The 68,339-nt window shown below is 39.1% G+C and overlaps 8 protein-coding genes across 11 annotated transcripts; 2 read left to right on the forward strand and 6 right to left on the reverse strand.

The window, feature by feature from the left end:
- Window positions 1–1,060: 1,060 nt before the first annotated feature.
- LOC104427777 lies at window positions 1,061–3,189 on the reverse strand. Its single transcript, XM_039305278.1, has 3 exons — window positions 3,117–3,189; window positions 1,511–1,923; window positions 1,061–1,413 (listed from the first exon to the last, which is right to left on the reverse strand). The coding sequence occupies exons 1-3, from the start codon at window positions 3,187–3,189 to the stop codon at window positions 1,321–1,323; spliced, it is 579 nt and encodes a 192-aa protein (XP_039161212.1). The 3' UTR covers window positions 1,061–1,320.
- LOC104426105 lies at window positions 2,562–4,092 on the forward strand. The gene is made up of 2 exons (XM_010039051.3): window positions 2,562–2,755; window positions 2,933–4,092. Exon 2 carries the CDS (start codon window positions 3,328–3,330, stop codon window positions 3,916–3,918), a length of 591 nt encoding a protein of 196 aa, XP_010037353.1. The 5' UTR covers window positions 2,562–2,755; window positions 2,933–3,327; the 3' UTR covers window positions 3,919–4,092.
- Window positions 4,093–4,319: 227 nt separating this feature from the next.
- LOC104426106 (lipase member M) lies at window positions 4,320–9,009 on the reverse strand. Of its 2 annotated transcripts, none has more exons than XM_010039052.3 (9): window positions 8,755–9,009; window positions 7,701–7,874; window positions 6,952–7,354; window positions 6,578–6,846; window positions 6,407–6,475; window positions 6,272–6,328; window positions 5,849–5,901; window positions 5,669–5,744; window positions 4,320–5,559 (listed from the first exon to the last, which is right to left on the reverse strand). In XM_010039052.3, the coding sequence occupies exons 1-9, from the start codon at window positions 8,991–8,993 to the stop codon at window positions 4,623–4,625; spliced, it is 2,277 nt and encodes a 758-aa protein (XP_010037354.3). In that variant the 5' UTR covers window positions 8,994–9,009; the 3' UTR covers window positions 4,320–4,622. The 2 variants fall into 2 exon arrangements, with proteins under 2 accessions (XP_010037354.3, XP_039160722.1); XM_039304788.1 differs by having other exon boundaries at window positions 7,701–7,879; window positions 8,755–8,893.
- Window positions 9,010–10,224: 1,215 nt separating this feature from the next.
- LOC104426107 (carbon catabolite repressor protein 4 homolog 3) lies at window positions 10,225–16,089 on the reverse strand. 2 transcript variants are annotated; one of them, XM_010039053.3, is made up of 13 exons: window positions 15,656–16,089; window positions 14,945–15,108; window positions 14,784–14,849; window positions 14,650–14,702; window positions 14,480–14,561; window positions 14,180–14,266; window positions 13,327–13,419; window positions 13,211–13,243; window positions 13,005–13,117; window positions 12,681–12,792; window positions 12,483–12,568; window positions 11,440–11,524; window positions 10,225–10,755 (listed from the first exon to the last, which is right to left on the reverse strand). In XM_010039053.3, the coding sequence occupies exons 1-13, from the start codon at window positions 15,960–15,962 to the stop codon at window positions 10,654–10,656; spliced, it is 1,383 nt and encodes a 460-aa protein (XP_010037355.2). In that variant the 5' UTR covers window positions 15,963–16,089; the 3' UTR covers window positions 10,225–10,653. The 2 variants fall into 2 exon arrangements, with proteins under 2 accessions (XP_010037355.2, XP_010037356.2); XM_010039054.3 differs by lacking the exon at window positions 13,211–13,243.
- Window positions 16,090–18,010: 1,921 nt separating this feature from the next.
- Window positions 18,011–20,606, forward strand: LOC104426108 (ATP-dependent Clp protease adapter protein CLPS1, chloroplastic). The gene is made up of 3 exons (XM_010039056.3): window positions 18,011–18,227; window positions 19,386–19,530; window positions 20,174–20,606. Exons 1-3 carry the CDS (start codon window positions 18,167–18,169, stop codon window positions 20,433–20,435), a joined length of 468 nt encoding a protein of 155 aa, XP_010037358.1. The 5' UTR covers window positions 18,011–18,166; the 3' UTR covers window positions 20,436–20,606.
- A 2,460-nt stretch (window positions 20,607–23,066) lies between these two features.
- On the reverse strand, window positions 23,067–27,777 carry LOC104426109 (probable serine/threonine-protein kinase At1g54610). Of its 2 annotated transcripts, none has more exons than XM_039305575.1 (7): window positions 27,278–27,777; window positions 26,909–27,193; window positions 25,338–25,634; window positions 24,822–25,049; window positions 24,266–24,366; window positions 24,061–24,178; window positions 23,067–23,585 (listed from the first exon to the last, which is right to left on the reverse strand). In XM_039305575.1, exons 1-7 carry the CDS (start codon window positions 27,575–27,577, stop codon window positions 23,268–23,270), a joined length of 1,647 nt encoding a protein of 548 aa, XP_039161509.1. In that variant the 5' UTR covers window positions 27,578–27,777; the 3' UTR covers window positions 23,067–23,267. The 2 variants fall into 2 exon arrangements, with proteins under 2 accessions (XP_039161509.1, XP_010037359.2); XM_010039057.3 differs by having other exon boundaries at window positions 25,338–25,655; window positions 27,278–27,776.
- A 4,472-nt stretch (window positions 27,778–32,249) lies between these two features.
- LOC120290045 (ubiquitin-conjugating enzyme E2 27) lies at window positions 32,250–34,880 on the reverse strand. The gene is made up of 5 exons (XM_039305758.1): window positions 34,527–34,880; window positions 33,829–33,877; window positions 33,055–33,214; window positions 32,870–32,959; window positions 32,250–32,566 (listed from the first exon to the last, which is right to left on the reverse strand). Exons 1-5 carry the CDS (start codon window positions 34,702–34,704, stop codon window positions 32,459–32,461), a joined length of 585 nt encoding a protein of 194 aa, XP_039161692.1. The 5' UTR covers window positions 34,705–34,880; the 3' UTR covers window positions 32,250–32,458.
- Window positions 34,881–35,371: 491 nt separating this feature from the next.
- On the reverse strand, window positions 35,372–39,866 carry LOC104426111 (probable protein S-acyltransferase 7). Its single transcript, XM_010039059.3, has 5 exons — window positions 39,436–39,866; window positions 38,294–38,476; window positions 37,796–38,059; window positions 36,741–36,974; window positions 35,372–36,373 (listed from the first exon to the last, which is right to left on the reverse strand). The coding sequence occupies exons 1-5, from the start codon at window positions 39,538–39,540 to the stop codon at window positions 35,852–35,854; spliced, it is 1,308 nt and encodes a 435-aa protein (XP_010037361.1). The 5' UTR covers window positions 39,541–39,866; the 3' UTR covers window positions 35,372–35,851.
- Window positions 39,867–68,339: the final 28,473 nt, after the last annotated feature.

A 68,339-nucleotide genomic window follows, 5' to 3' on the forward strand; every position in this document is an offset into this window, starting at 1 on the left:
TAAGATTGTGCAGCTTTCTGAACCACACGCTTGTATTGTTCAGTTCATGTCGAGCACACCGGAAGATGTAACCGCATAATTTCGTCCCTCAAAGTCCCCCTTGATCAGGATAGAGCAGCAATCATTTCTGCTTCACCCTCAACTGATTGTGAGGTTGACACCAAAGATCACCATGCATATTAGTGTTGACAAACTAAGAATGAATCAAGTAGATTGGTCCATTCATCAACAGTGGCATTTCTCTTTAACAAGAAGAAATTCCAGGACAGGAGGTAAACTCACTCACTACTTGCTCTTGGAGAAAAAAAGGGGCAAGGATCAGGCAGGGAGGCTATCATAGATGAGTAAAGGGCTCTCAGAGAGCGAACCCCAAGATTCACAAAATTTCGCCATACACTGAACTAAGTACAAGCACAGAGCCTATTCAACTTTACACTTTACAGTGCATCAGGCACACAACTTAACCCTACAAACACGAGGAGCTAACTCTACTGGTGAGTACAAAAGAGAAAACATGTAAGATGATTTCCTAAGGAACAAAAGAAAGGGAACAGCAAGCATACTTCCTAGTAACAAAGCCTTGAATTTCAGTGAGGATAACAGAACCTCCGATGCAACAGAGTAATTGAACAGATGCCCTCTTAGACAAAGTGCTGAGTCTGCTTACATTCGCAGTATCCGCAAGGTGTGGATTTATGTATTCAACAAGGAAAATAGCCGAGCAATGGAGGAAATAGGCACGTATAACTAGGGCTAGACAAATCGATCTTGATGAATAATACTAGGGAACAGACATGGGTTTCAGTGAATACAAAAACAACAATATGGTAGATGACACTATCGGGCAAAGGTCAGTGCATCAAGCACTTCACAAGAATGATCAGCAAAAGCCACTACTTCATTCACGCACACATTCTCCACTGCTTGATTCTCGACATCCTCGCGATCAAGATAAAAGCCACAGGCACAGAAATAAAGAACCATAAACTGAGCGCCTCTTTCATGTAGCTATGGAACACCAAAGCCCAAAAAACCAATCCAGTGAAGAACATAATCAATATTTAAGAGGCGAAACCAGATGATTAAACATGGGAAATAAGCACATTCAGTCCAAATCAAAATTCACTTCATGAAATGACAATTCCTCTTAGCCTGCGTGATTCCCAGAAACAAAAAAACGAAAAGAAGCGAAAGAAAGATCGAAGACCCGAAACTGAGCTTCACATTTGGTTACGATACAAAAGACTGTCCTCAATTAATTCATTCAGTCAAAAAAGAGCTAAAAGGATATTAAAAAAAAAGGAAAGAACGAGGATCGAACTAAGCAGAATCTTCAAGTTCATTCATCTTCTGCTGCTGCTGCTTCCTCTCCATTTCTATCTCGTACTGCCGCAATCTCTCCTTCATCTTCTCCTGCCACATGCCAAAAATCGCGAGTTCCAACACCCTCAAACATAAACCCAGAATCCCCCAGAAGCAATTAAAAACGAAGGAAAGATCAAAATCAGACCTTGTAGCTGATCTCGACGCGGTGCATGACGTAGAAACCCAGGACGCCGCCGAGGATGGTCCCGGCAATGATCCGAACGTAACCCCACTTCTGCGAATACGGAGGCCCCACCATCAGCAAACCGCTCCGTTCCTCCGCCGCCTCCGCCGCCGCTTCCTTCACTCCCCAGTCCCGGTCGCCGCAGCAGTGACGGCGAGCCGCCGGAACGCCCCCGCTACTCGAGACGTCGGTCGTAGCTGATCGGATTGCGCCACCGAACGGCGCCGAGCGCGAGCCCTTTTGACGGCGGCTCGCTCGGTGCGCCCCCGCGACGGTCGAGAATTTCGGATGCGCGCAATGCGGCGAGTTCGAAACGGTGCACTGCTCGTTCCAGACCGCCCCGGTCAAACTCGGTGATGCGTCTTGCGCTTCGGCTCGGTTTCAGAGGGACCGTAGATAACGAGGGGCGAGCAGAAAAGCCCGTAAAGCCCACACACCAGGACCGGCCTGATTTTTTTGGGCTCTGACAGGCCAGGGATGGCCCACCGGGCTTAAAATGTTTAGTTTTTTTTTTTTTTTTCAAGAATAATGGCATAAATGATATTGAATTTTGGTGTGATCTTAAACTTTTAAAAATATTCATTGTGATATTTGAATTTTAGAAGCAACTTAATATAATTCTTAAACTTTTAATCTATGTTCTATTTAGTTCCCGGATTATCTGAAAATATTCGATTTTGTCATTTCATTAATTTAAGTTTAAATATAACATTAAACATTTTCATATAATTCTATGACTTAATTTAATATATACCAAAATTTTATAGATCACATCAAATAAATTGAAGTTTTAGGATCATATTATATATTGAACTGATTTAAAAAATCATATTAAATAAATTAAAATTTCACAGATCACATTATACTTTTAATCTAAGTTAAGAGATGATTTATATCAATTTTTTTCCTTTTTGTAGTGTGGGATGACCCGGACGGGCCTGACTTAATTTAATGAAATGAAAATATATATAATCATAATAAATATTAGGGAAAAAAAGCGCAGAAACCGGAAAATTTGAAGTCACCGTTTCACCAAGCCAAGAGCAGCTTCAAAAGAAGCAACTGGAGAGAGCGAGATCTGCAGATCCCAAGTTGAATCACAGAGAGAGAGAGAGAGAGAGAGAGAGCGTCGCGAGAACGTCAAAGCCAAAACCCAGAATGCGATTTCATCATTAGTGATGCCGTGCAGGTCGATTCTTGGTGGAGGTACCGTCTCCACGTTTGTTGTCTACTGCCCATTTGGTTTCGTTCCGTGATTCGATTCGACGATACAGATCTTTCGTGTTTAGCGATTGTTCAGATCGAACAATCTGTAGGCGTCTGGAATAACTTCCATGATCTATCGTCACCTTCCGTTGATCCGTGTCTCGGTTTTACTTGCAGGAAGCAAATATTGATGTGCGCGCTGCGGTTGGCGAGCTGGTGGGCTGATATGTTCTGCAAAGGAATGATTGATCTTTCTGAACTCTAGTTGGTAATGCGTATGCTTGTTAACGAGTTGGGGTTGCTTTGGAGTGGAAAAAGTTTTCATTTTGTGCAAAGGGTCTTTGTCAATTCAGAGACAAACCGACAGCTTCAGGCTGTTTAAGAATTTGAAGGGTTGGTTCTCTGATAGAGCGTATACCGCAGAGCGGAATCATCACTTTCTGCATTCAATTGTACCTTGGTTGATGTTTTCTTTCTACTGCGTCCTATGCATTTTGGGGGATTCTGAAATGTCCAGTTAAGGGCGTGACTAGGAGGAAAATGGCTGATCGGGACATAGAGATGCTCCGAAGATGAGAAGAGGGCGCTTCGCGAAGAATTCGATTGCCTTCGTGTGCACGGTTGTTTCGCTGTGTTGCTTTCTCGTACTGATTCTCTCGACACTCAGGCTTCCGGAGGTGTCATCCGGTAACGATGCCGTGGGATCTCACCGGACTACAAAAGCCGGGAAATTCTCCGAGAATCGGCGTTTAGGGACGTTCGGGGAGATGATGGTGGAAATGCTGCCACAAGACCTTGCCTTCACTGTTTTCGTCCCTTCGGAGAAAGCATTCGGGCGTGATCTGCAGCTGAACGCGACTGAAAGTTTTGCTGCGGAGAACATTAACAACACCTACGCGGTTGTTTCGCGTGTCCTCGGTTTCTCTGCCGTCCCGCGAGTTCTTACTTCGGAGACAGTGCCCGTGGGCAAGGAGATCTCTTATGATTCGTTGTCTGGGTATGCTCTGTATATATCAAAGGCTGTCAATGGAAGGATAATAGTCAATGGAGTCGAATCGGAAAGTTTGGATACAAGGAAGGGCGAGATTGTTGTGCATATTATGGATGGAGTCATCATGGATGCTGATTTTAAACAATCGGTTCAGCCAGATTATGAAGGCTGATGACCGCAAGCCAGGGGAAGCATTGAACTGGATGATTTTCTTTCCAGCTAATTACAAGTAGTCAACTACCAACTGAACAGAATTGACCATTGCACAGGAGCAAAATATTGTGTACTTGTGTAGTGTATACAACAATCTCTCAAATTTGGAAAGTAGAAGTGATTAACACCCCTCTCTCTCTCTCTCTCTCTCAACAGCACTAGCATCTCCATTTAGCAAAAGGGGCTCCAAAACCACCTTAAAGAACAAAACATGCTAGTTGCCTCTGTAACTACTAAATAACGAAGTGTAAACAAGTAGTACTTTCGTATAATAATCAAAGTTGAAAGCAAAAGAACCAATTCGACTAATCGACGCAAGGAGCTCCTCGATCACACGATGCAGATGATGAGAAGAAAATCTTTTCTGAAAATTGATCCTGCATCAAGGCTTCTTAACATACAACAAAATCTTAAGATGGAAACGATGGTACGGCACAAATGGCATTGGTTTATACAGAGTATAAAGTGTGTTACAGATCTTCACTAGGCATTCCATCCCAAGCGGCTAAAATCCCGCAGACAGACAAGATGGAAGCTCACCGTGATGTGTAGCTTCTACTGTATGCAACTATTCACACTGATATAACACTACAGATTACAAGTGCCTAATAATACAACAAACATGTGACCGGGAATCCTAAAACCAAAATTTCCGACTCGGAACTAGCTACTAGACTGCCCTTTCCTCTTTAACTTCATGCCTTTTTCACTTAATTGCCGCTTTGGAGCTGGATCCACCAGCAGCACTCGCGACATAACAAAAGCCAAGAGTTCTTCATGATGAGAGAATGTAAAATCCAAATGGGCATACTCAAACTCATTATATATAACATTCACGCCAGATTTCTTCATCAGTCTGTAATGCTTTCTAACCATTGATGGCTTAATTACGGTGTCGTGCCTTCCAGCAACTAAATCAACTGGTATATCGATGAACCCGTAGTACTCGCCTATATCTAATGGCTCTGGAGATCCATAAACCTCTAAGTTGGTAGATGCACTCCCATAATCATACATTCTGAATTTCCCAGAACGCTTCATTTGTGCTAGGTGAAGGACCGCATTGAAGGAGACACCTGGCATGTCATTCATGTTGTAGTGAGGCAAGCCTAACACGCCAACCCAATTTGAGCTGTCTCCACCAACAACGCAACTCATTAGGGTTTGAACCACTCCTCCAACTGCAGGGTAGTTATGAAAGTCCCGAGCCAATTTGTTCAACAGCATCCGGAAAAACCTCGTGGGAATGTAGAAGGCAGGTATAAGAGGAGCCATTATAGGAGCCAATGTAAGGAAGATATACTCCACTAAGGTGAAAACTAAATTGGAGTCATGATGAAATCCAGCAGGTGATAGCAGAATCAATCTTGAGAGCCTATGGGGCTTCTCCTCAATCTGTCGTGTGACGACATACATTAGCATAGCAGCCCCACCCAAGCTATGGCAAATAGCGCAAAGTTGGAAGCGCTGATTGTTGTCTGTCTCTTCCACAATCTCCGGCTGGCTAAGTTTCAGTTCAGATGTTTTAACCTGGTGAATCTTCTCTATCATAGCTGGAATGTCCTCGGTTCCATGCTCGTTGATGGAATATCGCCAATATCTGCATTAATTGCTATTTGCTAATTTCAAACTCATCGATAGGACTACAAACTTTGCACAATAAATGCAAAATGGAGTTTTGACAATGTATCAAGAAATAGTGCACTTACTGTTGTGAGGAAATATTCTTATCATTGTGCTCACGGGAAACCAAACCACGGAAATTTCCCAGAAAAACGTCATATCCTGCAGTATATTGAGATAAGTCAGAAGATCATGTCTAATGGTTGCCCATGGCCAAAAATTGAGGTGATCTAAATATTGCAAGTCCTTGAAGAAAATTTTTGTACCTTGATCAAAGGCTGCAAAAGCTGGAGAACCAACGACCCCATTGGACACCCAACTGGCCAAGAAAATCCGCTAGTGAAAAGCAGGAAAAAGGACTATAATACATCTAATCATCAAACAAGGAATACCCATCTAACATGGTATTGAGCACATGGTAAAAATTAAAATATTTTGGAAAGAAAAATAGAAGATGAGTCAGAAAATACACTCGGGCAAGATGTAATTCCATGACTTGAAAGGACAGCAACAAGAAGATCAATCCAAGCCATAAATGATTCATAAACTGCTAGAAACATGAACTTTCGATCTGTGAATAAAGCACTCCAGACCACCCGGCACAGGAAAATACAGACTATACAAAAATAGAACCATTACAAGCAAAGAAGGAAAACAACCACCATTAATAATGACTGCCCAGTGCTTACCCCATCGATGAATCCAATATGCCATGCTGTAAATAAACTGCCTTCCGGGAATCACGTCTGTGGCAAAAGTTGACCCATAAAAACCCAGAGTTGCAACAAGATCACAAACTGAAATAGAAAATAAGTAAAATATACCTAGGGATTCTTTCCAAAAGAAGCACATAGCCATCAGAAGTGATGACATGAATTGCCTCATATGGGTACCTGAACAGGTGGCATGGTGAGAGGGTGCCCAAAAAAAAAAAAAAAAAAAAACCGCCAAGAAGAGAAAAGAAAGAAAAAGCCAGCAGCCTTTTTAACTATTACCCGAGCTCAGTTATGACATCTTGACATGTCCGAGCATCTGTATTTAGAGAATGATTAAAAGAAGTTCCATTTTGAGTTTCAGCTGGCTGAGTCTCAGGAGCAGAGGCATCCAACCTGCTGCCATCAATATCATCACTGCCAATGCTACAAGGAAAAAACCATCTCCACAATATTGCGATTACTTCTACCGGTGAGAGAAGGCAGGATGCTGCCTTATGAACAATATCAAACAGAGCCTCTATAAAGATTTCGATGGCTAGATGAAGATCCTGAATCAGTGTAAATAAATTAAACTGATGAGCACGAGGGAAGCATCTCTAATTGAAACAGCAGACCATCTCATAAGGAATCAACCATGGTGCCCTTCACCATACCTCAATTACTCCACGTCGTCTGTCAGTGGTGCGGTGTATGATGTGATCTTTGAGAGTGTGCAACTTTTTTACAGAGCTTACATGCGAAGGCTTCTCACTTTCCGTTAACAAAGCATTCCCATCACTACTAGAGTAGGAAGGATAGAAAACATGAGATACCATGGACAACAGAATCTTTGCTGGTAGCAAAATCCATGAAAGTATGAGCCTTATCCAACCCATTCTTCTCCCATCATATCTGCTGAAAGAACTAGCTCTTGAAACACGTGAGCTTTGGGACAATGGAGAAGGAGGACATATGTTGCCATCACTAAATTCTTCCTCCGATGAGTAATCAATGCTTGAAGATTCATCAGAATCCACAGAGAGTTCATGGATGAATTGATTGAAGGAAGATACACCACTGGATCAATTACAAAACCAATCACAGAGAAAGTTCATCAGCATCAGCAAACTGCAGTGTGAAGATGAAAATAATATTCACAGTTAAAAATATCCAACTGGAAAACTAGATTAAAACCCTACATCAGTTATTTTTCCTACAAACAAAAAAGCCTGCAATGCCTGATAAAAATAAGAGGGGCATGATAAAACCCTGGCACATACTAGCACATAATAAGTGCCTTCTTTTTCTTTTTCTTTTTTTCTTTTTATTAATTTATTTAATTTCCCAACTATTTCATTGACTCATCATGCAGGCCGATGAATCAACCAAAGCATAAGTAAAAACCAAGATAAACTAAACTCACGTTTCCATCCATCGAGGAAAGCGAGGTCCACGAAAAGTTGGCCTGAGCTCCCATCCATGAGCACCTTCTAGAATATTAGCCTTCCCAGGCAAGATGGTCAGCAGAAGTGCCGAAACCCCATTAATGAGCCTCACTATATTAATCAAAGATTCATATGTAACTGTTTTAACTGACCTGCACTAAAGAGGAACAGAAAAGGAATTGCTCATTGTTTTATCACAAAAGAGGTGCTTCACAGCTTAGCCAACATTATATACAATAATACACAATGAAAATTCACCAATGACCAGAAACTGACAATGCTTAAAAAGTCATCAGCCAACAAAGACGAGAAATAAGTGACTGATGCAAAGAACGGGAATTGCAAAACTAAAGAGCGATAAGTTATATCCTCAAAATCATATGCTGCTCCGCTCAAAACCTTACAACACCGATCCCGTTGACCAAGATCAGTCCGCCCACGATCAGTCCACGCCTCCAACTGCAAATGTTCGCAATTCACAACAAATTCACGCAGAACCCGGTCACCCATATGAGAATTTGTCAGACGACACTCGAGTAAAGATTCTTTGTCTGAGTCCAAAGACAAGACGGACGAACATTGCTGCGCCAGGACCAGAATCACTGGAGAATATCATCTAATGGCCACGACCATTCATCACAACATCTTCCCTTAGTGGCGCGAATCAATTTTCATTCAAATATCTATCTATCTTTCTACGAATCTAAGATAACCCGAGAAGAGGGAATGGGCTCTTCATAGTGGAAAGAAACTCCAGCACGGAAGAACCCCGTAATCTCATATCAGTTCAATCTTTCTTCCTCTCCAATAAACAACCCAAACCCATGATTTTGATGATCGCAGATCGATCACAACTGGTGGAAAAACAGTTGCTTGACATAAGATCACAGAGTGCGCAGCAAATTTCCCTCTGGGTCCCGATTGCTTTCGGGTCAAACCTCGAAAAACCCACAGCTACGGGAAGAAGGGGAAAGACAAGAACCGCCAATCTGAGAGAGAGAGAGAGAGAAAAAATGGCGAAGAACGACTCACTCTTTAGTGATTGCGAGCACGTTGTCGACCAGCCGCTGCATGTTCCGAAGCCCGCGCCAACTTCGCGATCCTGGTCTCGTGAAGAATTTACGAGCGAGCGAAGGGAAGGAGAGGTGGGATTGCGACTGCGACTTCTTCTTCAACCGCCACGAGAATGGCATATATAAATATGTGCGTACACACCAGAGGCAGAGATTCTTGAAACGAGAGTGCAATGGATCAATGATGGCAATATCCATTTATTAGTTTAGTTTTAACTTCCAAGACAGGGATTTCAGGCAGGAGAGAGAAGGTGGGGCCGGGGGAAGCTGGCGATTGGCGGAAGAGGGAGGCGCGTGGGATCGCAGCGGCGATGCTTGCCGTACGTCGCAAGTCGGCTGCTTACTTCTCGTTTAAGGGAGGGGACATGCAGGGACGCGGCGCGGGGGGTTCTGATTGGGCGGGGGGATAAGCGTCGTTTTCCGGGGTTCTTTCCAGCTCCAGCGTGTCGGCTGACGAGTGGCTCGGGACTGGTCGCGGAGATTGCCGCCCGTGCGCTGGCGTGGCGATGCGACCCTCGAGGGCAGATGGACGGTTGAGATGGGGAGGGAGAGTGGATACGTGGAGACGGCTTCCGAAGGAGGCATTTCTCTGATCTGCCGGCCGAAAGAAGCGATGCCAAAACCGAAAGGGGATGCCATCCACATTTTCTTCTTCCACAATAAACAATTTAGGAACGCGGGAAAAGCAAGTAAAAGATACGTCAAAATTGAGGTGCCCGGTTTATTGGGAAAGTAGGGAAATTTGGGAACATAATCATCCCGACACGCAAGACAATCCAAGATAAGTGGACAACCAACGCTCGCGTCATCTCTTCAAGGAATACAAATTGATAAGATTGGAAAATACCGGATTCAATAGTCAAAATACCCATTTCCAATTCTAGGTTTCCGCTTCACGTTAACTTGCCATTGTAGTGAAAGCAAGAAATATGATTCTTTGAAGTTAATCTTCTCCCACCGGGTTGAACTTACTCTTCTCCCAATCAATTCGACCAAACACGCATTTAGAGTAAGTCAATGATCAAACTGTGAAAGTCGAGTTCACAAAAGGAGAGAGAGAGAGAATCCAAGTGACGCTGCGCTACTCGTTGATATTTAAATGCCATCGGCGGTGGTTGCAGAAGTTAAAGAGGCATCCATAAGAAAAATTGGCCAAAATTTTCCTCTTCACAGTCAAGGTAAAATGTTCATCGAGTTCCCTGATATTCGCCATGCTTGCTTAAAACAAACGTTTCAATTCTTATGGAAACCCAAATGGAAGCCCGTCATCGTCCCCTAATGTTAAAGAGTAGTAGTGACAAAAACTCATAGATCCAAATCAAGTTTTCATATTGAATTATATTGCGATCCATTGGAAAACCTCAGTAGGTTTCTTTAAATGCGTAAGTAGCTTGGCTTCTCATTTTATCCATCCATGCAAGTTATCAGATTCACTCACGATACATGGCTTACTAAAAGTTTGCAATGTACCCTGGCCAAAGATTAAGCATCTAAATTCATGGGTGCAGGTGCATGTTGGACAATGAGCAGCAAAAGAAGCTCACATGTTCAGGACATGGTTAACGATAGAGAAAACATGTAGAACTTTGGAAGATGCAGATATAACTACAGCAATTTTATGTTCGGCTTCAGGATGAATCGTAGTCTATAAGACTGTCAGGTGTGACGATTGATAGCTAAAAATCAATCTCAACCAGAATCAACTCCAGGGAAACACTTAACTGAGCGCAGATATTCATGAACCGACTTTCTCGCATGATCCAGCAAGTGGCTCACATCAAGGTATCAAGACCTCTGGTTACGCGAGAAAAGAATCCAAAGGTGCACTTCATAATGCTTTACCTCCAGGGTGCAATTGCTACATATTGGATGTTGCCACAAGTGTGTCCTCTTCATCCACATCGCTGTCTTGAGTAAAGGCAAATTCTGATACCAGGGCCAGATGATCGCTCCCCACTTTCTGCAAGATCACGATTAATTCATATTCCGTTGCACAAAAAGAAAACGGTTGGCCCATATAATGAAAGGTAATTTGTCTCAGCATAAATTAACTCAGGAATTAAGGGGGTGACTAATCGAGAATGAACTTCAATTTGATAGGAAAATGCACACAGATGCGTGCAACTACTACCTATGAACTAGGTGAACAAATTCCTTGATAATTTACTGATCTTATATGTGGCCTACTAGCAAACTGTTACTTGAATTCTATAATTCAAGATTAAGAGAAATGGAGTAGAAGGCAGACCAACCGGTCAAGACTACTTGTGCGGATGCGGTATTCTTCAGGGTTTGAAATTTGTCCAGATGAACAGTACTGAGTAGCCAACCATCACCAGGGCATCATCCAAATTGAATCCTTAAAACTATAGCTCTTCAATAAGTTTTAAATAGTTTTTTTTCATCTGTCTTTAGATTTTTTACTTAAGACTGTGTTGTTAGCTTTCCTGTTGATCCAAAATGTTCAAGTTCTGTTGCTTGTCTATGGATCTAAATAGTCTGGTTTTCTTTCACTATGGAAACTTTGCATGTTTTTATCTTACTAAGGAAGATCATCTGCCAATAGTTACAGAAAGGATGAGACTGCAAACAATGTTCCTTGAACAACCCCTATGAATATCACAATCTTAAATAAAGTCCTTACTTTGCATGGCAGACCACCTGTTCTCCGAAGAACACCAACTGAGGGAGTGTCCAGAACTCTTGTTGGTACAACACCCTTTGAGTACCTGTACCGAGCAGTAAGCACCAACAGAAACGGTTAATTGATAGTCTCTCGCCTGCTGCCCACTCTCTACAAATACTTAGCATCAAACTGTTTTAGTGTGTGTGCGGGTGTGTGTGTGTGTGTCGGGGGGGATTCATCATGTAGTCCATTGTCCTATACAAGTTTTAGCTTGGAAATAACGAACCTTGTCACCTTTAGCTGAGCATTGTTTGGGTCAATGAGAATAAATGAACTGAAAGTAAAGGAAGAAATCTCTTCTAAAAATGTCTATAATTTCAATGTCCAACCACGACTTTACCAAATGGATCTGTTTGAGACAAGGGAATGAACAAGACAAATTTCATATAACCAATAGTGCCACAGCCATTATGGAATAGGCCTCCTCTGCAGCTGAGACCTTAGAAATTTAAGGTCTGGCGGCTTCATAAAGATGAACCTCCAATAGAGGTGATGACTAGTCCAAGTGCTTAAGAATTGCATCAGTCAATGCAATGCTATTACTGTGACATATAATCAGCTCTCAGACTCTTGACTATTTTTTATTCACCATTTTATTTCCATTTCCTAGCCTAATCAATGGATTCTCTAGGGAGAATCAAAGGCCAAAAATTCACATTTCAAGAGATAAGGTATTTACTTAATAAAGATGGTTTTCTTACCCAAGGTAGACCAGACTATACCATTATATACTAGTACTACTATTTATACAAACTGATATTTGTAACTGTAGTTCGTCATACATATAATTGCTTGATGCCATATCCTCTTTCCATCCAATTTGTAATAATACTATACATACATCGTTTGTAGCTTTTACTAAGTTATATGTCTAAACATTAATAAGGAGAAAAGAGATTGAGGTACTTATACAGTCAAACTTATGATTTTCTTCAACTCTCTTTCTTTTTCATCTTCACTTTGCTTATGGTTAATCTTTTAGTTAAACCTATATCACATACCATATATAGTCAACTGTCCCAAAAAATTTTGAGTGGTATGAAGTTGCAAGCGGTTCACCGTTTGAGCCCCTTGTTCTCGCCGATCCCTGAGAATATTCAAATTTGAAAAACCCCTCATAATCAGTTATCATCATTCTGGAGAGTAGATGAAAACCATAAATTGCCCTTTGCAGCAAAATTAAGAGATAAGGAACATACCCTCGTTGTGGCATAGGAGCTCTTAATATTCAATGGATGGGCAACAACCTCACCTTTAGCATTACCACCAGCAGTTTTGATTTCTTCGTCAGTCCAGCCACATGTCAAAAATCTATGATAAACAGCATTTCAGTATAGAAAATCTAACAAACATGAAATAATATTTCTAGCCATATATAGCGTAGGAAGAGAAATCAAGCTACTTTCTTTTAGATTGATATGTAGTGTAGAACTCCTAGACAAGCAAAATGGAGCTTTTCACACATTCAATGTAAGCTGAAGCTTGACCAGAAGCAGCAAAAGAGCAAATCCAAATTGATATACCTGTCTATCAGAAACAAAGAGTTACTTAAGTCCTGCTTTTCACCAAAAACTTGAGCAGGATGACAACTTCTTTGGCCAGATAATTCCCTTCGGTCATATGACATGATATCCAGCTGCAATGAATTTCAAATTCATTTCAAAAGGTAGCAAGACTTAGAATATGACATCATTAGCTCAAAGATCAGAATAAATGAGGAGAAGCTCACCTTCGACATTGACAAGAACTTGTATATAGCACTCTGGCATTAGCAAATAAAATATCACAACCGAAGGAATTCCAATTGACTGAGGGACCAATAAAATTACTGTGTATGATTTCTACCTGTGGAGTGGTGTTGAAATCGCCAGCAAGCAGAACAGGAATACTACCCCATTTTTCTGACAGAATATGTGCCCTTGAGGAGAGGTGACGAATCTGAAATGTAATATACCTCACATTTGAATTAGCAAAAGCAATTGTAAATTGATTAGGATAGCCATCTAATTAACCAAATGTATTGTGGGACACTTCCCCCACCTCATTTTCAAATGACATAAAAGATTCACATATTGCATTTGTGAATTTTGAGATACAAACTCCCGTTAGAAAATGCTAAGATAAGTACCATTAGATATTTAGAACTTCATTTATCATGTATTCTAGCAAACGAAATATTAATTTGTTTAAGTTCTAAAGGCATGCACAGGCAAATCACCACTTTTCAGCTTTTTGCACCACATTTAAGAATTCAACCAAAAAACAAAATTACCAAGACTGGAAAGGCCTTTTATGGTAAAGACATTCTTTGTACGTGTTCATCCTCCATCTTATCCAAAAAATTTTGTTTCCTCAGTCTTCCATCTATTTTATATAGACAAGCTGTAACTCATCTGTTACACACCACAAACTTCAAACTCCCCCCAAGACATGAAGCCACAATCGCACTCTTAGGATCATATGAATTCTTTCCAGTTTATAAGGTCATTGCAGCTACAATAATTAACAAACTAGTAGCAACGTAGATATCCTAGCTAAATACTCCCAGGATCTTTGGTTCCTCTTCTAAGCATAACAACAGAGGTCAATCATCAACATGCACATCTTTAATATTTTAGCCATCTAGTAAGATACAAGAGAAAACAAGGTCACAACACTTCACTGCTCACAGAGGAGGTCTGCAGTAGAGAGAACTTACTTGTCCTAGCTTTACATCTCCTCTACTCGGGTTATAGAGAACATGGATATTGCCAACAAGCAGTTTCTTTGACTCCGCTTTGCACGCCTTCCTGCAGGAAAAGAAGTGAGATGCGAAGAGAAAGCAGTTTTTTATCCAAATGAGTATGAACTGAAAAGGGGAAAAAACAATAGATAAATCATCAGAATCAGAATAGGTGTACTGAATAAATAGAAGAGCCATAATTAATCTTGTAGACAAAGTTAAATGTAGGTCAGTTTCAGTAAACTCTTGTTCAAGCTTCGCCATCTAGATGCCTACCTGAAAGACAGAAAGCTGTGCTACATTATCTCGAAGACCAAGTTCTTTAAACTTGATGCTCTCTTCTTCTAATAGCGAAAACCTAATTAGAAAATTTCAGACAATTGCAGTTAGTCAATACAGCTTTGTAGGGAGGTTGGTAACTCATGCCTCGCCGGTGTTCAACTCACTCGTTTGCTTTCCAAAATATAGCACAACCATCAACAGCATCTCCAGTGCGTCTCTGCCATTTCTTAATAGGTAAGCTCTGGATGCCTTTAGCCAATTATATAGTTAGGCAATTAAATCTTGGGAAAACAACGACCTTATAAGAACCAATATATCCTGCTTTCTCTAGAATTTTCGAGAGCTCGAAATACTTGTCCACCTCCTACAATCAAGCAAGCACCGATCAGTCTCCTTCTGTTCTAAATGTTATGCCACCAGAGTTAGCACTAATACCTGAGGAAAGATCAGAAAATATACCTGCAAGCAGATAATGTCTGGATTCCATCCAATCAGCTCTTCGCATATAACACGTTTACGCCGTTCCCATTTCATGTATAGAGGAGGAATATTTGTATATAGATCTCTGTGCTTTGAAGCATTTTTATCTCCCAGAATGTTGTAAGAAACCATGGTAAATTTCGCTGAAACAAACACACGGAACACCAATGGCAATCAACCTCTTATATACGTAACGAACCATAAAATCACACGAAGATATAAATTAAACCAAAATTGACGGCACCGCGGAATAATCTCATCTATATAACCTGCCTATAAACCATTCCAGGACACTAGATTGGGGATTGAGTGAGTTATACTCAGTATATACCGCAATCTGAGGAACTAGCAAATCATTTGGAACTCCACATTCAACAACACTTGCTTAAAATAGCACTCGCTTACGTATGGCCAATTATCACAAACAACGGGAGGTGAGACGTGACCTAATCTTTCCACGTTAAGACTGCGATTGTCCGACTTGGGATATCGCTCTCATCCGCATCAAAGAAGAGACGCACTAAACAAATCATTCCGCCATTTACATCCTCGTTCAGCAGTTAAACAATCGCGAACATCTGCTAAGTCAACAACCGAGCCTTTCGACCAAAAAAAAAAAAAAAAAACCGAGCCGACGAACCTCTCCGAACAAAAAAGAAGCCGGCCGAGAATCTCGGCAAAACGACACACCTTGAGAAGCGAGCGGCCGATCGGCCTCGATCCAGCTGCGGACGATCTCCGGCGACGGCCGGTCCTCCGGCGCGAGGGGATTGTACCATCGGCGGCCGTAGGAGCGAGCGGGCGGCGGGGGCGGCGAGGACGAGGGCTCCGTGGAGTGGCCGGAGCAGCGGAGCGCGGCGGATTTGCGCGAGAACGGGGAGGACGCCGGCGTCGCGGAGAGATGACTCGGGGAGAGTCCGGCGGACAGAGGCGGGCGCGCGCAGAGCCACGAAGAAGAAGCAGAACGAGGAGGGCGAGAAGGAGCTGCGAAGCCCATCGCGATCTCCGAAGCGAGGAAGGAGGAGGAGGAGGAGGAGGGGGTGGACTACTGTGCACTGTGCAGTGACCGGTGCACCGCCTTGGATGAAACGGATTAAGAATTGGCGGTTGGAAACTGCCAGGTAAAGAGCTTTGCTTTTATGGCGGATTCTCGAAATTTCCTTTAAATAGCGGTTGGAGTCGTTACATGAATCATTGATCGTATTTTCAAAAGTTTGAAGTATTTCGCGTAAAATAAAAATTAGAATTGCGAGATACGCACTATGTCTAAAAATGTAATATAAATTTTAAAACTACACGGTATTTTTTTTCTTTTTTTCACTTGATGAGAAACTTCATATTTAATTATCATGTAACATAAATTGCATCGCGCATATGAAGCGATGGTGTACTCCCATGAAGCACCAATAATCTCCGAGACCTTTATATCGTGTTGAATACTCCGACACGTTTTTGACACTTTTCAATATTACGTCAACACATATTGAAAAAACCGGTACTTAGTCAATTTTCCTAACAATCTACGATACTAGAGTTTGGAACTCTTATATATGAGTTCGGAATTCCGACATACATAGGGTTAATTAAAAAAAAAAAAAAATTAATATGTAAATATGTAAAAAATAAAAATAATAAAAGGGAAATAAGAAAAATATAGTATTCTTTTCTCTTTTGTTTTCATTTCTTGAGATGTACAATTTATCATTAAGTTTGATTTTTTCTCTTCTCTTCCGATGTGCTTTGACATGCGAATCTAGAATGTGGATTATTTATTTTTTTCTCTAAGTTTTATGGATTATTGGAATGGAATTGAATTTATCAAATTAAAAAAATGAATGATATTAACAAATAGTGAATTAATATTTTTAGCATAAATTTATTCTAGACTCTTTTTTTTTTTAATTATTTATTTATGAGTTTGAGTCAAATTAATTAAATGATAATTTATCATGCATAATATTAATGAACATCCACACCTATTGAGAGAGATTAGTCATTGTGAATTCAAACAAATCTCGTTCATGTCTTCCGGGCAAACCTTTACTCAAAAGGGGGACAAAGTGTTTTATGGATCCGGCACAATGATCGCTTATGGTAGTAGACTCAATCAATCACATGGATTGCATAATAATGCATCTTAATCAATTTTGTGTGAATTTTAAAATCTCTCACTTTCGATTGGCTTACTTCATCATGTACCATCATCACATGATCACTATGGCCAAGCACCTACCCACCTGATAGTGGACATGCATAGGGAATGTTGCGATTGGAGAACAGGAGATTTATCGCCACAAAATCAAGCACTTTGGACAATCCCTTTGGATTAAGATGTCGAATACTAGTCATTCCAACAGCGTACCACTAGTGTTTGACCTAAAAAAATTGAATAGAATACGGTGAATAAGGTAGAAACATAAAATGCTCAAATAGAACCTATTTGTTATATTATCCAATCACAACATATCCGATTTGGTGGATAAGCTATTGCTGCGAATCAAATTTGATGCGATGGTGTTGCTGTACCAACACAAGTATTTCTCCATTATATGAGTTATCGAATTATGTAAATTTCACTGAATTTATAAAAAACAACATCTCATACGTGACAAAATTAATCTATTTTATGTGAATTTCACTTTCAACTTTTTATCCTTTTCAATTGTTGCGGCGCAATGTGCATCGGGTGTTTTTTCAATTTTAACATCCCCAGTACATGAAATCGACACATAAATTCACATATAACTTCATAATTCAAATCAAAATAATTTTTTTGTTAAATTAATCGCAAATATAGAAAAAAAAAAAAAAAAAAAAAGGTTGAAAGCCGGTCCTAAACTCGGGCGAGCCGGACTCGGACTCACGAGAATCGGGTCATTGCAATAACGACGAGTCGTCCTACGAGGCCCAAGCTCGACCGAAGATATATACAAAAAAATATATACGCAAGCTCAGGGTATTTTTCAAAGGCTCTGGTCCGGCGAGCGACGTGTCGGCATCGCGACGATTCAAACGAACTCGCGTTTTCCCAAGCACCCGTTTTTCCGTCCCCTCGACACCACAAAAATAGTCCCAAGTGACTTTTCTTTTCCGCCAAAAAAATTTTCCCCAATTAATTTGCTGCTAAGCTCACTAGAAAATATCGCAGAGGAGAAGGGCAGAGAGAGAGAGAGAGAGAGGAAGACATCTCCGGGAATTGCAATGGAGACTGCAATCTGCGGTCGGGTCGCTCTCTCCCCGCACCACGTCTTCAGCAAGTCGGGTAATCACTGCGTGCGTAGCGGCGTCTTCGATGCGTGGCTCCGCGATTCTTGCGTTCGATTCGCGTGGCGTCTTGCGTGTTCCTCGATCTTTTTTTTCGTTCGGTGAACTCGTTCTTGGTTTTTTTATTTATTTATTTCGAATTGGGTGTTCTCGTATCGGTCGGGAATGTTGGTTCCGCGACCCGAGAGGACTTTCTTGCAGATTCGGGTCGGGCGTCTTGGGTCTTTCGTTGGGTCGGGTAATCTTGTTTGCCGGAGATGTTTTGTTTGGCTCGGGGTGGACGAGGATGTTGCTCTGCCTGTGGTTCTTGGGTCGAGCGAATTGTCGAGCTTTTCTGTCGTTTCTTTGGAGATAACTGGGGACCCTTGGTCACGGAATCATAAGATTGTATGGCGGCATTGTTGGTGGTGACTGGTGGGCGGGTTGGCAAATTTTACGCGATGATTATTGGTGGAGCTCGGAGTCTAGTGCTGCTGCCCATGAGTTAATTTGGTCAAGACTTTGAAATGAAAGCTTGGAGGGGAAGTGGCATTGGTCCACTTTGACGCGTTGGGCAAAGATGGGAAGCTTATTAGTTGTTTCCTCGACTTTGCTCCACATCGAAGATGCTCGAGATTGGAGGACTTTGATGTGATTGGTTACTCGTACCCAGCTAATTGGGATTTTCATCTGATTAACCGCTTTCTAACGTGACTGCAAATGGTCTGGAGTTGGTGCAAGTGGCTGAATGTGTAGTCCATGATGGAAGATTGTAGTTGGTTATGCTTGTAACTGGTTCATGCTTTGTTTGAGATTGGAGTGGGTGTAGCGTATAATTAGTCTGCAAGGCATTTTTTGATTTTTCTTTCTAATATGCTGACAATTTGCATTAATCAATTATGTTCCAAAATAGAAGTTTTGTTTCTTAATCTGCATATAAGTGTAGTTTGCATATAGGTGGCGGGAGCCATGCATGCTCTTCTTGCTGCATTTTTCTTCAATCTAGTCACTCCAATATGGTGAATGTGTCCTGCATCAGCAGTCATTTGTGCGTCTCTTTGATTTTGTTTGTTTGTGGTTATGGCATATTTACCTTCAGTAGGTCCTTTATTTTTCACTGTACATCTTCCACAGTGCTTCTTATATTTCTATATTATGATTCTTATGACTCTGGCAGGGGATAAACATTACTTTAATAAACAATGCTCTTACAGAAGCAGTTTAACGACAATGTCCACCACTGCATTAGGAAAGGGTGGTGGGTTGTTGGAGAGGCCAACCATAGAGACAACACCTGGTCGGGAGTCTGAATTTGATGTGAGGTATAGACACTGAAATGCCTTTGGAGCTTCTCCATAATCTAGAGCCCAGCTCATGTCTGTACCATTCCACAACAGAATAGTATCCTCACCATTTTCCTGTTAAATTGTCTAGCAATTTGCTGTCCTCGATCTCTGGGTTGAGCTATAGTCGCTATTGTATGGCAATTAATGGGTAGAAACTCCCCTGGCCTACTCTACTCTGCACCATTTAGACTATGGATCATTGGGTTTTCTGCCTAGTTGAATAAAGGACTGGGTGTTAGGACAAGTCTTTTTATATTTGATTGCATCTGTGCTTGACCTGCACTGTGTATATGCCCTTGTTCATTCTCTGATGAAATACTAATTTTTGTTCAAGCATGACTTCCGCTTCTAGCATCATGGCTAAAGAAAGATGCAATGGTTCCCCTTTTTTTGTCGGAAAACAAAATGCAGTTGAAATTATGGGTGCTATTAAGGACACAGTACAATGAATAGAATACTGGGCGACTGTTATAAGCAAGCGGTATGGTGTCTCTGATGTCACTAACAAATGAGTGTGCAGTTTCTTTTTCGTCTTTTCTTTTTTTCCACTCCCTCCTTTTGATGGATGAATTTAGAGCAGCTAGGATACGTGTAAACATCATGTTTGTATGTGTCTCAGAAAATCCAGGAAAACAGCCCCTCCATACCGTGTGATGTTGCACAACGATAATTTCAACAAGAGGGAGTATGTTGTCCAAGTTCTCATGAAGGTTATCCCTGGAATGACGCTAGATAATGCCGTGAACATCATGCAGGAGGCACATTACAATGGCCTCTCAGTCGTGATTATATGTACTCAAGCAGATGCAGAAGAGCACTGCATGCAGCTGAGAGGTAACGGGCTCCTGAGCTCCATTGAGCCAGCCAGTGGTGGATGCTGAAGTTAACAATGATGGTCCATTTCTCCATAGTGCTGTGTGTTGCAGTTGCAATCGGCATCTGAGTGTAGAGTCAACTCTTATGTATATAGTACATGGAAAACGCTCATATTAATCAAAATGCGACTCCCATATTTCAGAAATCATTATTAAGGTGTCTGATGTTCTCTCGAATGTGTCCCAGTTCCTCTTCAGAAAAACGGAATCCTGCTGCCCCCTGTGCTTTTGATTAAATTGGACGTGCGTGCTCCCTTGAAACTCAATGTTCCTGTCATATTTTTATGCATTTCAAGTTGTTGTTCGGTCCCAGTTCCTCTTGGCGTGCTTTTGATTAAATTGGAGTAATGTTCCTGTCATATTTTTATGCTGGTTGCTCTGGTTGTAGTTGTTTGAGAACTGAAATGCACCAGTTCATGTGAGCACACAATGAGGAGTGTGAAGCACCCTTGTTCTTAATGGCTTAGATCAGAGGAGCAAGCTATCTTGTGGTAAGTGGTTCTTTTCCCTCTTCTGTTTTAGTGCATCTTCTCGTGGTAGGTGTAGTCCTAGTACGTTTAGCATTGATGATGATCGGTGATGATCGGTGGACTTGATGACTTATCACAGTTTTAAGGTTGAGATACATGATGGTGACATTCGATTATGTGGTTGTGTTTGGTTGATGGAACGAGTTTGCCCCAACGGGTTTCTTCCAACTTACATCTTCATCAATGTTTGGAATTGATAGGATGTATCTGCCATACGGAAGAATCCGTTAGGCCATTGGTCAGTCTTCACTTTTGCTAAGACTTATTTAACTAATGAGAATTACACTCGATGGAATTGCACAGATCGAATTAATTTATTGTATGAACATGACTCTAATTTGTTCGATCAAGAATGTTTAGATTGACTAGCTATACCCCGTGGCTAGTGTTCGAGTGTTAGGTCCAGATAAGGAATATTACGTGGAAGGGAGAAATATGGAATAGCAATATATTTCTATATGTGTTGATGGAGATTAAATCAGCCTAATTATAGGCTTGGTGAGATGATTATATAAGATAACAAACATATCAAGTTATGCACAATTAAAGGAAGATATTGAGAGATAAAAAAAACCAACGAAAATATCCTAATTTTCTCTAATATAGAAAAAAAAATATTAGAGAATTATTCTAATTATCCCTAACATCTCCTTAAATTCAAAGTAATTAAGTTAACTTGAGTTTGGATAAAAAAAATTCGAATACAGTAGAAGGTTGAGGAAAAATAAAAAAAAAACATCAAACAGCTGATGTGGTCGCCTTTGTTTTCAAAAAGAGTTACTGGCCTGTGTAGTTGGACTGTGATGATCAAGTTGAGAAGCGGAGGGAAATAGGCTTTAATGATAAAACAATAACTCAATGGCACTTCTTCAAATGACAGGGCTCCGTGGACTATGCTACAACAATATAGTCTGATCTTGCCTATGGAATGAGATGAATAATGTCTGAATCAACCTGGGCCGGAGTATATTAGGATTTATTAGAAAGAAAATGACAAGAAGAAAGATTAGCTCTGGACGCTCCTTCGAATATAAAAGCTCTAAGAAGTCAAAGTCAACTGGTGGGGCGAGCAGCAAGGCACTTCCAAACTCCTAAAGCTGACCCAATTCACTCGGAAGCTACCCTCCATAAGCATTTTAGCTTTCGACCAATTTAAAAAAAAAAAAGAAAAAAGAGAAGCAATTTAGCTGGTAAACACCTTCCATCTGTAAAGAAATATATTTGCTGCCCCTTTTCGTGATTTTTCTTTAGTGTTCGAGTTGGGACATTAATGCTGGATGCATTTAGGTGCCGTCACTTATAAATAAAGCCTCTTTATACTCTTTATCCAATATGGGGATTGGGATTCCATTGAAAAAGCTGCCTGTTCCAAGTTATTTGATAATCCTCGTAATTTCGCACTCACTTCCTCGATGGAAGAGTTGCATTTTTTTTTCCAAATGAAGTCTCCTGATGAAAAAGGAATGCATCGGATTTTTGTTAAAATAAAATAAACACTTAGACAGACAGACAGACATACATATATATATATACATATATCTAAGCAACAGCTGTATCCTCATATCTTGTTGATATTGTGGTCACCAAAACCTGATATGCTTGAAATTCCGGGACATAAAAGTTTAAAATGCGGTTTGATTTTCACAATTAATTTTAAGATTTTCATTTCAGTGCACTTATCCCTTAAATTAATATCTGTCAATGGGTAGTCTAGAAAATCGATTCTCGTGGTCCCACACTGATATCAGTTGGATCATCTTGTTTCCACATGTTTAGTTCAAGCGTTGTTTTCAAATAATTCTCTGAATCGGTGAGCAGTGCACATTTATTTACAGATTTAGGCTGGTGAAGGTGATGCATTTGCAGTGGCTTCTGAAGGTGATTTGGAACTGATCAGATTAATCGAGTTGAGAACATTTCATGTTAACAGCAAATCCATTCGATGGGGTTGAGAAAATTTGTTTCCTGTCTGAATAATTTGTAATGTACTGAGCGTGGTGTTCAATATCTTCACCGCCATCGTTGTTAGCTTAGCTACATCATCACAGGGTTATAGTTCATAGTGCTATGGACAAAAGCTCCGTCATGGAAAAGAAACAGGGAAAAGGATAACAGAAGGAATAGGTTGACATTGACAATGCAGAAGCTTTATTCTTTTGTACAACAAATGGTTACTCTCTGAAAAAAGATACAGAACTTGTGTGGGGAAAAAGAATCTAAAGGATCCTAGCCAACAAAAAGATTATCGAGTCTGTGTGCTGCTCTTCTTTTCCCATTTACAGAAAGCATCCAGAGCCAGAGGCACCAACTATTTACTTCTGATCGTGAGATTGGATCCATAAACAAGCATCCGATGGCATGGATGCGAGGATGAGCTTCCCACCTGCAACAACTCGGGAGCCACCTTCAACGTTTCCTGGGTTGTGGAGGATCCAGTTGAAGCCTTTCCAACTGAACTTGATGGGTTCTGATTAAGTGAACGGTGTCGACGGGAATCAGGTGCGGCATTTGATGCTGGACCAGATAGCCATGCGTTAGCAGAAGATCCAACCACTCCATCCATATGGGCTGGTGGGAATTTCTCGCTTCTGCTCATGGGGTTGGCTTTCTTCATAGCTCTCGGCCTCTGCAGATTTACAACAGACAGTTAAGGAGACGACCCTGAAGACAAGTGCCATCCAATGGTTTGGGTCCGTTTTGCATTTTCCATATAGCAGCGACAGTTTCCCTATACTAAACAGTAACAAAAGAATGCAAAGTGCCAAACAAAGAACGTGTTATATGTTTGGTGACTTTGGTCTCACTGAAATAGCAATTCTGGATTGGGCAAGTATCAGTGTATTAACCTTCATACTGAGCTCCAAGTCAGGAAACAGTTCAACGCAGTGAATGCAAAGGAAAACTGATACTGACTACATGGTGCAAGGGCATGAGTGGGAAAATGCACATGTTGTTTAAGGAGTTAAAAGTCCTAGGATATTCAAACAATGCAAATGAAGTTCCAGACTTCCAGTTGTAAATGACGTTTGCTGTTGGATCATACAACAGCAGCACATTCGAGAATATACATGAACATTAAATGAAGAATTCGCATCACGTACATGGAGAGTTGCCTGATTCTCTGCAGTGGCTTCTGGAGCTGGAATTACCCTCCCAGCTCGATCATGAATTCCATCTCTTCTGGAACCATGGATTGCACTGGGTCTCTTGCTTGAATCTCTTTGAACATGAAAAGGAAACCTCATTTTAAAAACATGGTCATCAATAGCTTAGGCAGAGAGAAATATGGAATGAAAGAATACCAACCTTCTCGTCTTTTCCTTGATCAACTTTAGATCCATCTCTTTACTTGGGGGATACTTTGGCAGGCTTGATGGTTCACATGCATGAGGTTCAGCAGCAAAGAACTACGCAGGGAAGTGAACTAAGTTAAACTTCTATGAATTAGCCCAAAGGAGGATTGTCACCTAGCCCACTAATAAATTTCTTAGCTTGGACCATGTACATGTGATAGTGCTTCAGGTAAGAAAGTACTGCGTTATGCTTGCCCTGATATCATTCTTGAAAATCATAGAAATTGAGAAAAAAAATGAAAAAGAAGGGCATGCAAAGTACATAAAAAAAAAAAATGGCACGGTTTTATTATTTTTTTCATGAATAATTTTGTTTCAGGAAAAATCTCCGGCTTCACAAACTGTTTTCATCTTCCGAGAGGAAAGAACCAACTGAAACTAGTTGCGAGTTTGGAGTCATATTACATGTCTTTGCTTCAAGAACACTCTTGCAATCTATTCATTATTCATTCCATCAAGTACAGAACACTAGGCTGCTCTATTCAACAGATTGAGTTACCATAACTTACTTCACTATTTAGTGCTGTTGTGGCGGTGCCCCGTTCATCAGGGTCTATCGAAAGCAGAGTCTCAAGGAGAGGCAGAGCAGATGGTGGAAAGTCCTTGAATGTTTCTGCTATACAACGAGCATAAGGCTGTGGCGGCTTGAAAATATTGGCATTTGGCAATTTGAATTTGTTCCAATATGCTTCAGATGGTGAGCCACATAATTTGAAAATCTTATGCAGTTGCTCTACCTAAGAAAGAGAGAAAAAATCAAATGCAAGTCAGCATTCAAAAGCTTCAGCCTTGAGGCAAAGCAAGCAAAGCAAACTATTCCATTGGAATATAGACAATACGTGAGCAACCAGCCAACTGAGGATACATATGGAAAATAGAGCCTAGACTGTGTTACAGAACCTATTGATTGACACAGATGACTTCCCTACCCATGGTTATCACTTGGGAAAGAATTTTCTGTTTATATTTACTGACATGACCATGCCACCAGGATACTATTATAAGAAGTAAGGCCTCAAAAGTACCTCTGTCCGTCCTGGCATAATCGGCTTTCCATACAGTAACTCTGCCAAAATGCAGCCTGCACTCCAGAGGTCAATGCCAATTCCATAGCTGGTGGCCCCAAGCAAAAGCTCCGGTGCTCGGTACCATAGTGTAACGACTCTATTGGTCATAACTTGCTTGCGCTCAGGATCATAGAATGTGGCCAGTCCAAAATCAGCTATTTTCAGGTTTCCTTCATTGTCAATAAGTAAATTGGAGCACTTAATATCACGGTGCAGGACATCATGATTATGGCAATGCTCAAGCCCTGACAACAGCTGCCTCATAAAACATTTGACCTGATCACATATTTTGGAGAGGACAGGAGTTCATATTTTAGATAACCCAAAGAAGACTGAAAGAAAACTTGAGATTTCACCATGTCAAATCATGGATGTTTTGAAGTCCAGTGAACTCCGAAAACAAAAGGAAAGAGACAATATTATCATATCTTTAAGACAAACAGACTAGAGACCAAACAATTCCATTTAGCACTGACTTTCCATGAGTTCTGCAGGTGAAACTGATTAACATGTGAAGAGTGCGATGAACCTCATTGCTCGTGCACAGCCTAAAAAGCTATTGAAAAATCAAGCGACCCTCTTTTTTGCCATATTAACAATCATATTCCTGAACATGTGAATATTTGAATGAAATTTTACGGTTTGGCATGTTTGAGAAGTTCATATGCATGCAGTGAATCTCCATCGATATACCTCATCACCCCTAAAAAATCTCCAACGACCAGAACAAAAGATGATTCTTATTTTTGAGACCAATATGCTCAGCTCCTTGAGCAAGTATTGCAAATGGAAAAAATAAAAAAAAAATGGACGAGAAACCAACAAAGAATAACCCCATTTAGATTGTGCGAGCTTGCACCGGAATTGCAGAAGCATGTAGAGAACTTATCTTTTGGCAAAACAAGCTCGCAGATGGAGCCTCGAGATTTAGAGAGTATGCGGACTGTTGATCTGGTTGGTCAGTATGAAGTACAGATCCTTTCTAACATCCAAAACTTGAGTAGGATTTGCAAGTCACCTCTGTGCGCCTTAGGCGCAGGATTTTACTAGACATTCACAAGTCAAATAGGCATCCTTCCTAAATTCCGCAAATTTACTATTTTGATAATTTGACAGTCTCCAAACCCCTCTCTTCAGTCTTTACTGAACATTCACATCTAAATTAAATTCCCAAAATTCTAATTCAACTCTTACTCGTATCTATCACTCTAATTCTCTGCCCAACACATAGTTTAACCGTTGCCATGACAAATTATACACTGAATTGGCCGTCAAGTGTATAACCAAAAGCTCATATCACCACGAAAGCCCCCTCGAGAAAGCAGAGCTAGAGCTGTATAACGCGACCAAAGCAACAACTGTAGAGAACAGAGAAAACCCGCCATCTGATCAATCCCCAGTTTTCCACAACGAAATCGGAATCCAAGGATGATTTCAAACAACCGCGGCGCATCAACAGACCCACACAAGAATACGCAACCAGGAAGTAAGAAAGAAAGGCGGACAGGTTTGGAGAAAAAGGAGGTCACCTGAGGCTCAGTGAACTTGCCATTCTGGCGGGCCGCGATTCCAGAGAGATCATGTTCCATGTACTCGAAAGCCAAGTAAAGGCCCGACGACATGCGCGAAGTGACCGGCCCCTCGAGCTTGATCACGTTAGGGTGGTTGAGCCTCGTCAACACCAGAATCTCCCGCGCCATGAACTTGATGCTCTCCGCCTCCAGATTATCGAACCTGACCTTCTTCAGCGCCACCGTCTTCCCCGTCACCAGATCCCTCGCCTTGTACACGTTGCTGTACGTGCCTTCCCCAATCTACCACACGATTCAACCGTCAGAGCAAAGAACGCTAAGCGCCAAAACAATCGAAGAAGAGCACGCCGCCGGCGGTACAGGTACCTTGGCGAGCTTCCGGAAGCTATCGGCGCAGCGAGGGACGAACTCGCCAATGGCATGCCCCACCGCGGCGACCAGCCACGGCGGCCAGCCCTGCGGGCTCCTGACGACGAAACGCGGCGCCGGCTCCGGCCTCTCCTTCCCCGGAGCACCGCGGGCGGACTCACCCCCCTCAGAGCCAGCGGCGGTGGCGTGGGGCGGCGCCTCCCCCTCGCTCGAGCTCCGGCGAGGGCGGGGGCGGCGTTTGTCGGGGGCGGCGGAGCGGCGGCGGCCGTCGGAGATGATGGTGGGGATGCAACCCATCTGGTATCATGCGGTCAGCCACCGCAGCACGCGGTGGAGGGGAGGAGGAAGACTCGGAGGTGCTTCGGTCGGCACTCCAGCGAGGCCAGCGAGCTTAGCTAGCTACTTCCCCTTGTTCATCATCTTCGAGGGAAAACGTTGATGGGTTTTACGTCCGAATTATACTGTATGCGCCGCGCGTGTGCTGTGCGTATATGTGTGTGTATATATATATATATATATATGCATGTCGAAGCAGAGAGAGACAGATACAGAGCTGGCTCCCGCGAAAGCGTGGAACTGCGAGAGCAGAGGAGGTTGAAGACAACAGAGCATCAGTCCCCGCGCCGTTTTGGAAACGGGTCATGGAGTTGGCGCAATATATCCAAACTGCCACGGCAACCGAAAATACGGCCGTGCACATTTTGAGTCCGTAAATATTTGGGAGAAAAGCCACAAAAAAAAAAAAAAATGACCCGAACTTTAAATTATTTTTATAATATCAAAAACATCAAATTTGTTTATTATGATTTTCCATGACAGAAAAAAATCCTAAACTTTTATATGATACTGACAATATAAGCTAAAAGTAAATGTGTCATATTGGTATAAGTTTGGAATTTTTAAACTTAGGATAAATGTGTCACAAATATTGGGGTTTTTGATGACTTTTACCTAAAACTTTAAATGTTGTTCCGTATTTTTATTTTTTAATTTGACTGGTATCTACAAATACCTCCAATATTGGGAAATTGGTGATATCCTGGTATGTGGTAGACTCTTATTGGGCATTAAATCAATTCTTATAAAGATCTACCTATCATCTGCCTGCTGTACTACTGTAGCCAATTTACCATGTAAATTTGGATAAATTTAGCATTGCTCGATGTACAGACGTAAAGAAATTGCCATCTCAGTATGGGTTTGATGTGATAAAAAGCAAAGAGGATGATCTTGCTATCCGGTTGGTGGCATTGCGTTGAGATTATCCAGAAATCTCCATATAGATAAACTCAGGGGGGTATCGTTAGGCCATGGCACCTTTTTTTTTTTGTTTTTTTTCAAGCTGGAGGAGTAGAAATGGTGGTGACTGGTGAGTGGTCAGTTGGGTCATAGGGCCCATGGGACCTTCCCTGAAAAGTCAACAGCATGGAAAGAAAAGTCTGAGTAATGTCTTGGGCCCAAATTCAACAGCATCGGCTCCCCATCTTGACTCCTCTGCCCCTAGCAGCCAATTGAACTCGCGGGGCCCCTACTCTCGTTTCTTTTTTTATATATGTTTTTTTCACTTTTTTTTTCCCAGCGATGCTTATCTAAAGAGTAGTTCATTATCTTATTTAATTATATGATCTTAATTGATTGATGGAGACTATGTCCAAACGAATCGAGCAAGATGCCAAGGAATTGGTTCCCCGGTCGATCCTCGTGACTCCCTCCCCATTACGGGCTTTGCCAACGGGGATGAGGAGGCGACCGCTCCAGTGACAAATCCCTTGTTTGTTGAGAGAATTAAGTGCTCATTTAAGGTGAATTTTCGCCTTTGTCGATCGTGTGATCTGATGCACAATGACGTTTACCTACCGTCCCGAGAGCGTGACATGCGTTCTTCCCGCTGCATATTTTTCCTTTCTCCTCAAGACTTTTCACGTACACCACGGTGTTCAAACTTTCAGACCCCGACACTTTTGTGAACGACTTAGAAGACGATTCCGCAAAGAGAATGTTGTTCTAGTCAAAAACCCTTTGGAAAGGAACAATTTCCCCTGCGGAATTTTTCTTCTCCGATGCGAGGAGATGGGGTCGCAGTGGTTAGGGAAAGCGGAAGGGGCGTCGAGGAAAAGAGATGGAAAAGAAAAGAAGGGTCGAGTGGGTGGGGGAAAGAAAAGGCTAGGAGGAGGAGAAGAGGGCGCTAGGTATTGGTGGAAACTGGGAATTAAATGCGTGATGGGGAGATGTGATTGGTTGGAATGTCAAAGGGATTCCCGAGTAATTAATAAAGGATGAAATTGAAAAGAGGAGGAAGGATACAAAAGCTTCCTTCAGGCCTACAGAAAGAAAAGCGAGGCACCAGGTCCCCCATTTGGACTTTTGAAGGCAAATCCAGATGCTTATTCCCGAGCCTCATCCGCAAGTAACCCTCCATTTCTTTAAGTTCCCGACTGAGGAATAATTCCCTGTTCCGTATAAATATTATCCCAAAGCCACCCACAACAAAGAGGATATACAAATCGATAGAGGTGAACCTGTGGGCAGGTTCAACTCGAGAACCAACCCATATTGGCCTTACCCGGCTAGTTCAAATGGGAATCGATCCGGTTTCTCATTCTAGAAATTGGAAATTAACCTTCGCTAGTTGGGTTTTAAGCCAATTTACCCCTAACCTTACTTAAGTTCTTTCGCTCTTTTTATTTTTTTATTTTTTTTATCAATTCAGTCTTATATCCTCAAGTTGAAAAAATTCCATTCATATCTGACATGATGCATTTATATATTCAATAAAATGAAACCAAAAAAATATCCCCAATGGTTCTGGGATTAGTAAGCCGACTTAACAATGCAGGCTTTAAGTTTCAATCTAAAATTTACCCACCTCAAAACTGACAACTCTAATTATAAAATTAATTTGAGTGGAAACGGAGTAAAGGGGTGGTTGTGTGACTATGAAATTTGAGAAAACACAACATCAGTCAATCGCGGAGGTCACATCCCATCCCATCCATAGCTGTTACTCTCAGTTTCAGTGTTCCCATTTTGTACCCCGTGCTTTCTACGACCAAAATGGTCATCTTGACTCGGTCCACCCATCCATTGAAGGAGGTCGACTGGCCTGCCTAATTTTTCCGGTAGCGTGTTAAGACCCTCGTGCGACTTCCGAGAGGAAATCAAACTCAGAGTCTCCTGCTGTGCCCACGTTATGCAGCCTTGAGAAAAGACAAGGCTCATTTTTCCTGCTTTTGACTCCGCCCTACACGTTGGGGGCAACACAGGTTCACACGTCCGAATTCTCTCCATCAACGTCCGTAGCAGCACCACGAGGAGTAGGCTCCACGCATGCCTGGGGGCAACGCCTGCCATTGCCCGTCTTCCACGCCTCAGTACACAGAGTCCCCAGCAAACAGACCAAAACAAGAAGCGCCGCGAATTGACGTGGCGACTCATCTGTGGCTGTGCAGATACTTGGATAGGGCTCCCCATGTGTTCCATGGTGATAAAACTCTCAAAAGACCTGCAAAATTTGCCACTCCATGCTCCCACATTCACTTTTGAATCACAGGTCAGTTCAATCTTCACATTCAGCTTTCTCATTTGAAGTAGCTGGTAGTAAAAAATCCTGACATCTCTCGTCGAGGATACAAGGAAATGGCAGTATGCTGCGAAGATACAGACTCCACAGGCATGCTTATAGGGTTGCTGATAGCTCTGGTCATCGCAATGCTCTTCTTTGTCATTTGCCAACCTCACCCTCCCAGGAGATTCACCGTTTATCGTTGCAACTGATTCAATTGTAGTTTTCATCTTTTCATTTAAGGTGAAATCAAGACCCTTCTACTTCTAATAGATGGATCCTGAAACTCTGTATCTAGCATCAAAGTATCTCTCTCTACATTCGTCAAATATTAAGGGGTTCAATGAAAAATCCTTGTGCATTTGCCCATGAGATTGATCTAAATTCAAAAGTTCCACTGCAATTTGATGCCAGCGATAACTCATGTCTGAATAATAAAAAAGAAAAGACCTTACTTTTAGTTCAATCCAATCCTTTTGATTTTATCAGAGAGAGAGAGAGAGAGAGAGAGAGAGAGAGAGAGAGAGAGAGAGATGGGTCGTGTTTACTGCCTTCTGTGCAAGTCCCAATTCGATCTCTCATTATGAGTGAGGTTTCACCTGACTGCCGAGAGAGAGAGAGAGAGAGAGAGAGAGAGAGAGAGAGAGAGATGGGTCATATTACTTGTAAGGCTCGTTTAGTATAATGAATGAATGCAAAATCCTGTTTTCGACCACAAAAAAAAAAACTGCATTTTGTGCAGTCCCAATTCAACCTCTCGTCATGAGTGAGGTTTCACTTGACTGCCAACATCATAAGCTGCTGATCAACCGAAACATTAAGAAAGGGGGAAGTTAATTTGATCTCAATAACTCGATCAATCCATGTCAAAAGCAACCAAACTCAAATCTTTCACAATCTCTCATAGTATGAAAATGAGCTTAAAGAAAATTATCTGCCAACTGACAAACGAAAAATTACCATAAATTTCCACTGTGGTAGAGAAGGATCTATCTGTGTAACACGCCAAGGTATTGATTCCTATTTTACAGGAAAAAATAGAAGAGGGCCCCTATTTTACAGCTACAACATGTGACATTCACAGCACAGACTTTATTCTACAAAATACAGCGATCCAATTCCACCCCAGATATCCCATTCCCATGTAACCAATTAAGCACGATCAATACAAACCAAATCCAGAAGTCAACTGATGGAAAATCCTGCCGCAATACTCAATGCAATTGGTGCACAGAATTAGAAATTTATAATAACTAGTGAATAGCGAACCACCTCCATAACCACATTCTTTGCCAAAGCAAATCATACTAATTACTCACAGAAGTATCCACCATTTCAATAGAGACCCTTTTCTCATCAGCAGGAGTTCATGATCCCAACTCCTCAGGAATTATCAACCGTATGCACTTCTATCGTAACAGGTTGTCAGCCAATTATGTCATAAAACTAATTGATCCAGCATTGATGTCTATAAGGAGGACCACAATAGTCCCCAGCATCCAAACCATGCATTAACCGAGCAGGTTAACTATATGTAATTAAATCTTTGCAAGTTATACTATTGGGTCTCAATCATGGACACTGCAAGGAACTTTACAATCAGTAGTTGTCGAACACTAGGCAGAGCAAAGTTTTTCAAGAGCCAAGTTCTCATCACCACCAACAGCGTCCAGTGTACTCCTCACAAGAGATTCAAGGAAGCCCATTTCCACCAGCCGTTGTACCTACATAAAAAAACTCACTTATTCCAGTTGCTATCATTTAAGCAATTTTCACTAAGAATGCTAAGGTGATAACTGATAAGTCATGCAAATCTGGAGTCACAAATAAATATTTCAGGCTGTAAAAAATTTTAGACTTCTGTTGGGAATAATCTTACAAAAATGCATTCTAATGTTTTCCCCCTGATAGTTATACACGTGAAAGCACTAAGAGATTACAGCATATACAATGCCCACACAAATACACACATTTACATCACCACACACACACACACACGCACACACCCAAAAACAGAGCAGCATTACCTTTTCTTCAACCCCAAGGGCAGATGTCTTGGCAAAGGTTTCAGTCCAATATCGTGCTGTGCCAACGAATGTCTGGTAGTCTTTAAGATACTGTAATATCCTTATACAGACACTTTATTACATTACAACTAAATCCATCAACAAAAATATGTAAACAAAGAGGCAATGCCAGCAGCGAAGGGAACCTGTTGTGCTACCACCGCATCTTGAGGGTCATCAGGTTCAGGGGCAGACAACAATGCTTGTATAGAAAGAAGTGCAGTCTTCAAAGTGAGTGCTGGGCTCCATTGGTCCTTCAAGATGTCCAAACATATTGCCCCACTTTGGCTGCTGATATTAGGGTGCCTACACAATTTAAGTACGCACAAAATACTTATATCTATCAATCTGAATTTTGATTTAGCAACTTACTACAGCTAGAGTTCGCATTTTAGCTTCATATTCCTCACATAATGAGATATCGAGGAGACTCAAACCGGGTCCACAAAGTGTTCTTTGATTACTTAAATTTTCAAAGGCCTATGTGGGGAGAATTTAATGCCGACTGAGTACAAAGAGAAACTCAACTTAAGCTTGGAAGTCATTCCAACAGGATGCTGTTTCAATAGAGAATGTTAAAAGATGCACAAACAAGTTAGGCCTCCATCTAAGTAAAGTGCAGAAAAAATGATGAAAACAGATAAATTTATCAACAAGGTTACTTCAGAGAATTCGTATGGTTAAGGTTTGGTCTGGAATGTTTAGACTGGAGTTGCACAAAATATGAATAAGGAATGAGCCATAATTAAGGCATAGAAGTTTCCCTGATTCCTGGTTATCCAACATGAGTAGGGGTGACGGCATTAAGTGCCCATCACATGCTTGGGCTTCCATCTCATCTTTCAGTAACAAAAGATTAGCTACCGTATGCATTACCTAACAACGACAAGAAAAAAGCAGCAAACAACATTTCATCCTACCAAACTTTGGTCGCAAACTGCATTTTGGGGGGCTGGAATGGATATGCATCTGCACCAAGAAAATGAAAAATAATGGATATCAATCATTACAATGCAAGATCAAAATGTCACTCTTTCTGCACTTTATAACAGCAAATAAACTTACACCACATAAATGAAAAAGAAAGGCACACGTAACAGCGCAGAACCGAGAAAACAAGCGGTGCAGACATTGTAGTCATTCTAAATCACTGTCTTGAGTTCAAATTTGCCATTTTTAAGGAGGATCCCTCCAACCCACCCACTCATCGGCACACACATACACACATACGGCAAGTACCGCTCAGTTTTCAGAGGGTGTCCAACATCCAAAATAGACAGATCAATGAAGCAAATGACTTAAAACACAACGGCACTCCAGGTGCCGATTCGGTCCATAATCGTGTCTTCTCAGAACCGAAAGTCGATGTCCCCAATTAAAATAACCGCCGGGAATTACACACGGACAGTGCTTAAACCATCTTCGAGAATCTAGCTATGAACATACACGCTCTCTCACTCCCACGCGATACCCAGCAGACAACGAAACCGGAGGAAAAGCTAAACGACACACGCGAGACGTGCTCGACCCACACTGAACTCCAGACGACGAGAAAGACGAGACAGGCCCCCGACGACGCGGGGACGAACTGCGAGGCAACAGAAGGGCGGGAAGGTACCGGGAAGAGTGATGTCGATTTGGAAAGTGCCGCCTTCGTAAGGGGTGCCGATCGGACCGGGGATGGTGCCGACCAGGCGGGCGAGGTTGTCGGCTTTAGGGCTCACCTTGATGCCCGACGCTTGGGAGTCCTTGCTGCATTCCTGGAGCTCCTTCTGCACTCTCCCGAAGTCTATCATCTTCGACCTCGAGACGGGACGACGGGGAAAAAACCCTAGCCGAGCTCCTCGCACTGGGAACGGAGAAGAAGGCAGGCGGATTTTGGAGAAGAATACTAGAAAGGTAAAGAGTGAACAAGAGAGAGAGAGAGAGAGAGAGAGATTTGAATGCCCTTGGGGCTCTCGCTTTATTTTTGTAAAATGGTCCACGTTTGGTGGCGATGCGAAAAATATATATATAGAAATCACTACTCAATTTGCGGTCCACAAATAGTATTACGTGTTACGTTCGTCCCGTTTCGATCCGATTCTTTACTTGATTCCCAAGACGAATTGGGTGTATCTTAAGCGTGAAGTATGCCCGACGATCTTTCGATAAAGACAATGGCACGTCTAGCAAATCGTTCGTTTGTCCATCTTTGGACATTCTTGCATGGAATTTTTAACTCGCCATCATTAATCTGTGGGCCTTCATGGATCATTTTTTCGCCTTCTCTTTACAATACCCGGTAACCATATCATCCTTCTGCATGTGCACTTTGAAGTTGCTTCCTAAAACTTCTTCACTCGGTCACTCCTTGCTTGTTTTTGATGAAATGGGATCAGACAACCATAAGCCATTTCCCAATTCACACATGTTTTTTACCTTGTATGCTGCGAATAGCAGAGCAGACAGGAACAACTCAAATAACCTCTGAAACACAAATAAATAAAAAGAACAGGGCAATACATGAAATCCATGAATGAATAATGGAGGTTGACGCTTGACAAGAACGCAAACGCGGCGAAGGCTTGGTCTATGACTCAGAATCCTACTCAAGTGAGCTCCACACCCTCACAACCAGAGAGTGCTTCGAAGGAATACACAATCATGCAATGTCTCAAGAGATACTAGTCTTACAAAGAGGATTTTGTATCGGTATATTATATACGATGGCCGCCTTACTGCAGCTCTTAGCTGACAGCCTATCCATATATACAGTAACATTTACAACAAGTATCCTCGTCATCTCCATCGTCTTCTTTTATCTTTGATATAAAGCAACAGATATTTCACCGATTCAGACAGTCTCGTGAATCTGCCTAAGGTACCCAAATCTCTGATGTACCATTTCATCATCTCCAGTCGGCAATGCAAAAACTTCACTAGACATATTCCAGCCTGCACTCACCCTTCAAAGTTCCGATGCAAAACAATCAATGCGCGATCATTTTCAAAACCACCATCAGTAATCCTTACATTTGTGCTATGTCCAGATGAATTAATACTATCTTCCTTTGCGCTATCTCCAGTTGGATTCATCTCCGTTTCTGTACTGGCAAGGGCTTCACTCGTCCTAGAAGTCATAATCCCATCCTCCATTAGGTGTGAAATTTGAGGCTCGTACGGTAAATTCACCTTACTGACTCTTTCTGATTCAGAAATTGATCCCCCACCATGTTCTGTTCGATAGTTAATGTAGATCTCTCTGTCAACATTTACAAACTCTTTCAAGGAGCCATTCTGGCCAGCAAAACCGCCATTCATTCTTCGAGAAGGAAACTGAGGCTCCTTTGGTATCTTGGCCCTGAAATTGTTCCTTGATGGAGGTATTGGAGAGAACAATACCTCCTTGAAGTTCCCTAAGACCCCTTTATTAAAGGGATTATCTTGTCCATCATAGCGATACCTGAAGTTCTCATAAGTAGTCTGCAAGAGCACATCAACATTGCAAAGCATCAAAGGACATGTCATATCGTATGAGAAATTGATGTCTTGGATTTTCATCATAACAGGGCAACTCCTGCTATGATATGTGAAACACAGGCAAAGAGAGGCATAATCCACTAGATAGTGAGTATGGAAAAATTTGAAAAGCAGCATTCAACTCCAAAGACTATTATTTACAGGAAGTTTTTGTGCTTGCTTAATCTATTGTGAAACTCTTTGAACCCAAACTTGCCTTTGCCAAGCCCAAACTCCAAAGCAGCTCAAAGGCCTTTGGCTGTCCAAAGCTACTTTTCAAAATTTTCCCAGACTCACCATGTAGCTATATAACTTGAGGAAATTTGCTAACCTGGTTTGTGCTGATGAGATAAAGATGGAAGACGGTCAAGCCTCCAACAAACCAAACTGATAAGAAACAGTAAATTATCAGCACAATGGAGGCAGGACTTTTGATTAATGCTCTCCAGACTGAGACATGCTTGTCATCCATGATTCTAGCAATATAGACCCAGCAGAAGCTGAAGATATATAGGCAGAGAAGAGTTGCAGAGAAAACGAACATGAGGAAGAATCGGTAGTTCCGCTGACACAGAGAAAAAGAGCCTTAGTCAGTAACATCACAGCCACTAGCTAATAAAGTAGAGCAGTAATGATAATTCTCAAAGCACACATGTGATAGAGCATAGCACTCATATTACTAGTTGGATCCAATCGGACAATCATCATCTGAGCAAGAGGGCATTAGATGCGATAGTGCATAGTACCCATATTACTAGTTGGATCAAATTAGACAATCATCATCTAAGCAAGAGTGCAATAGGTCAACACCCACGTATTTAAAATATCATCAGCGTACGCCCAACAAACACTTTAGATATATGGTCTAATCTAATGATGGGAAGTATAAAGATTGATATGGTAATCATTGGTAAATCCAACTCAGATATTACCTGCTGAGACACCAAAAGGTTTCCCACCTAATTACTATCTGATGCTTCTATTACATAATAAGGCTAAATAAACGCCAATCCAATTAATTATATAAAGGAAATTGGCTAAAGGATCACAGCTGCAGAATCTATTTTGGCTAATCTTCAAGAACGCATTTCTTCCCACTATGTTTCGAGGCAGACAATTTACTGTGTCGATCAATTCACACTTTTACCATCCAAAATGATTTTCCCCAATGTGATGAAACTTCCTGTTTCCACAAGAAAAGAAGTTGACAAAATGCTGTGACATTTGATCATTGATGTGTTCTCTACAGCAAAGTGCATGGCACGGGTGGATCACTGCTTAAAATATAAACTTGATATTTTCTTTTAAATTTATCTTCTATTTAGGTTAGCTATCTGTCACAATCAGTGAACCAAAAAAAAAAAACTGCTACAAAAATGAACTTACCAATCCTATGCATTGGCCAACCCAAGGGCAATGATGGTCAAATCTTTCAACACAGTTGTTGCATGTTGAACAGTGAGAAGATCGAGGAGGCCTGAATAGCATGCAAGTACCACAGTATTTGACCTTCACTGGTATTCCATTGATCATCACCTCTTTTATTCGTGAGTCGTGTCCCTCGTTTTGAGAAATCTCATCTGGTGGGTGAGTACTACGAGGAACTATACCAGGATCTCTTGCTGATACCAACAGCAGGAAAATCAGAACCTGATAAAACAGATACCAAGAAATATCAGAGGAAAGCACATATGAACCAGAAGGATTAGCTGTTGTTTGTTCTTTCATCTATAAATCCTTAATTGTATAAAAATATCTCATACTAATTTGACCAGTTATTGCCATAAACCTAATAGAAAATTTACGAGGGTCGTGGAACTTTACTAAGTGAAACTTGAATTAACACAAAAAGGAAATTTTAAAGTAGATAGGGACCAGACTTACAGATAAGGTCAATACGAGAACAATGACCATTATCAAGATTCCCAAGTGATGCTGAAAATCATGAATCAATTTTCTGGCAACAAAGATACAGAAAACAGCAACAGGACCAATGATAAGCAGTAGGGTTAAGAGAAGAGATCTCGCATCAGGTCCAAATATTAGCCTCCCTTGAAGAACAAAAACCTGCAAATTGGAACAACCAAACATAAATACGCCAAGTTAACGAAATATATACAAGTTAGTAGGGCAGCGAGCTGTGGGTCAAAGGACATAAAACCTTTGACGATGTTAGCACTTCCCAGTTATCCTGCCGTGACAGAATTAATCATGATTTGAATAAGAATTCTAGATGAATACAACCAGCACAGGACAAACTATATGATGACTTCCTTGCTATGAGGACAACGAGCACCCTACATGAGTCCCAGTGGCAGCAACAGAACGACTGGTGTCTAGTTTAAGCCATATTAGCCATCCACTGGACAGATTCTTCAAGTATTTCACATTTTCTAGAATCATATTTAATTGCGTTATCCGGGGAATCCTCCTTGCGTTCCCATCATGCCAGTGCAAATTGAAATCGATGTTATTATTCTACAAAGTAGAACCTTTTGAAATCATTGTGCTTGGTTGCGTACATGCTAGTATGCGACCTAGCCTTGAAGTGGAGCTCAACAAGCATCTAATAGAGAAAAGTTCGATCATTTCAGTACACGGACACATACTAGCATGCAAAACATCCTGCACAATCGCCAGAGGAAACTATCAAGCGGCGAGAAGCCGCTTCACCGACAGGGCATAGCAACTTGCATCTCTAACCAACAGTGTTAACTGCAAAGAAGAAAGACAACACTGTATGTATGTCGTCGTTCAGATTAAAACGCCCAAAGTGATTGGTTGATCAGATTCAGCTGAGGACCAAAGCACCTCGGGTCAATCTGATGTTCTTGCTCAGCGACTACGGCTAAGACGGAAAAACACGCGCGATCAGAACCGACAGTAGCTCGCACAATCCGCCGCGAAATCCCAATCCGCGCACGAGAGCGCGATTCGAAAAGTCAAAGAAACAATCGAATTTAGAACGAGCGGAGTTGACTCCCGGAGAAATCGGAGAGCGACGGAGAGCAGCGAGGGAAACTCACATTGTTGCCCTTCCAGGCCTCGTGTGCTCGGAGGAACCCCGCGCCGTCGGGGCCGTGGCCGGAGTCCGCCGCCGACGGAGGCGGATGAAATGCATCCGCCATCATCTCCCCCGTCCTCCTCCTCCTCCTCCTCTCTCCGGGCAACGCAATCTGCAAGAGTCAACGGACCGAAATGGCGATGCGAGAAGGGAATCAGGTGGAGGGAATTGAAGGAGGAGAAGGTCAAGAGAAGGCGGCTCCCCTTTTTTCTTAAAAATAAAAAATAATAATAAAGAATAATGACAACAAATGGGAGATGATTTTGTGTAGGGGAGGAATTTGACTATTCAAAATTCAAAGAAGTTGGAGTTGGGACGTCCCATTCCGCCAACTACCGCCGCCGCCGCCGGCTGCAAACGACGCCGACCTTCACGCGGCGAGCGACGCTCACTGTCATTCCAATTCCGACTATTAGAAAATGAAATCCAACCTGCCAGTTTTCTTTTTGGTCTGTCGTCCGTTTTTTGTTTGTTTTTGTTTTTGTTTTTTCGCAGGAGAATTTCGAGTTGGGCGGAGTCCACGCCACGGGCCGGTCCGATTCCGACCCGTCCGCGCACTCAACCTCGCTGCTGTCGCGCCGAATATTCAACTCCTCGCGGATGAATTCACCACCAGAAGAAGCCCCCACCGACGTGCTTGCCAATGCGATGAAGAATTCCTTCCTTTCTTCCTTTTTAGTTTCCCTAGATTCTCCGTTTTTCGTTTTTCCCTATCTTTGAAATTAACATACAGGACTCGCGACATGTGTCCATAAGCTATGTATTTTGTTGTGCGGGGACCGGAAATAATTAGACACCATTATTTGTTAGTTATCTGTCTTTTACTTGTAAGTCCGTCTATACATTTGGAGGTGATAAAAGATGTTAGCTTTAAATTTTGGTGTTGGAAGGTCATGAGTTAAACGGCTTTGGAATGATTGTACACCATCGAATCTCAATTTGACTTGTCTTCCGTATAGGAAAGGATTAAATAGGGTTATCTTTTGTTGTTTAGTTAGATAGATAGTTTGACAACACATATATAAGTTTGATCAAAGAATTTTCTATACTTAAATATGGTACTATCTAAGACCATATGCATCCATGTTCATCATCTCATGACGTGTGGCATGTCTTATATACATAGAATTAGCAGTACCCATTATTTCCCAACATGGTATTATATATAGAGAGAGTTAGCTACAACTGGTCTACGCTACATGTGAAGAATTATTAGGTGTGCAAGTATTATCTATTAAAATCAATGTGCGCTATCTTATCTGGTGAAATTTATATGGTCATAGGGAACCAACTTTTTGAAAAAGTCCTAAATCCTTCTAGTATATATAGAGCGTTCACCTAATAATTTCTACTATGTGAAGATTCACATGTTACCATTTCAGAAATCAAGTATCTTGATAAGAGAATTGTTGGAAAGTTTTGTTGGCATGTATATATATTGGAGAAGAAATTAACGATTTTAACTGAGATTTGCAAAGAATGCTCTAGATGATTGATAGTTCAAAGATGATCACAAGATGGGCAACCTCATTTTCAAATTCATAAACTCGTAATGTGAAAGAAAAAAACCGGCATGTGCCGAAAATTGTTAGAATAAGCATGATAATTAAGATAGGGAAAAAATCTCACTTAAGAACGAGGGAAAAATTTACAATAACCTAGTCCAGGAGAGGTGAGATATAAATGTTTTGTTGGATATATCATAAACATTGAAATAATATGTACTAATGAACACATATCGTAAGGTCAATTAGTGCATCGAAAATTACAATAATTCCATATTTGATGATTTAACAAATGTCCCAAGAGCACATTTCAACAAAATATAAATGAATAATGCTTAACTGACTGTCCTCCATAAAATAATGGAGTAACAGTCAAACATGGGCCACAAGAAATTTTTGTGGAAATCGTTGACTTCCTCAATCGGTTTCATTTTTACTCTATTTTTTTTTTCTGACCTGTATAATTCTTTATCACAAGCTCAAATTGAGAAACAAATCAAAATAATAATATCCATACAATAAGAAACAAATCCTGCAATACTAATCAAATGATAAGAAATATATGAAGAACTCAATTGCAACTTTTAAATGAATGGATACTATTCTTTGGCCAAAGAAAAAGATTATGTGAATATTGTTCTCAAATTTTGAAAAAAAAAAACTTAATAACTCAAAAAATAGGAATGTAATTATCTTTTTTGTGTGTGTGTGTAGAATGTGTAATTATCTCATATGCTTTGAACTTCCAATTATTGTATGATTGTGTAATTGAAAAAGTCATAATTGTGGAGAAAGGTTCATTAATCTCTACTTTTCCCATTGCAAGAAAGTAAGAGGTATTCATTGTTGTCAAATTTTAGTTTGTATCTATTTATTTTAGACATATAATTCTTAATTTTCCTCTAATCTCATTCAAATGGATAGAGTTCGTATTGAAAGTAACTTTGCTATTGAAAATAATGGTAGTAATGAAGAAGAGATAAGAAAAAAAAATCATTTTTTGGCTTATTTTTGATTGATGTGATCCTAAGATTGGTCTTGTCATGTTTTAGGTCCCGACACGTCTTCATGTATGAGATTTGGATCAATGGGTATTTTTTCTCTACTAATTCAATTTTCTTATTATGATCTATTTTTAACTTCATTTGTTTGATACGTAATAGATATTTTTTGTCTTAGTTTTAAGTTACTAGAGAATCCTTCTAGAGTAATTTGATTTCGGCGAAAGGACTGAGAAACTAATTCATTACACAATGATTTTGTCATTAGTTGCAAAGTCAATGTTTCAAGTATTTTTTTTTCATTTTTTAAATTTAATAGATCTATATAATGACATTGACGATATTTTTTAGTAGGTGATAAATTTTTTTACTTGCAATTATTTTTTCTTTCATCATATTCAAGAAAATTGATTTTGTAGGCCCTCTTATGATAATCTCCCTCGATTTGAGCTTGCAATAAGAAAACATTAAAAAAAAAAATAGAGTAAAAAAAATTGAAACCAGTTTTCCCAAAAATTGTTTGTGATCTATGTTTGACCGTCACTTTGTCATTTTACGGAGGGCGGTCATTGAAGCAGGACCCAATACAAATTATCGCATTCCAAGTAGCAGAACAACAATTCACATATTTGATAATTTACCAAATTTGAGAGACATTTACCCCCACGCTTTATAGGCAAACAGCATATTTACCACTAGGAAAAGAAATCTTATGTACTGGAAAAACTAAGCTCAAGTAGCACGAAAATTATTAATGCATTAATGCATTTGGCAATTTATCAAATCGATTGGCATTTGCCAACCTTAACTTTAAAAAGCGAGTACCATATTTACTAGAGATAAGTGAAAATTACCAATCTATGGAAAAATTACCAAGATTGAGTACTGCATTTATTGCAAATATATTTGTTTACTAAATGTACCACATAATTATATTGACCTCAGATGTAAAGACCTTATCGTATCACTACATGAATATATGAAATTAACCATCTATCAAAAAGGTTACTAGCTTAAAGTAGCATGATGTAGGAAGAGAGAGTGGCACACATCAAACAGTCCAATACGCAGATTTACAGGAAATGTGTACGGCACATGGTAACGAAAAGTATTTTTCCAGCTTAAGGTAAACAAAACAACATTTTTGTGCTAAATCTATTACACCATGACAACTACGACACATTTTTTTCCTTGTTGGGTTAAAGGCTTGTTTGTTTTTCAACTTTATGTAAGTGTTATCTAACAAATGTATAAATCATATACATGTTAAACAATTAAGACGTGGTTTGACGCAACTTTCACATGGTGGTTTTATTAGTTGTGAAAACGCAATATCATGATCTCCATAACTAAAACAAAAATACATATAATCAAGTAGAAATATTAATGTACCTATTTTGGAATCAATCATTTTTGATGCAGAAAAGTGACTATCTAAGCGAAAATGCTTCTCACCCATTGCCTTCTATATTACTAGCTCAATGAGACGATCTCATCTTTAGCGCTTAGCAAATGCTCATTTGTGAGGATAATTGTGTGTATTAAGTTTAGAGGAGAGACTTGACAACTATTTATAAAGTTTTCACTTAGGCCCTCTCATTATGGGCTAGGCTCAACTCGGCTCACACTAATCAACCCCATATTATACTAATTAAGAAACCTTCCATCTCACCTTATTTGACTAATCCCATAGATTGGAAATTACAATATCAATTAATGTAGCCTACATTAAAAACTCTCATATTTTTGCACTTGGACTATATTAATTGAATTGTACCATATATGCACCATTGGTCTAGAGATAATTCTTAATAGTCAATACCATCTATAAAATCTCAAATATCGAATCATGAAGGTAACTGCACGTACACATAGAGAGCCTTTTATTTTTATGGTTATTAGTGCCTTCAACTTTGTTGATATAGATTCAATATAATAGTGTGACAAATGGATAGCACCTCTCATAGAGAGTAATACCTTATGTGTCCATCCCCTTTGTACCTTAAGTGTCACAAATACCTATGTCTCTAGAGAATATCTTTATGGTTCGATGAACTTGCATATGTCTTATCCTTATGATTAACCTTTCTTTACGTGTAACAAAACATGTGCTCAAGACTAATAACTGGATGCTCTTAGTTTCACCCAAGATTTATACAATACATTGAGGTTTTTATCAATATGTATTCAACATGATAATAATACATTCATAAATACTTTATTGAATGCAAAGTTGATACATATGAAAACGTTACTAAATGCAACTCCCACTAAATAACATCATCTCATGATGCTCCTAAGCCCATGCTAATGACATGCCATTTAAACACACAAGAGCGTAGGCATTTAGTTAGTAGATTTGCCACCATATCATTTGTAGAAATATGCTATGCTATAATGTAATCGTTATGTACTGTCTCTTTTATGGTTATAAACTTGACCGCCATGTGTTTAGACCCCTTAAGACCTTTATTGTTGTTAATAAACAACACTGCAGAGTTATTATCTTAGTACAACTATATGGACGTATTCACAAAATAAAATACGGTTAATAGTGCGTTTGTTTGTGTTTTGTTCAAAAATTGTTCTAAGGAATAGAAATAGAAAAAACTATTTCTATTCTAGGGAATAATTTTTACCAAAAAATGCATTTGGTAAACTTGTTCCGGAAATAAAAAAGAACCGAAACACGTTTGATAAATTTGTGTTCTTTTTTTGTTTATTTTAATTTTTTAATATTTTTATTTTGTTTTTCCTTTTGTTTTTCTTTCTTTTTTCTTTTTTTCTTCTTTTGGCCGGTTGCCAGCCTCGGCCATGGCCAGCGACCGGTCGACGAGAGCCGGCGGCCTCGCCTTGGCTGGGTGAGCTCGGCCTCACCGGATTTGGGCTCGCCCGAGCTTGCCCGGCCAAGGCGAGGCCGAGCCTCGCTAGGGGCGGCGACGCCCGGCGAGGTCGCCGGCCTTCGACGGCGATCCACGGCCATGGCCGAGGGCCGAGGCGGCCAAAGAAAAAAAAAGAAGAAAAGAAGAAGAAAAAATAGAAGAAAGAAAGGAGAGAGAAAATTTGTCCTTAAAAATTGTTCCAGAAACAAGAAACAAGTTTTTTTTTTTGTTTCATGTTTCTACTCCAAATTTGTTCTTGGGAACAAAAAAAATAAATTTGGAACAAAAACGCAAATAAATGCGTTTCTGTTCTTTTTTTTTTTATTCCCCAGAACAAAAAAACAGAATTTTTGCTCATAAACAAAAAAAAAGAATACAAACATGCAGGCCCTAACTCTCTAATGAAGTTTAGGATCAAAATAGCCTAAGCAGTATATGAAAATCAGGCTATAAACTCTGCCAGTATAGTAGAAGATGATATAGATTTCTATTTCCTATACTTCCATGATATTGCATCTCCCTGCTAACATAAAAATGTATCATATTTTCAACTTCGTATTATCATAGAAGCCATTAAAGTTTGCATCCAAATACCCTACTAACTGCAGGTTCAAAATATAACTATAAATCAACATATAATCTCTTGTCCTATTTAAGTGCCTTAAAATCTTTTAAACAACAACCTGGTGATTGTGTCTTAGATTTGATTGATATTTTCCCAAAAGTCCTGTTGCAAAAACGATGTCTAGTCTAGTGCAAACTTGGGCATACATGATACTTCCAATTACATTAGCATAAAGTGCATCATTCATTTGGGTTTTCTCAAAATTTGAATTAGGGCATTGTGAGAGATTCAATTTATCACCCTTAATAACAGAAGCAATTCCTAAGTTGCAGTGCGGTATATTGAATCTCTCTAAAATACGATTAACATATGCCCCTCGAGACAAATCCAATATATGGTGAGAATGATCCCTATGGATCTTAATGCTAAGAACAAAAGATGCCTCACCAAGGTTTTTCATCTATATAAAGTATGAAAAAAAGTATATTTCCTCATACTAACCTTGTAGTATATTTACTGATCTATTTTGTTCTCAACAAATCCGAATGAAGTGACAACATTATGAAACTTTAAGTACTATTGTCTAGAAGCTTACTTGAGGCTTTCAATTTACATACAAGTTTACTCGAATCATTTGTTGCAAAACCTTAGGGCTGGACCATATAAACCTCCTCATTAAGGTCTCTATTTAGAAAAGCAATTTTAACATCCATCATGTGTAACCTTATATCAAAATGCACCACTAATTCCATAATTACTCCAAAAGAATCTTTAGAAGAGACTGAATAATCTATTCAGTCTCTTTGAGCGAAACCTTTAACCTTTAAACTTTTCAATTTTTCCTTTAGAATCCTTTTTAGTCTTATACACCCATTTGCACTCAACTCCTCGCAGATGAATTCGCCACCAGAAGAAGCCCCCACTAACGTGCTTGCTAATGCGATGAAGAATTCCTTCATTTTCTTCCTTCCTTTCTCCCCTCATTTTTCCTTCTTATTTTATTTTTATTTTTTTTGTTTTTCCTTATCTTTGAAATTAACATATAGGACTTGTGATAGTTGATGCGATATTTATATGTCCATAAACTATGTATTTTGTGGTGCAGCGACCAAAAATTCGATGCTTATGACTTGTTAGTATTGAAATTTTACTTTAATTTCAGTGACCGAAATAATTAGAGATTATTGTTAGTTATCTATCTTTCACTTGTGAGTCCATCAATACATCTAGAGGTGATAAAAGATATTATCTTTTAAAATCTGGTGTTGAAAGGTCATGAGTTAAATGGTTCGAAACTATCGTACGCCTTTGAATCTCAATTTGACATGTTTTCCTTATAGGAAAGGACTTAATAGTGTTTTCTTTGAGAAATTTTCTCTACTTAAAAATGGTCCTATCTAAGACCATATGCATCCATGCTCATCATGTCATGACATGTGGTAGGTCTAATAAACATAGAATTAGCAATACCCATTATTTCCTAACATGGTATTATATATGGAGAGAGTTAGCTATAACTAGCCTACACTATATGTGAAGAATTATTAGGTATGAATGTATTATCGATCAAAATCAATGTGAACTGTCGCATCTGGTGAAATTCATATGGTCATAGGAACCAACTTTTTGAAAAAGTCCTAAATCCTTCTAGTATATATAGAGCATTCACCTAATAATTTCTACTATGTGAAGATTCGCATGTTACTATTTCAAAATTCAAGTATCTTAACAAGAGAGTCCTTAGAAAGTTTTCTTGGCATGTATATATGTTGGAGAAGAAACTAACGATTTTAACTGAGATTTGCAAAGAATGCTCTAGATGATTGAAAATTCAAAGACAATCACATGATGGGCAACATCATTTTCAAATTCATAAACTTATAATGTGAAAAAAGAAGAAGAAAAAACATGGCATGTGTCAGAAATTGTTAGAATAAGAATGATGATTAAGATAGGGAATAAATCTAACTTAGGAACGAGCCAAAAATTTGCAATAACCTAGTCCAGGAGAGGGGAGATATAAATGTTTTATTGGATATATCATAAACATTGAAGTAATATGTACTAATGAACACATGTTGTAAGGTTAACTAGTGCATCAAAAATTACAATATTTCCTTATTCGATGACTTAACAAATGTCCCAAGAGCACTTTTCAACAAAACACAAATGATAATGCTTAGTTGAACATCCTCCGTAAAATAACGGAGTGATAGTCAAACATGGGCCACAAGAAATTTTTGTGGAAATCGTTGACTTCCTCAACCGGTTTCATTTTTACTAAAATTTTCTTTTTTTTTTTTTAGATCTATATAATTTTTTATCGCAAGCTCAAATTGAAAAAAAAATCAAAGTAATAATATCCACACAATAAGAAACAAATCTTGCAATACTATTCAATTGATAAGAAATATATGAAGAACTTAGTTGCAATTTTTAAGATAATGGATATCATTATCTGGCCCAAGAAAAAGATTACATGGATATTGTTCCCAAATTAAAAAATAAACTTAATAACTCAAAAAATAGGAATGCAATTATCTTTTTTGTTGTTGTTGTTGTTGTTGTTGTTGTTGTTGTTGCAGAATGTGTAATTATCTTATATGCTTTGAACTTCCAATTATTATATGATTTTGCAATTAAATAAACCATAATTGTGGAGGTTCATTGATCTCTACTTTTCTTATTGCAAGAAAATAAGAGGTATTCATTGTTGTCAAATTTTAGTTTGTATCTATGTTTTAGACGTATAATTCTTAATTTTCTTTTAATCTTGTTCAAATGGATGAAGATCGTATTGAAAGTAACTTTGCTATTGAAAATAATGGTAGTGATGAAGACGAGTTGAACAAAAATTATTTTTTGGCTTAGTTTTGACTCATGTGACCCTAACATTGATTTTGTAATGTTTTAGGTTCCAACACATCTTCATCTATGAGATTTGGATCAATGGGGTAAGTTTTTTACTCTAAAAATTCATTATTCTTATTTTGATCTTTTTTTCTTCTACTTCATTTGTTTTGTATGTAATTGATATTTTTTGGTCTTAATTTTAGGTTATTGGAGAATCCTTCTAGAGTAGTTTGATTTTGGTAAAAGGATTGAGAAGCTAATTCATTACACAATGATTTTGTCATTAGTTGCAAAGTCAACATTTCAAGTGTTTCTTCATCTTTTAAATTTAATAGATTTATATATAACATTAATGATTTATTTTCAGTAGGTGATACAATTTTTTACTAGTAATTATTTTTCTATCATCATATTCAAGAAAATTGATTTTGTAGGCTCTCTTATGATTTTGTCTCTCAATTTGAGCTTGAAATAAGGGAGCATAAAAAAAAAATAGAGCAAAAAAAGAAAAAAGAAAAAAAAGAAACCAGTTTCCTCAAAAACTATTTATGATCTACGTTCGACCGTCATTTTGTTATTTTATGGAAAATGGTCATTTAAGCAGGACCCAATACAAATTACTGCACTCAAAGTAGCATTACAGCAATTCACATATGTGATAATTTACCAAATTTGAGAGACATTTACCCCACGATTTATAGGCCAACAACATATTCACCACTAAGAAAAGAAATCTTATGCATTGGAAAAACTAAGCTCAAGTAGCACATAAATTATTAATACATTAATACATGTGACAATTTATCAAATTGACTAGCATTTGCCAACCTTAACTTTCAAAAGCGAGTAGTAGAGAAAAGTGAAAATTACCAATCCATTGAAAAATTACTCAGATTGAGTACTGCGTTAATTGCAAATATGTTTGTTTACTAAATATATCAGACATTTATATCGACCTCATATGCGAAGATCTAATTGTATTACTACATGAATATACAAAATTAACCATCTATCAAAAATATTACTAGCTTAAAGTAGTATGATGTAGGAAGAGAGTGGCACACATCAAATAGTTCGATATATGGATTTAATGTGTACAGGACATGTTAATGAAAATACTTTTTCTTGCTTAAAGGTGAACAAAATAACATTTTGGTGCTGTTTTGTCAATTTTAGATCCAGTTACAAAATATCTTTCACCAAGTGTTATATTTTGGTTTTTATTAAAGGAGACTCAAGTTCTATATTAGCTTTGGACAAAGAGGATCAAATGCGAATGGGACTAGGCCCATTTGGTTCAAAGCATTTGGAATGCTCATTTGGGCTCTAAAGTCCCTTGGCCAAATGCAAATGTGTTTGATTCATTTTTTTGCGCGACTTTGGTGAGATGCAATTGCATCTCCAAGTGGCTCTAAGGGCTTTTAGCCCAATGCAGCTCTTGAGGTCCTTTGGAAAGTTGCATTTTCAGAATGCAACTTCCGGTATTGTTCATCTCTTCGATCGAGAAGCCGATCGGCGCCCGAATAAAAATAAAAATAAAAATAAAAATAAATATGTTTATATTTTTATATAAAAATATATATTTTATTTTTATATAAAAAATATAAACATATCTATTTTTTATATTTTATGTTTAATAAATATATATTTATAAAAATATATATAATATATATTTGTATAAAATATATATTTATATATATTTTATATAGATATAAACATATCTATTTTTTATCTCCGATTGTTTTTATATAAATATATATTATCTATTTTTTATATATATTTTATGTTTAATAAATATATTTTATGTTTATACTTTTATATTTTTATATAAAAATATGTTTATATAAAAAAATATAAACATATTTTTTATTCAAGCGGTTCGGCCGCCGGATTCGGTGGTCCGGTGGCCGGACTTCAAAAAAAAATATAAACATATTTTTGCTTTTTTAATTTAATAAAAGTTAATTACAAATGCAAATTTTACTAAACGGTATTTTGGCCAAAGTTGTTTCTCAATGCAAATTTTACCAAATGACATTTGCATTTCTTAACATGAGAAAACCCCCTTCACCCAAAGGTATTTGCATTTCGTAAATGCATTCCCTAAAAACCGAACCAAACGGGCCCTATATCTATTATATAACCTCGAATCTAAAGAAAAAAGTCGAAAAATTTTAAAAATTTTAAAAATAAGAAAAATTAAAAAATTTTAAAAAATTAAGAAAATTTTAAAAATTTTAATGTGCTTAACATGAGCTTAATACCAATGATAATTAATGTCGAAATCTAATCAATGGTGCAATCTAAACTCACTTCAACATAATAATGAAAGCCCATTAAAATTAAAGTGGTTTACACAAAATTGAAGATGATTCGGCAACGCATTAAAATTAAAGTGGATATTAACAAAATAGTCCAAAAAGCATTGCTTTTCAATAAGTTTGAAGACATAATATCGGAATTTAATCAACGACCTTGGAGAATGAGAGCAACATCTAGTAGACACTGCTCCTAGATGAATATGGGGACACAACATCGGAATCTAATTGATAACATTGGATATTGGTGACAAACCTAGTAAACATTGCTTCTAGATGAGTATGATGATAAAATGTTGGACTTTAATTGACGATGTTACATAGTAGTAACAATACCTAGTAAACACTGCTCCTAGATGAGTATGAGGACGTAATGTTAGAATTTAATCGACAATGCTGGACAGTGGGTTAGCATTGGAATCTAATCGCAGCATTGCCCGAGATAGAGACACTCATCGAATTGAATTTACGATGGGAATCTTAAACTATAGCTAATCCATACTAAGTAGAGACAAAAGTAAGATAATGTAATTTTGTGTGTTGTTGGGCGCTCTCGTTGGATTGCATGTGGTATTTATAGGCTAATTTGCTAATCGTCGATGGTCGGTTGCTTCCTCCTCAAGAATCTCTCCACGTTTTATGTTGAATTGGCTTTCCACATTTGGTTTCCGACTTGTTCGACAATGCTCTCATGGCTTGCCCAGCAAGTTTTATTGCTCCTCTTGGGTTTGGCACCCTTTTCATCGTTCCCGCCTAAATTTGTTGTCGATGTTATGTCCTTTGTTTTCATAACCACTATGGGCTGGGCTGACGTAAATTATAGCTCACATGTGGCAACAAGAGTGATTTTAGAGGTTTCTACCCCTTGTGACAAACATGTGTTTGCAGTGGTATTTTGGGTGTCAACATATGTTCTCTTTTAAAAGAAGTAAGTTGGAAATTCATTTCTTTTAAAGGAAATACCTTGTTCTACGCACAATCTGCTATGGACAATCATTATACCTTTCTATTCCCTGAGATATTCACAGCTGATATGAATCAACGGCTCCTATTGCATCTTGACACGTCGTTTCAGCTTTTGGCAGATATCCTTAATTTTGAATCGTCGTCTCCTACTTTGAATAGAAGAGTACGTCTCATCGTCTTTTTTTTTGTACTTTAAACCCTAAACCCTTCATATTATGTTCATTAGTTTTCCATGGCTATTGAAGCTCCCAAATTCGAGCCCAAGTCCTATATTTTGAACTTTGGCCGCCTTTTTCACACGGAGGAGGCAAACTATTGTCAATTTCAACTGGTGAGCGTTGTAGAGGAGCATCCAGAATCATTTCTCCTTAGGCTTGCCCTTTTGGACCACAACCATGTTCCATCACCTCTCAAACCTCTTTTTCCAATCAGGAGGAGTGAGAAACTTTCCATACAATATTCTTTTGTTAAGGACATTTGGACATTTGCTCCTACCAAGTTTCGGAGCTTCCCTCTATTTATAGAAAACTTCAATGCCTAGTACTTACGATTGCAGGATGATTTGAGAACTTGATTGTCATGGATGAATGCTGGTATAGGGATGGCGTTGGAGGTTAGCATATTGTCTCATGATTTAAATAGGAGGTCAGTGGATTTTGTTGTCTGCTTTTGGTCCCCATCTACTAATTATTTCTTTTTCCCTTAGGACCATTTCCGTAACCCTTTTGGATGTTTTCATTATCTCTGGGTTTGTTCTATATGGTATTCTTGAAGATCAAGGGCATCCCCAATACTATTCTTGATGAGTATTGTAAAACCTTGCGTCCTGTTTATCCCAAAGAACATATCGTCTTTTTGTTTTACTGGCTTTCAAAATATGCTTTCTTTAATCCAACTCCCAAAGTCTCAAAGGATTTCTTTAGACTTTTTGCCAATCTTGCAAGGGGAAAGAAAGTAGTTTTTAGCCCACTTATTTTGGCCGTCTTGTATAAGAGTCTTACCCATGCTGCCCTTTTGATGATGTCTAAAGAAAGTGAAGTCCTTTCTAGTCTATTCTCGATTTAACAAGCATGAATGGCTCTCTATCTTCCTTTCTTATTCAGCAAAATTCCTCACAATCTTTTGTTTAGCCCATCATCAAAGTTCCAAACAACCAAAACCACATGGCTTGAGTTTCTTTGATGGCCTATCTTATTGACAAAAGCATTTTAGGGGTAATTTCCACTAATCTCCTTGGTTCCTCCACATGTTACCTTGGGATATCTACATTCTCACCTTGAGCAGGTTGCATAGACGATGACTCTGCATGTGGGATATCCTTCATTGATGGTAAGGGTTCATCTATGGCATCGTCTATATTGTTGTGACTTCTTGTGTGTGGCATAACACTCTCTTCGACTAACACTGTGTCTCACCAGGCGTGCCAAAAAGATGTTTTATCAGTTTTAGATCCCGCAAAGAAATATCTTTCACCAAGTGTTATATTTTAGTTTTTATTAAAGGAGACTTGGCTTTTGTGTTAGCTTTGGATAGAGATGGTCAAATGCGAATGGGACTATATCCATTATATAACCCCGAATCTTAAGAAGTCACTTAATGTGCTTAACACGAGCTTAATACCAATGATAATCAATGTTAAAATCTAATAAGTGGTGCCATATAAACTCACTTTAATATAATAATGAAAGCCCATTAAAATTAAAGTGCTCTATACAATATCAAAGACGTTCAACAATGCTAAATATTAACAAAAAAGTCCTTAAAGCACTATTTTCCCATAAATTTGAAGACACCGCGTCAAAATTTAATTGACAACGTTGGACAATGAGGGCAATACCTAATAGACACTGCTCCTAGATGGATATGAGGACATAACGTCGAAATCTAATCGACAACATTGGATAGTGGTGACAACACTTAGTAAATACTGCTTCTAGATGAGTATGAGGACACAACATTGGAATCTAATCGATGACGTTGGACAGTGGTAATAACATCTAGTAAACACTGCTCCTAAATGAGTATGAGGACACAAATTTGAAATCTAATTGACGACGTTGGATAGTTGGTTAGCACTGAAATCGAATCAACAACACTACATTTGATATAGACGCTCACCAGAATTGAATTTTCGATAGGAATCTTAAGCTATAACTAAACTAGACTAAGCAGAGATAAAAGTAAAATAAAGTAATTTTGTGTGTTGTTTGGGAGGGAGCTCTGTGACGGCCCCTGACAGCTCCCGATCCGTTAGGGTTGCCACACTTCTTTCCTTATCCTGGATGTCCTTTATTTTGATACCATTGGATTTTGTTGAATTTGTGAGTCTAGGGGTCTATTACATTTTTCATTGGTCCCTACGCAATTTACATGGCGGAAGTGGATCCAATAACTCCCTTCCTAAACATTGAAATGATGCACACTAGATACACACAGATATCAACCAGGCACTTTTTTATTAACATAAACTTGATAGACGTCTTCTGTCGGTACAACAAAAGCCAAAGTTTCCTATACTTGGCTATATCAAAAACTAGACCGACATTTTCCATCAGCTATTCACAAGTCATCTTTCAGCAAGCATCGGTGTCCAAAAATTTCGATATTGACCATACCTTGTGTCCTTTGTCACTCCATTCCGCTCAAGCCTTCGTCATTATCCTCTAGCGACGGCGACTTTATCACTCTGTAATATGTTAGTCCCCACGATGGGTGAGTATGACTATTCAGCAGTCAAAATTCTACTAAGCTATATTACGGAGCCTATCGTCACCCAATTCCACGCAATCCAAGTCAGTATGCATAATAGTAGTAATAAACATGCATTAAATCAATAGAGTTTCCAACGAAATGGCAAGCCCAATTTAATAACCAGAACACATCATTTCAATCACATGGGTCCCGATTATAAAGCCAAACCATTATGACACGTCCCATACCGTGCCACACAATTTTGTCCCATAATTAGGCGCAACTATCAAAATGGTGTAACTCGACAGAACAATCGACTTTAAAACTCAATAGATTTTGAGTCACTATCACTATCTCTCGGAGGACCAGTCTTTGCGTCCCTCCAGGCATTCGCACCCAACCTGGTGTCACGAAAGCCTCCGGTTCCATATTTCAGTCACCGGGCATCCAGAGCGTGTTATGATTCACCTCTAGGCTTCTCGCACCTAACCTAGCATCATGAGGAATCACTAGGGCTCACTATGTTACTAGTGTCCCCTACCCTCTGGAATGTGTATCGTCATACGTTCGAGCATCCCAACACTCGAGGAACCTTTAGGGCTCACCACGACAATGATGTCCCACAAGCATCCAGCGGCATCGCAATCACGATCCTCTAGGCAACCTGTCTCTCGGGGCTTCGTCGTCCCGAGGGTCCGATGGTAGAAGTAACACATCAACCATGATGTAGCAGTTAAATCATTTCAATGTGAAAATGTTTTCAAATCACCAATATGGAGAATTCTTTGGCTCATCAAAAATCCCACTTTATGATATCAAGTAGTGTAAAATAGGGATTTCAAAGACACATAAATACAACCACAATAGTCTTTAAAAATAGGTCAATCTCATATCGATGAAATCAAAAGCTTGATACTGAATCCATAAAATCCATTTTCACATTTAAATCTCAAAGGTTTTGAAATCCACATGTAAAGCCTCGAGTTGCACTCGCACATCATGGCTCGAAATAAAACAATTTTTCAAAACCATACATAATTTGAAATCGGCACATCCGCTTTGACCCTAAAGTTTTCAAAGTAGTTCACGCACATAAAATCTTAGAGCTTCGAAATATCGGAAATCAGCACGTACGTGGCCTCCAATTCGGAGTTGACCACAATAGTTATAAAATCCTTTCCCATATAGCTCAAATCAACCCGATAACCTTCGAGTTTGTTGGGGTTTCATGAATCATGTATGAGAAAAATTAACGAAATAAACACAGCGGAAACAAAGATATATTTTACACATGATTCTCCTAAGGCGTTGTTCGTGTGTTTTAATAAAAAATCTAAACATAAAAGGGAGTTAAACGAAATACCTCTCGAAGCGCGCTTTGAAACAAGTCGATTCGGATGTTCTACAGTTCGAGTCCCACAAGCGTCGGACCTCTAGTTCAGACACACCAACAACGAACGTCGAACAAAAGAGAGAACTTTCGGATATTCACCACTTCGATCGTGCTAGCAATCACGTGGAAAGAATCCGTCGTATTCTTGATGTATAATAGTCACGGCCCAAAGGAGATAACGCTCTTCTTTCTTGCGTCTAAAAGACACAAGAACACACACACACTTTTCTCTCTATTTTCAGCAAAGCATCACTGATTTGGTATCACTCTCGAACAAAACCAAAACACAATGACACTTTTCTCTGTTTTTCAACAATGAGCTCTTCTTCTTTTGCACCAATTTTTTAACACTTTTAAGGCATTTCTTGGACGAGCACTTCACGGTTTAGCAACGGTTGCTGATCCTCACGATTATGCACGATTGTGCATAAACGGTCAGCAACCGCTGACCGTTCGTGCACAATTTCATGCATGATGGTCAGCAGTCCATGCTACGTGCATGATAGTCAGCAACCGCTGACCATCTTGCACGATTTTGTGCAAATCGTGCATGTGCACGATTTCGTGCACATGCACACTTTAATATATATATATATATATATATATATATATATATATAATTAGATTACTAATAAAAGGCAACGCACATATCATGTGCGTTGCAACCATGTGTACATTAATTAATTAAACGAATAAAGGATTAATAAATCAATTCCTTTTAAAATTAAAATAACATAATCCTTATATGTACAATAGAAATCCCTAAGATGTAACTATTACATAGCAGCTTTAGGGCATACATCTAACAATCTCCCACTTGCACTAAAGCCAACTTGTTTGGTATGTTAACATATATCCACTTTGGGCATGCGTGTGCATCATATGCAAGTAGGCTTGTGACTATAATACAAATTAAATTAAATCTCATTTAATTTAATTTCAAATCGACTCAATTCGATTGCAGTAATTACAAACGCATTTGCAATAATATTTCTCTCTTGTTCCACGTCATCCTAATTGTTTATGGTGTGTGACATCCCTAGGTTCATCACTAAGTTGGTAGTAAGACTTGTACTAACACATTAGTACTTCCAAAAGAATTAATTGTCCCGATTAATCTTTGGGTCTTACAAGCCACGATTGACATCTAGCAATATGTCATGGCTACCTAGATAGTGTGAATACTTTAAGAACATAATAAACCTGTTAGCTTTGGCTACAGTGTAATTCAATCCCTCTGTCTTACTATGTCCCGATCAAACAAAGACCATGGAATATTTGTCAAGTCATTAATTCGATCATATGCACAAATCTAATTGACATGCATTTTATTCGAGACATAAGCAATTTATTCTCGGTTACAACCTCGGCCGAGGATTTCAATGCAGTGTCACAATTATATCGCATAGGACATCATTATCATACCTTGCATATAACAAGGAGACATCATATTGCGCACACGTGTAACTTTATATATGAACAAACTATGACCATCAGGTATAAAGACGGATCATTGACTCGGCATTATGTGCACCTGTGAACCATAGTTGTTCAATACACAAGTTAACACTATGCCTCAGGTCTAAGGATTATTTACACAAGACCAAAGCATGAACAATTAGACATTGACCACGCTAAAAGCTTCCATGTCGCTAATCGTTCCATATGCGTCACGTTCAGTGAATTTGTCTAATGCAAACACCTGTGTTCTAACTCAGGCATCATAATACCCAATGACATGTGACTCATCATTTCCTTAAGTATCCAATACTTAATGGCAAAGTTAAGAACACACCTGTCTCAATAGGATTATTAATATCCACTTAATAATCCATCGACCGGGAACGATTTAAAGATTCAGTCTAATTATGAACCCGTCACATATATTCTTGACGTCTCAAGAATAGGTCTAGTTGCAACTGATCTTATGGAATCATTCATCAATATAAAATAATTGGACAAATGAATGAATACGTCATTGCCATCAATTAAATAATAATAATGAAAATACAACTGAAATCCCTAATATGTAACCATTACATAGTAGCTTTAGGGCAAGCATCCAACAATCTCCCAGTTGCACTAAAGCCAACTTGTCTGGTACCTCAAACCCATTTTGTCAATATGTCTTTCAAAAGAAGACTGAGGTAAGGCCTTAGTGAAGGGATCTGCCAAGTTTTCTGCTGAGGCAATTTTCTGCAAGGCGATATCACCTCTCCCAACAATTTCTCTGATGAGATGGAAGCGTCTCTCGATGTGCTTGGACTTTTGGTGAGACCTTGGTTCCTTAGCTTGAGCTATAGCCCCATTATTGTCACAAAACAATGTAATCGGTTGCTCAATTGAAGGAACGACTCCAAGTTCATAAATAAACTTCTTCATCCAAGCGGCTTCCTTTGCTGCTTCAAAAGCAACTACATACTCTTGCCTCAGTGGTGGAATCAGCAGTTATACTCTGTTTGGAACTTTTCCAACTAACTGCACCACCATTGAATGTAAAGACAAACCCGGACGTAGACTTATAATCATTAGGATCCGATTGAAAATCGGAATCAGTATAAGCTACAACTTTAAATTCTCCTTCTCCATATATCAAGAATAAATCTTTAGTCCTTCACAAGTACTTAAGAATATTCTTAATTGCTATCCAGTGCTCTTCTCTTGGATCAGACTGATATATGCTAGTAATACTTACAGCATGCGCAATATCATGTCTAGTACATAGCATAGCATACATTATGCTTCCAATAGTGGATGCATATGGTATTTTTGCCATCCTCTCTCTTTCTTCAGGAGTGTTGGGACACATCTCCTTAGAAAGACGGATCCCTTGCCTAAAAGGCAATAATCCTCTCTTGGAACATTGCATGTTAAACCGTGTTAACACTTTGTCTATGTACGTAGATTGTGAGAGGCCAATCAATTGTCTTGATCTATCTCTATAGATCTTGATACCTAAAATGGAGGTTGCCTCTCCTAAATCTTTCATGGAGAATTTCTGTGACAATAATAGTTTTATCGATGATATCATTGGTACATCATTTCCAATCAAAGGTATATCGTCGACATACAAAACCAGAAATACAATTGCACTCCCACTGATCTTTTTATATACACAAGGTTCATCCGGATTTTGATGAAGCCAAACGATTTGACTACCTCATCAAAACGGATGTTCCAACTTCTGGAGGCTTGTTTGAGTCCATAAATGGATCTCTTAAGCTTACACACCTTATGTTTTTCACTATTTGATTCAAAACCCTGTGGCTGTTCCATATAGATGTCCTCGTCGAGAAAACCATTTAAAAAAGCCGTTTTGACATCCATCTGGAATATCTCATAATCAAGGTGTGCAGCTATAGCCAACATAATCTGAATGGATTTTAGCATGGCCACAGGTGAGAAAGTTTCGTCATAATCAATTCATTCTTTTTGACGATATCCTTTCGCCACCAGCCGTGCTTTGTAAATTCAATTGGACCTTCAACATTCATCTTCCTCTTGAAGATCCATTTACAGCCAATTGGTACAATACTATCGGGTTAGTCAAGGTCCAAACCTCATCGGAATACATTGAATCCATTTCGGATTTCATGGCTTCTAGCCATTTTCCAGAATCGATGTCCAACATCGCCTCCTCATAGGTTTTAGGATCACTAGGTTGATCACTATCATTCACAATGAATAATGGTTCAATATGATCAGCGAGTATCTATAACGAGCAGGTGAGCGAGACGTTTTCGCACTTCTCCTAAGAGGTTGTGTATCATAAGCTCCCACTGAATCAGAGATTGGTATCTGAACTCGGTTGTTTGATACTTCATTATTTTCTTCTTGTAAGACTATTTTCCGCCCAGCACCGCTTTCTTGGATGAACTGTTTCTCCAAAAAAAAAGCGTGCTTGCATACCAAAATTCTTTGGTCGAATGAAAATAGAAATAATATCCAAGAGTTTCCTTTGGATATCCAATGAAGCGACCTTGTTCAGATCTTGCCTCTAATTTTTCCATTTTCATCTTTTTCACAAAAGCTGGACAACCCCAAATCTTAATATGATTAAGACTAGGTTTCCTACTATGCCATATCTCATAGGGCGTAGTTGGAACAGATTTGGACGGCACTCTATTCAGTATATATATAGTTGTCTCAAGGGCATATCCCCAAAGGGATATTGGCAAATCGGTGTAACTCATCATACATCGTACCATATCTAATAAAGTACGATTTCTTCGTTCAGATACACCATTATGTTCTGGAGTTCCAGGAGGTGTCCATTGTGATAAAATGTCATTCTCTTTAAGATAGTCCAAGAATTCAGTACTAAGGTATTCACCTCCTCGATCCGATCGAAGAGCCTTAATACATTTTCCCATTTGTTTCTCAACTTCAGCCTTGAAATCCTTAAACTTTTCAAATGATTCAGATTTATACTTCATGAGGTATAAATAACCATATCGTGATTGATCATCAGTGAAGGTAATGAAGTAATTATAACCACCTCTAACAGTTTCATTAATTGGTCCACATACATTTGTATGTATTAATTCTAATATGTCAGCAGCTCGCGCATTTTGTCCCACAAAAGGTGCTTTGGTCATTTTTCCTAGAAGACATGCCTCACAAGTTGAGTATGACTCAAAATTTGAAGGATCAATGTATCCATCATTACTCAACTTGTCAATTCTGTCTTCTCCAATATGACCTAATCGGAGATGCCAAACATACTTTTTATTTGGACCGTCTCTAGGGCGTTTATTAGTTATGGCATTTATATCAATTTTATTTTGTTTATTGACATTGGTAATCGCATTACCAGACATTGTAATGGTATAAAGATTGTTGGTTAATAAGCTAGAACCAACACATATTCTATTATGATAAATAGAACATACATCATCAGCAAAAGAAAATTCATAATTCTCTTTACCCAAACGAGGTATAGAGATGATGTTCCTAATAGCATTCTTATAATGCAAGCAGTTCTTTAAAACCATTACATGTCTAGAAGGGAAACATAAACGAAAAGTCCCTATAGCTAATGCAGCAACTCTTGCTCCATTGGCAAACGTCAGGACAATCTCATTTCGCCCTAACATCCTGCTTATTTCCAGATTCTGCAAAGACATACAAATATGTGAAATTGCAGCAGAATCTAGAATCCATGAGCTAGATTCAGCACTAACCATAAGATTAGTTTCAATAAGCATAGACACCATACCTTCATAAGGTCGGTTCTTTGGCTTGACCTTCAAGCTCGCGAGGTACCTCCTACGGTTCCTCCTCCGGTGCCCTTTGACACCACAAGTAATGACATTTTCCTTTATCAATCATGGGTTTTGGTTGCACAACAGGTTTGGCAGGCCTCTTCCATTTATTCTTCTTTAAAACGGTCTTACCCTTTGAAGAAGAAGCCTTAGCCATAGCCACTACATTTGGCCTCGTGTTATGCATTTCCTTCTCATAAACTACTAACATGCTATGTAACTCAGCAAGAGTTTTCTCCATCTTATGCATATGGAAGTTTTGGACAAAACCAGAGAAGGAATCGGGTAAAGATTGGAGGATCAAATCCACAGCTAACTCATTGTCCATAACGAGATTCAACCTAACCAATTCGTCAATGTGCCAGATCATTTTCAAAGCATGATCATTAACATATGATCCTTCAGCCATCCTCATATGGTACAATGCTTTAGATATCTCATATCTAGAGGTTCGACCATTCTCATCAAAGTATTCCTTTAAATGCAAAATGATCGACCTAGCATCTTCCATAGATTCATACTTCTTTTGTAATTCATTATTCATCGAAGCAAGCATATATGACCTAACCTTTAAGTCATCATCATGTCACTTATCATAAGTGACACGCTCCTCTTGGGTCCCACCCTCAGGAAAGGAGGTTGGCATCTTTTCATCAAGCACATATCCAATTTTTTCTGAATTAAGAACAATTCTCAAATTCCTCACTTAGTCAGTGAAATTGGGTCTAGTCAAACAATTCTTGTCAAGTATAGAAGCGAGTGGGTTTGTGGTCACCATTTTCAGAGTAATAATATATCTGTTGCAGAAAATAAATTGTTAGCCGTTGTATCTTTCAAAGTAACTATTTCATTTTGGCCTTTAAATGAAATAGATCCTTCCACTAAATTTATATTCGAATCCCATACTCCCACTAGCCCAAAGTTCACCTCACCTAATAGTTATTGGTGTCCTATGAACTTAGTGAGTGAACCAGCTTGTTCAACGCATCATATGCGAGTCTCAATCATAACTTTGGCCTCTAGACTATGAAAGCCCCACCTAACAGTTATTGGCATCATGATCATAGTTAAGTCTAGCCCATTGTCTCATGCAAGTATTGAAAACACAAATGATTCCCTAACCTAACAGTTATTAGAAATCATTTGGCTTCAACCCCACAGTATCATATGCATAATGGAGTGGTCCAATATTATAAATGGTAATTAACCCCTATGTATCCATAACCGGTTAGTTAACCACTATAATATTGGATCAAACCACGACGATGGAAGGCCACGAGTCCGAAACCCGTTTCGACTTAATATTCTTTGTAAGGAGATTTGGGTCGTTATTAATGGTCTCACTTTGCACATTAACTAGTTTAACATGCATGATATCATAAACACAATAAATAAATAGATATCACATAATATCTATCCTATGTGGTGATCATGGAATTATGGTGCAATGGGTCTCGAGCCAAAGAGACCCATTTAACCATTTTAATGTTTTAATAATATGGACCTGCTCTTCACTTTTTCTTCAATCTTTGAACTCTTTAAAGACCGGACCCAAAGAGCTCACCGGTTTAATGGCTCCTCCAATGGCTCCTCCTCTCTTGTAGTATTTACATCAATAATTGAAATACTAAACTATACTAAAATTACATATCAAGAAAAATTAAAGTAAAATAAAAGGAAGGACGCAGCCTCCATTTAATAATTACATCCCCAAAAAGAATACTTGTAATCATCATACATTCATCCATACAGCAATCACAACATTTAGGGATTTTTCCATGATCACCACCCTTCCTTACGAGCCATAAATTCAAAATTTAAAGCTCTGGAAGGCATGCATAAAATTCTGCATATCATTTGTAGAATATAAACACAAAGTATAACAAGTTATGGATTTTTGATTCAAAATTGATTTAGTTCTAATTTTTGCTTAGTTGATTAAATTTATCACATAAATTAATCAACTTCTATAGGCCACATAAAAGGTAAGAGAACCAATTCTCTTAACAAAAAATAAATTGGCCATTAGAATGCAAAAATATATTTGAACTACAAATCAATTAAACGCACGAAAAACGCCTAAGGTTGGCTTTGATACCACTGTTGGGGTTTCATGAATCATGTATGAGAAAATTAACGAAATAAACACAGCGGAAACAAAGATATATTTTACACATGATTTTCCTAAGGCGTTGTTCGTGCGTTTTAATCAAAAATCTAAACATAAAAGGGAGTTAAACGAAATACCTCTCGAAGCACGCTTTGAAACAAGTCGATTCGGATGTTCTACAGTTCGAGTCCCACAAGCGTCGGATCTCTAGTTCAGACACACCAACAACGAACGTCGAACAAAGAGAGAACTTTCGGATATCCACCACTTCGATCGTGCTAGCAATCACGTGGAAAGAATCCGTCGTATTCTTGATGTATAATAGTCACGGTCCGAAGGAGATAACGCTCTTCTTTCTTGCGTCTAAAAGACACAAGAACACACACACACACACTTTTTTCTCTATTTTTAGCAAAGCATCACTGATTTGGTATCACTCTCGAACAAAACCAAAACGCAATGAGATTTTTCTCTGTTTTTCAACAATGAGCTCTTCTTCTTTCGCACCAATTTTTTTAACCCTTTTAAGGCATTTCTTGGACGAGCACTTCACGGTTCAGCAACGGTTGCTGATCATGGGATTAGCAACCGTTGCTGATCCTCACGATTATGCACGATTGTGCATAAACGGTCAGCAACCGCTGACCGTTCGTGCACAATTTCGTGCATGATGGTCAGCAGTTGCTGACCATCCATGCTACGTGCATGATAGTCAGCAACCGCTGACCATCTGGCACGATTTTGTGCAAATCGTGCATGTGCACGATTTCGTGCACATGCACACTTTAATATTTTTTTATAATTAAATTACTAATAAAAGGCAACCCACATATCATGTGCGTTGCAACCATGTGTACATTAATTAATTAAACGAATAAAGGATTAATAAATCAATTCCTTTTAAAATTAAAATAACATAATCCTTATATGTACAATAGAAATCCCTAAGATGTAACTATTACATAGCAGCTTTAGGGCATACATCTAACAGTTCACAATTCAGCACGAGTATACCAAAATAATCTTAATATACAAGATGGTTTCACCAAGCGATGAAAGCATTCACGTTTTATAGGTTAGTAGATATCGATTTGCCTTTGGTTTGGGGCGTCAACGGCAAGGCAAATCCGGGAGCTATGGATCACGAGCGTAGTCGAGACAAACTGGATGACGAGCTGACAGCCGAGTGATCCTGCGCTGGAAGATGGACAGCTTGCATGCACATGCAAGGGGACGTGTCCATCTCCTTGCTCTTGCACTCGGTACGCTGGCCGAATAAGGAGAGGGTCGCTCGCACGTCAACAGCTGGAGAAGGATGTGGCTTTTAGCTGCTCCTTCTCGGTCAACATTCTCTCTTCTGTTGACCATCAAAAGGGGCGTGACTCTTCATTCCGGTGTGAATATGGGCTGTGAACGTGGGCCTTCGATTGCTGCATGGAGGGGAATTTTACGTGGCTGCATGGGTCAACTTCTTCTTCTTTGGTTGACCCCTATAAGCGTGGGCCTTCTTCGCCAACATTGTCGAAGCCTTTATTTCCCTTTATGCCGTTCAGCTGTGGAGAACCGGCCTTGATTTTGCATGGTCTTGCATGGGAATGCATGGTCTAATGTGGCTGAAGTTTCGGAAGTCTATGTCTCCGCGTGTATGAAAAGCTCACTTGATAAGGTATCAATGCTGAAGATGGTAGCCTTGTGAGCGACGTCATGTGAAGAAATTCCTAGATGAGGTACTATCGCAAGAATGTGACGAAACGTGACGTTTCGATATGGTGAGAGTGGTGACGAAATGGCATCCACAAATGGTGCCAACCATGTAGTCCGACGACAAATTCATTGACCCGTCTTAGACGGTCACATATTCAAGGTCCGGTGAAATTCGGATGTCGCAAGCTCTCTGTTGTATTACTTGTGGTATTTATAGGCCAATTTGGTAATTGTCGGTGGTTAGTTACTTCCTCCTCAAAAGTCACTCCATGTTTTATGTTGAACCGCCTTATCCACATATGGTTTTTGACTTGTTCGACAATGCTCTCATGGCTTGTCCAGCAAGTTTTAACTGCTCCACTTGAGTTTGGCACCCTTTTAACCATTCCTATCTAATTTTGCCATCAATGTTATGTCTTTAACAGTGTCTCTTGAAATGGACTTGAGACAATCAATTACTTCATCATAGAATTATATGTCTCTACTTGTAGGTCCATCGAAATCTAGCTTAAGGATTCTTGAAATCCTTGGTTGTCCTTTGTTTTCATAATCACTATGGACTGGGCAGATGTAAATTACAGCCCACATGTAGGCAACGAGGGTGATTTTAGAGCTTTCTACCCCTCGTGACCGGCTGGTGTTTGGAGGGGTATTTTTGGGTATCAATAGGTGCTAAATCTATAAAACCATGACAACTATGACAGTTTTTTTTTTTTGGCTTATTTGTTTTTCAACTTAATGTAAGTGTTATCTAACAATTGTATAAATAATAAACATGTTCAACGATTAAGACATGGTTTGAAGCAACTTTCCCGTGGCAGTTTTAGTTGTGGAAGGGCAATCGTAGCTTTTGAAAATGTTTGACAAGCACCTCAACTACAACATCTCCAAAACTACAATAGCTTGTGGCAAATTTTAGAAAGCTATTTCACCCAACTTTATGTTGTTTCAACTTTAAAATGCAAATTACGAAGTATTTAAATCACAATACTTCATAGTACATCTATATAGAATAAAAGCTACAATTCAATCACAATTATACCAAATGGGATCTAAATAGTACCCACGATGCTAAGCCATCACATAAGATAGTCGGATTTCGATTGACTTGGTTGATTGGGCTGGCAACAAACCACCATGATGCTAAGCCATGTTGATTGGGCTGGCAACAATCTATTTCAAACCTAAAAATTGAAACTTTTGATGGGGAAGAACAAAGGGAAAAAAAAAGTCTTAAAACCTGTCGTGTTTTTGACTATTTAATTCTGAACTTTTTAATTGTGCCAATAAGTCCATTCGACCAATTTTGGCTGAAATCCACCAACACAAACACCGGTCATTCTATGTGTCATGACTGATGTTGACATGAATAATTTTTAATAATATATATTTTTGAATTTTTATTGATATTTTCATTCTTTTCTTTTCTTTCCTTTATTTATTTTTTTATAACTCTAGCCAATGAGGTCAGCTGGCCATCGTCGGCCATAGGTGAGGGCCATCACCCTCGCTTGTTGGCCGGTGAGGGCATCTTGGTGAGGGCCTAGAGGCCCATTCTTGTGATTGACAAGGGCCATGACTCCCTTGCCAGCCAGGGTTGTTAAAAAAAAATGAAGAAAAGAAGAAAAAGGAAAAATAAAAGGATAGAATAAATAATAAAAATATTTTAAAATATTTTAAAATATTTTTAAAATTCATCAACATCAATGCTGGTCATCCTATGCTAGGCATGCCATGTAGGATGGCTGTCCGACATTCATATCAGCAATTTTCGACCAAAACTGGTCGAATGAACTCAATTGGTAAAATATGAAAATATTTAGAACTTAATTTGCATAATTAAAATGTCTACAATTAGATTAGTAAAATTATAATAGGTTTGTGACTCTTTAGACATTTTTTCCAATAATAAAGTATGGCCGAGGTTTACTGGTGAGCCGCATAAAAGTGTTTGGTGGAAAGTGAGCGGAGCAGGTTGAATCGCTCCACTTCCTTCTGTTGTTTGGTTCAAAAAGGTTGACACCTTTTCCTAAATGATGAGTCCTCACGACAACGAGACATCCTGGGTGTGCGCCCCCATGTATTATAGAAATCACCTGAGCCACAGCAAATATCTATAGCCAAAGAGAAGCGCTGCGTGCTCATGTCAACGAAATCTTAAGTTCACAAAATATCTTAAGAGATCCGATGAGCTAACCATAGCATTCGGGCCACTAGAGGTCAGAGCACTTAGAAAAAACAAATCTTATCACTTCAGGTGGTCATACATATTCAAAGATCCACTACCAATTTTGGGTAACCTACGATATAAAGTGGGGGTGAATTATGGAGAGCTAGCGCAGTTTTTCTATTTAATTTTATAACGAGGCGAACTCTGAACACAAAACCTTAAAGTGACATGAGATCAAATCATGGATCCGGGGCAAACCCTTTTAATTTATGGTGTTCCACAAGAGTTAGAGATACATATAAATATTACGAGATCAAACGTCGCCACTTGTCCCAGTACAGAAAAAAGACGTTACATTCATCGTATGCACGCGTAACGGTCAAAAAAGCTGTTGCAGATGGAGCGCCGTCCCATCAAGTTCTTCACCATTGGATTTATTAAGCCGAAAAGATTTTCCATTCATAGTTCCAGGGACGCGCCAAGTTGATCAGGGGCCACCTGTCGTCCATTCACGTCAAAACTGATAGGATGTGCGAGGCACAGAACAAGCGTCTAAAAACCTGCGAAAAATATATGAAAACCTTATTTATTTAAGAAGCCCGAATGTGTTGCCTGGGTCCAGCTCTTATGGGGCCCAGTTGACATTGGGCAAAAGAAAAAAAGAAGAAAAATCAAAGAACAGCAAACAGAGGAAAAAAGTAGGTTTCGTGCAAGAGGCCCGAGAGAGGAGGAGAGGAGAAAAAGTGAGCTCACCCGAGAGCACCAACGAAACAGAGGAGAAAGAAGAACAAGAGGGCTGTGACTTTGTGGTCTCCATTTAAAGACCAAATATTAACTGAATCGGTTCAAATTTGAATTTATTGTTTGTGAGACCAAGGGTTCCGAGCTGATGATTTTCTTTCATCAAGAACCGCCTCCGAATTCTCCGATTACGATTAGGGTTTTCTAGCCCAGTTTATGTTTATCCATCTTTGTGGTGATAAAATGAACTTATATTGTTGATATTGTGCCTCTAATATGTGACTAGAGAAGAACTACTTTGTATATCCTACGAGTGGAAAACTTTAGGCAATCCGTAGTTTTTCCTCCATTGGATTTCCACATTAAATGCTTGGTGTTATTGTTGGTTTTATTCTCTTATCAATTTTTCATTATATTGCTTATATCGAAGTTATATTGGCTGGTTGTTATTGGGGCTAAGTTGATTTTGATCAGTTTAATTTCGGGAGAGAAATTGATCCTATATTGGATTTGGCTCATAGTGAATTGTTGTCTCGGGTTCTCCCTAACAAAGTGGTATTAGAGCTAAAGTTGAGATTCTAGTTATTAATGGAGGAAACTAGCGGCATAATACTTAAGTTAAATGCCTCGAATTACTCTATTTGGAAGCCTCGGATGGAATGCATGTTATATTGCAGAGATTTGTTTGATCCAGTTGAGGATG

The sequence above is a fragment of the Eucalyptus grandis genome, chromosome 11 (genome assembly GCF_016545825.1).
Source record: "Eucalyptus grandis isolate ANBG69807.140 chromosome 11, ASM1654582v1, whole genome shotgun sequence".
In the NCBI taxonomy this organism is placed as follows: Eukaryota; Viridiplantae; Streptophyta; class Magnoliopsida; order Myrtales; family Myrtaceae; genus Eucalyptus; species Eucalyptus grandis.

Excerpts from the sequence above, each read along its gene's own strand:
- LOC104427777 (XM_039305278.1), bottom strand. The coding sequence starts at position 3,189 with ATGATTCCGCTCTGCGGTATACGCTCTATCAGAGAACCAACCCTTCAA. Across the intron at positions 1,924-3,116 it reads TAAACAGCCTGAAGCTGTCG|CCGAAGCGCAAGACGCATCA; the intron begins GTTTGTCTCTGA and ends TCTGAAACCGAG. Across the intron at positions 1,414-1,510 it reads GCGTCGAGATCAGCTACAAG|GAGAAGATGAAGGAGAGATT; the intron begins GTCTGATTTTGA and ends GGCATGTGGCAG.
- LOC104426105 (XM_010039051.3), top strand. The coding sequence starts at position 3,328 with ATGAGAAGAGGGCGCTTCGCGAAGAATTCGATTGCCTTCGTGTGCACG.
- LOC104426106 (XM_010039052.3), bottom strand. The coding sequence starts at position 8,993 with ATGGATATTGCCATCATTGATCCATTGCACTCTCGTTTCAAGAATCTC. Across the intron at positions 6,847-6,951 it reads GACGACGTGGAGTAATTGAG|GATCTTCATCTAGCCATCGA; the intron begins GTATGGTGAAGG and ends ACACTGATTCAG. Across the intron at positions 5,745-5,848 it reads TTTTGCAGCCTTTGATCAAG|GATATGACGTTTTTCTGGGA; the intron begins GTACAAAAATTT and ends AATATACTGCAG.
- LOC104426107 (XM_010039053.3), bottom strand. The coding sequence starts at position 15,962 with ATGGGCTTCGCAGCTCCTTCTCGCCCTCCTCGTTCTGCTTCTTCTTCG. Across the intron at positions 14,562-14,649 it reads ATATTTTGGAAAGCAAACGA|GTTTTCGCTATTAGAAGAAG; the intron begins GTGAGTTGAACA and ends TTTTCTAATTAG. Across the intron at positions 11,525-12,482 it reads GGGACAGTTGACTATATATG|GTACTCAAAGGGTGTTGTAC; the intron begins GTATGTGATATA and ends TGCTCGGTACAG.
- LOC104426108 (XM_010039056.3), top strand. The coding sequence starts at position 18,167 with ATGGAGACTGCAATCTGCGGTCGGGTCGCTCTCTCCCCGCACCACGTC. Across the intron at positions 18,228-19,385 it reads CCACGTCTTCAGCAAGTCGG|GGGATAAACATTACTTTAAT; the intron begins GTAATCACTGCG and ends TGACTCTGGCAG. Across the intron at positions 19,531-20,173 it reads GAGTCTGAATTTGATGTGAG|AAAATCCAGGAAAACAGCCC; the intron begins GTATAGACACTG and ends TATGTGTCTCAG.
- LOC104426109 (XM_010039057.3), bottom strand. The coding sequence starts at position 27,577 with ATGGGTTGCATCCCCACCATCATCTCCGACGGCCGCCGCCGCTCCGCC. Across the intron at positions 27,194-27,277 it reads GCTTCCGGAAGCTCGCCAAG|ATTGGGGAAGGCACGTACAG; the intron begins GTACCTGTACCG and ends ATCGTGTGGTAG. Across the intron at positions 24,367-24,821 it reads CAACAGCACTAAATAGTGAA|TTCTTTGCTGCTGAACCTCA; the intron begins GTAAGTTATGGT and ends TTCCCTGCGTAG.
- LOC120290045 (XM_039305758.1), bottom strand. The coding sequence starts at position 34,704 with ATGATAGACTTCGGGAGAGTGCAGAAGGAGCTCCAGGAATGCAGCAAG. Across the intron at positions 33,215-33,828 it reads CAGTTTGCGACCAAAGTTTG|GCACCCTAATATCAGCAGCC; the intron begins GTAGGATGAAAT and ends TAAATTGTGTAG. Across the intron at positions 32,567-32,869 it reads CCCTTGGGGTTGAAGAAAAG|GTACAACGGCTGGTGGAAAT; the intron begins GTAATGCTGCTC and ends TTTTTTATGTAG.
- LOC104426111 (XM_010039059.3), bottom strand. The coding sequence starts at position 39,540 with ATGATGGCGGATGCATTTCATCCGCCTCCGTCGGCGGCGGACTCCGGC. Across the intron at positions 38,477-39,435 it reads AGGCCTGGAAGGGCAACAAT|GTTTTTGTTCTTCAAGGGAG; the intron begins GTGAGTTTCCCT and ends TCCAATTTGCAG. Across the intron at positions 38,060-38,293 it reads TTCTCGTATTGACCTTATCT|GTTCTGATTTTCCTGCTGTT; the intron begins GTAAGTCTGGTC and ends CTGTTTTATCAG.